The sequence below is a fragment of the Rhyacophila brunnea genome, unplaced genomic scaffold, assembly GCF_057557595.1.
Source record: "Rhyacophila brunnea isolate RB1 unplaced genomic scaffold, BYU_Rbru_1.0 scaffold_4, whole genome shotgun sequence".
Lineage (NCBI taxonomy): Eukaryota > Metazoa > Arthropoda > Insecta > Trichoptera > Rhyacophilidae > Rhyacophila > Rhyacophila brunnea.
The window spans coordinates 30,243,192-30,304,139 of NW_028233068.1; the positions used below are offsets into that span (position 1 = coordinate 30,243,192).

A 60,948-nucleotide genomic window follows, 5' to 3' on the forward strand; every position below is an offset into this window, starting at 1 on the left:
GCATATTATACCTTCTTACGTAGTATAACAATCGCATTGGTATTTAAATGATATAGCTACTTATTTTGAGGCGTACATACAAATAAAATAATTTTAAAAGCCACAGGAGAATTTTTGACGACCATTCAAGAAAGTTTAACGTTTTAAGACTAAAGATTTGTTTTTAAATCATTACACATTTTAATTTTTTTTTCTTCTTCGCCCTTGTTCCCTTCCAAGTGAAAAAGATCATGAACGCGAGCGAGGCAAGTGAATTCCTGTCACTAGAGGGGTGGAGGTAGGCTGTTAAGATTCAACATAAATAGTCCACACTAAACTGTGTCAGTCATACTTATTTGTTTTCAATGAGCTAAGAATACAAATTGCATATGGTGCTGATTAGTTTTTAAAAATCGATTGAAGCCTGTCTAAGCCACACCATAATAGGTTAAGTACGATTTGGGCGATCCGACAAAAATAATGCATAATTTTCGAGTGACACTTATTTTTGTTTTCGATGAATTACGAATACATATTATGGTGTTAGTTAGTTTTTTTTAATTCAAAAATATCTACTATTCTGTCTGATTTAATGGCATAATTTTTAATATTAAATTTTATACAATGACAAATATTTTTTTGACTATTATCTATTTATGGCTTGCTTTACGAAGAGTTTAATTGAAATTTAAAAACTAACCAAGACTGTCTGTAATTTAATGTTCAATGAAAACAAATACGTATGACTGACAAAGTTTAGTATGCACTATTTATGTCGGATTTTAACAGCCTGCCTCCACCTTTAAAAAAAAAATATCGTTTCATTCCAATATGTTAGAATTTCTTCGATTTTTTTGATGTTCTTGCATCTAAAAAATGGGCCACATAATATATTCCGCCTCTCCACCCTCTCCCGTAATATGGTTCTGCTACTGATTATTAATAGGTAGATACCTACGTAAATTCAATTCAATCATATGTACCTAGTTATGTTTATCACAGCATTGAAATAAGCAACGAGATAATCAGATTGGCACCTACATAATAATTTATATTTCATATTTCACACTACCAGTGTGGTAAACGTGTTAATTTATCATTCATTTAATAAATCATAAATAATTCTTTCTATTGTCTTTGATCGCTTCATTTTTTGTGTTGGCAAAACATCTTCCGATGAAAATGTTCTTTGATCCATCGATACAGCCAGTGGGTGTGAACAATTTAGATTAGCGATTGTATAACTTTTTTTTTTATTCGATTGAGAAAATATTAATAAAATTTTCACCATGGGTGGGGCAGAATACAATTCCTATATTGATTAGCTAGCAAGAAAAACCAGACCCTACCGATTAAAATAAATCGTAAAATCTACTATAGGTACCTACATAATGAGGTAGGTGGGTTCGTATATCTCAACAATATGTTTTAATGTGTATTTGTATTTCATATAGATATACCATTATAAATCGCCAGGTGTTCGAATTTAGAACTTAGCTCATTTCAATAGGTACTTAATAAAAGTATGAAATTGTATATTAAATGTTAGCATGTGGTGACCTCACTCAGCGGACAACTTATACTGGTGGATCTATTTATAGTACGTTTAAGTTTCAGTTTTAATTTGTATTTTTCTTTCTAAATAAGTAGTTGCAATCCTAAATTAATTTATACGTAATGCCTAATACGTGAATGAAGTATAAAATGTAGATTATACATACCATGGAACCTTTACTTCATATCGTTCAACAATTAAAATACAATATAACAAATTTGCTAAGAGACGATTGAGTACCTACCTACGGGTATTCTTAATCGTCCCTTTTCCACGCACGATAAAATAATAATCAGCTGTGTCACAAATCACAGCACTATTATGTACCTACATAATTGTTAACAAACTAATAGGTAGGTATACCTTATTTTTATATTTTACTTCAGAGTGCTACTTAAATTTGACTGACAGTAAATAGTAAAAAAATAAACAAATTAATTGAAATAATAAGTATATATACGAGTACCTACCTACTTATCATTAAAAAACTCTACTACGATGGTTAGAGAAGTTCATATGACAGGTAGGTACTTTTAATTTATTTATAGTTAAATATATAAAAAAATATCGTGATAGGTAGGAGAAATTCCCACCAGGTTCGGTTAGCGCCCGCATGCACATGCCATTAGTTGCCGACCGCTGTATCAATATGACCGGTCAACGATCTTTTTGGTCGGGAATCTATGGACAACATTTAGACATCTCACATCTTATCATTCTATGGATCACAATCATCTTATCTATGGATCTATCAACTCATCCGTATGACGTCACTTCCTGTGTAGGGTAAGCCGTGAGATTAATGTAATTTCAACCATCTCCGTCATTTTAATTGCAAAACAATAAATATATAAGTAGCCAACATTTTCATCCGCATATTAGTTAGTTACACCAGATTAAATTAATTGACAGATTAAAGAATTATTCTTCGTGTGTCGATCTTTATTGTTTAGTCGTCATTACGCAACTTTCATTTTAGAGTTGGCCATTTCACAAAAAGAACACTGAAAATTTTCCCTTATCTGCTCGTATATCGTATGTGGTAGATACGAAGAAATGGAAAATTTAATTTTGAGTAAATGCGTTGAAGCAAAAACTTATAGAACTACATCCGACTATAATAATATAGTGGAAGGAGTTTGGGTGGTCCTTCGCCCACTAGTAGATGAACCTAACCTATTGTGATGATACCTATGTATACTAATTCAGGGACAGCCCTGGGGCAGCGCGATTGGTGCGACGAAACCAAGCGTCATCTTAGAGGGGGCGCAAATTTTTTGACATTCTGCTCCCAAATTTTGAACTAGCCGCGATTTATGTGATCGAACCAGTAAAAGTTCTTCAATTAATTAAATAAAATAGTCAGCAGGATATTATCCCGAATGTGTGAATACCAAAAGTATCATGTAAATAAGTCATCGTAGCAGTCATTACGAGGGCAGAATCCGGAGATCTCGCACCATTTATAAAAAATGCCAAGGCCATCCTTGAAACCAGGCCCGATCTTACAGTGATTGGATCGATTGGGCCCAATCGGGCCTTGCGTGTTAAGTGACTTTAGAGAATTGAAGAAGAAAAAAAACAATATACCTAAATATGAAACGATTAGAGACAAATTAATTTTTACATTCTTTCAAAAAATATTGTATTGTAAAAAAATGAAATACGGGACGGGACTATGTGCAGTAGAATACTAAAATTCAAGCCCGTTATTCAAAATTGGGTCATTGGTATCATGTGAGGGGAATGGGACGATTTGGCACCGCGAACTGGCCTCCGCCGATTGGCCTCCGGTAATTGGCCGCCGGTACAATCGGACGCCGGCCCAATTGGACGCCGACCCAATTCGACGCCGACCCAACTGGCCTCCGGGAGATTGGACGCCGCACAGTTGAATTAAATGCGCAAAGGAATAGACGTACGTTACGATTTGTTGGAGTAAATAAGCAAGTCAGTTTAATATGCTTCTATCTTCTCAGTAGGTGTACCTTATACATTTCGCGCTTGACACATTTTTAATATAGATTGAGAAAAAATATTATGCCTTATGATGTTTATTAAAAGAAAATAATTCTTCCCTCGCTAAAACTTAAAGATGTGCATAATCAATTAATTTATTGTCTATACATGGGTACTTATTTATATTTACAACAAATATTAAAAATAATGTTAAATGTTAGAATGAAAATTACATTATATTTCAGCGTTTTATCGACTTAATATTATAATAAAGCTTAAATATGTATATTATTATGCATAAATGCGTATTTTAAGATAGTATGAAATTACAAACAAAATATTAAGTAAGTTATCTGCTAAGTATAAATGTTTCAGTAGTTTGATTGATAAACTACTTAGGTACTGGATGCCGGATGAAATCCCGAAGGCCGAAATCCCGAATGCTGAAATCCCGAATGGCCGAAATCCCGAAAAATGAAAAAATACAAACATCAATAATTGCGCAATTTTTGCAAGAGAGACAAAACCCATTTTTTGTGGAAATATAAAAAATGTAAAATACAAACATCAATAATTGCGCAATCGTGAGCACAATTTTTGTAAGAGAGACAAATCCCATTTTTTCGGAAAATGGGTTTTTCTGATTGCGCAATTTTTTTCAGGAGAGACGATTTTGTAGAACGAATGGATTTTGTGCATCTTACAAAAATTGCGCAATTCACGATTGCGCAATTATTGATGTTTGTATTTTACATTTTTTTTATATTTCCACAAAAAATGGGTTTTTGTGTCTCTTGCAAAAATTGCGCAATTATTGATGTTTGTATTTTTTTTATTTTTTGGGATTTCGGCCTTCGGGATTTCAGCGTTCGGGATTTTGATATTCGGAATTTCGGCTTTCGGGATTTAGGCTTTCGGGATTTCGGCCTTCGAGATTTCGTCCGGCACCCAGTACCTAAGTAGTTTATCAATCAAACTACTAAAACGTTTATACTTAGCAGATAACTTACTTAATATTTTGTTTGTAATTTCATACTATCTTAAAATACGCATTTATGCATAATAATATACATGTTTAAGCTTTATTATAATATTAAGTCGATAAAACGCTGAAATATAATGTAATTTTCATTCTAACATTTAACATTATTTTTAATATTTGTTGTAAATATAAATAAGTACCCATGTATAGACAATAAATTAATTGATTATGCACATCTTTAAGTTTTAGCGAGGGAAGAATTATTTTCTTTTAATAAACATCATAAGGCATAATATTTTTTCTCAATCTATATTAAAAATGTGTCAAGCGCGAAATGTATAAGGTACACCTACTGAGAAGATAGAAGCATATTAAACTGACTTGCTTATTTACTCCAACAAATCGTAACGTACGTCTATTCCTTTGCGCATTTAATTCAACTGTGCGGCGTCCAATCTCCCGGAGGCCAGTTGGGTCGGCGTCGAATTGGGTTGGCGTCCAATTGGGCCGGCGTCCGATTGTACCGGCGGCCAATTACCGGAGGCCAATCGGCGGAGGCCAGTTCGCGGTGCCAAATCGTCCTAGACCCCATGTGAGATGTAGTAGAATAATACAAGTATTTATCTGTCTTGGAATTGTATACATAATTAATTATTGTTAGGTACTGAAGAAATTTTGAAATATTATTAACGATTTTGTCAACAAAATGGCTAGAAAAACGTATCTGTTAGAGACGTGGTCTCTATTAGCGCTCGAAATAAAAAAGTTTATGAACCGGACTGCTCGATAACAGCTTTCCGAAAATATTAAAGTGTGCGATTTTTTTTGTTATTTAGGTACCTACCTTATAAACTTGCCTAGTACAGTGGCGAAGGGTGGAGGTAGGCTGTTAAGATTCGCTGTAAATAGTGCACACTAAACTTTGTTAGTCATATGTATTTGTTTTTATTGAACTAAGACTACAATTTACAGATGGTGTTAGTTATTTTTTTTAAATCAATTAAACCCTGCCTAAACGAAACCATAATAGTTTTGGTCTAATTTGGGCGATACGACAAAATTGTGCACACTTTTCCATTCATATTTATTTGTTTTCGTTGGATTAAAAATACATATTACACATATTATGGGCTCATTTTTTTTATTTTATTAAGCCCTGCCCAAACCAAACTATAATAAATAAAAAATATTATTCTATCTATAAAATATTCAAAGTTATGTATGATTTAACTGCATAATTTTAGATATTTTATAGATATACATGTATTTTTTGACTTTTTATCTATTATGGCTTGGTTTCTCAGAGTTTAATTGATTTTTAAAAACTAACCAACACTTTTTGTAAATTGTAGTCTTATTTCAATGAAAATAAATATGTATGTCTGAAAAAGTTTAATGTGCACTATTTATGGCGGATCTTAACAGCCTACCTCCACCCTTCGCCACTGGCCTAGTACCTAACTATCTACATTAGGGCGTAGACACACGGCATTGCAGACGCACGTCGACTACAATGCCGTGACGTGTGTCTTCGCTCTTGGATGGACAAATGCAATAACCGTCTCTAGACAAAAAAGTATTTTTTGCGAAATATGCTGTCAAAAATGGTAGGTACTTTGTTTTTCCTTCCTTTGTTTACCGCCTACCTATAAGCAGTACATGGTTTGTCTAGCCCAGTGGGATGTCACTGCTCCATACAATGTATACATAATGTATTATTAGGTAATTACCATCGTTTAATTAATTGAATTAGTATTAACATACGATATACATAAATCCACCTATAATACACCTAATATATGTCGGAAGGTGAATCCTGTGGGTCTATTCTATATTTATCGACCGCTAAAGTGATAAAGTGATAAATATTAACAAACTTAGGGTAGGTTTGTATCAAATTATTAGCACTAATTGTAACAATTATAATAAGATGTTTGTAATTTTTGTAATAATTGCTATATTTTAACAGCACCCTCTTGGCTGTGATAAAATTTAGAGCGAGATGGACAGTTTCGACTGTTTAGACGGCTAACTTATTGTAACAATTATAATACCTCAATACAAATATGTAATAAATACTATCACTTTATTACTTTAGCGGTCGATAGTCGCCTTGTGTATAGAATAGACCCGCAGGAATACTAAATCTTAATCCTATAGAATGGTACAAAACTCTCATCAATCAGAAGTTATGTTATTAATTAGTTATGACAACTAAACGTACATTCATGCATATTATGTGTATACATCACTAATTAATTTATTATTATTACTAGTGTAGGTAATTCTTTGGTTAGCACGAATCGATATAACAGACTTCGTTTTTATGACGAAAACGTATGTTCACTGAAGGCCTAAATTTAATATATTATATGATCACCTACAAATCTTCGTTACAAAATCTTATTATTGAGAGTATTTATATAGTATATTAGTCTATGATTGAGAGCTCCGGTGCACTCCGGTAATGGCCGAGAAATGTCGAGCGCTAATTATAAAGCTAGAGTCTATAATACCAATAGCGCCTAACTCAATTATTTCCACCATATGACAAATATTTCGAAAAGATTTCTCAAGATAATCCCAATTTAGATGTTTTTGGACACGACATAGGTAGCTGTTTGTTTTTAACGTGAAATCATTTATTTTGAATCTTACCACGGTACCGCATTCTAATTTTCTTGCCATTTAGACTTACACAAGCTGCTGTAAGCTCATATGATACAAGAATAATAATTCACATCTACTAATTATTAAAGAAAATGTGATATTGATCTGCCATATTCCCCACAGATAGGTGATTATAGTACCTACCAGATTATCGTCACCGTTTTAGCAAAACCATCTATGTGTCACTTTTATCAAAAATGACTTTTAAATACCACGTCATTCCTTATTTTTTTCTCTATAGGCCAGTAAAATGATCTATGTGTTGGGTAAACTCGCTCCGAAGTTATTTCAAAAAATAAAAAACAGCTATGTGTAAGGTTCAAAAACCACGGTTCACAAAAACAACTATGTGTATATTATAGTAACATATAAGTAAGATGGTATTTTGATATCGAGAGTGTAATGTTTTTTTACAGTTTGGCTACACATTGTTTGTTTCTATGTTATATGCTATGCATTATGGTCTTGCACGACGGTTTGAAAGATGCTTTCTCAAAAAGAGAGACAGGAAATATTCAATAATTTCTGGAAGATGCCTACATGGTCAATAGGGTATAGGCGAGAATTAATTTAAAAGTTGGATAAACAACTACAAACGCCTCGATGACAGTGGCCAATTGAAAGCAACAATGACAAGTAATAATAATCTGACTGAAGATAAATAATTGGTAGTGCAACCAAAAATCAAAACGGAGAGATTTGTGGAAAAATGTTACATTATGGTTGGATCTAATTCCAAAGTTCCCACCCATTATTGCAGAGAAAATACCTCCAGGGTGTATGTGGAATCGTGTTTCCGATCCAAAATACAAATGCATGATGAATATAAAAAATGGTCTCTGGAAAATGGTCATAAAGCAGCTGAATATACTCCAGTATATTTACCACCAAAAAATCAGTATCCACCAACCACGTAAAGATCAGTGTGCCATCACTGCCATCTGCTGTAGTTATAAAATGAAGAATGTTTCAGAAATGGAATACAATAGCCACATTATTAAAAAAAAAAAAAAGATGCTAGAAGACCAAAAAAGAAATGAAGGAGAGTACCAGAAGTATTACTGGACGGTTAGTAATCACAATGGATCTCCAAAGTGTGCTGCTATGTCCAAAACACAGGCACAAATGTATTATAAACAAAAGCTGCAACTACACAATTTCACCATATACATTCTTCATAATGTATCTTCTAATGAATTTGTCTCATCTCATCGAAAGCAGGACAATACAATGAAATAATTCTAATATCGGATGGGTGTGGATATCAAAACCGAAATAAATTATTCGCTACTGCTCTAAGTTATATCTTTAGAGAGAAAAAACATCGAGATTCAACAGCTTTTATAATATATATAATGAATCATTGCCAATATCACAGTCGAAATACATACATCTTCAGGAATTAAAAAGTGTAATAGAGAAAGATCACCACTATTTCTACGATAACCTAACATTTAAACCTGCTAATAGAAAGTAAACGAACTTATAAATATAATATCATCTCACTATTGCATTAATAATTAATAAAATGATATTGCAATTTATCACTAACGCACTATGTATATTTCAACTATTATTTATGTAACAGTTTTTCATGAATTTATTATTATTCACATTTTGATGAATAAATTAAACTATGTGTATTTACAAAACGGTCAAAACAACTTATGTGACATCACAAACTGTATTTTTATTATTTTTGTATTAAAAATAAAAGATTTTTGTAAACAAAATAATAATCTTAGACCATTTTCTGATTATAATAAAGCATTCTTCATAATTTTAATGTTTAAATGTAACATTATTTTTTTATTCAGTTTTATCCTTCTCCTGCACAATTTGAGAAAGTGCACATAGATGGTTTTGCTAAAACGGTGACGTTATTCTGTACTGATAGGTACCTATACGATAATAATATATAGGTAGGTACGAACAACATCATGTGATAGTATTTATTAAATAATATTATGTGATCGTCTAAGCTCTTTTTTCATTCTAGTATTTTTTATTTGGAAAACTTCGTATGAGATACATATAAAATTCCAAAATAATAATATTTTATATTTATTATTTTTATATTTTATTAGATTTTAATTTGTAGAATGAACATTTTGATACATGCAGTACCATCTCTTGAGATCTTCTAGAACTGTCTAAATTGTCACACTGAATTTACTACAGTTATTGATAATACCGACCATTGCAATGATACCAAACTTGAAAATGTCCACAATTGAATATTTTTTAATTAAAATTTAAACCAAAACAGCAGTAGATTTCTATTTTAAATTACAAAAAATATTTAATTATTTCAATAATGGAATTTAATGTTTTATTTGCAGTTTGTTACCAACAAGATAACTTTATTTTTTTAATTTACCAGTGTAAAGGTTTTTTTTATTGTGTGCTGTCGTTATTTACTCTTTGGAATATGCGGGAATATGTATGGCTATGGCAACTCATATAGCGCCAAGGTTCACAAAAATGACGGTGTATACGTGCGTCAAAAATCTGTCAGAAATGTTCTCCATAAAAAAAGCCGCTTTAAAATACGTAGTTTTAATATTTTTGATAATAGGAATTAACGCACAATGGAATACGAAAGATTACATGAAGAGAGAACACTCGCTAACGAAACCATATCAAGGTGAGTTTGATAATTGGCAGGATATCACGATGTTTTTCATTGACAAAGTGGATTGTGAATTGCCTGTAATTATGTATGATTTTAAAACAATTATTTAATTGCTAGGTACTGGAACATCTATACCATTTTGGGATTTAACAGGGCACACTATGGTTACACCTAAACATGTCAGAATAACATCAGATGAACAATCAAAAAGTGGTGCTATTTGGAATTCTGTCGTAAGTTAACTTCTCAAAATTTATTCTACACACTGATTATATCTTATTCATAGAAATCTATTGTATAATAAAAAATACTCTCGCAAACCGAATTTCGGTTGGTTTTACAATAACTATTAATTAACAGAATTTTTTATAAAAAAATCGTTGTAATTTGACAATGTAAGTAATCTGACTTCAAATCTGATATTGAATACCTTTGAAAGCTTTGTTTTCATCGAGAGTGATTAGATTTACATTGTATTGTGTGTTGTGCAAAATACCTTTGAAAGCTTTGTTTTCATCAAGAGTGATTAGATTTACATTATATTGTGTGTTGTGCAATCATTCTAGGCAAAATGATTATTTACAAGCTGATAATATAAATAGTCAACTTATAATAGATATGTATATTATTTAATATGCTTAACAATACTAGTCTATTCTGAATTACATTACGGAAGTTCTTATACAAAATATGGTACAAGTCGGTTATGGGGAAGCTAGCGGCAAACGCATTTTGAAAATAGCCGATATACTGGATTATTTGTTAGGTTGGGTTAGTTTAGGTTAGGTTAGGTTTTTTTTCTTTAATTCATAAATTTTGCCCAAAATCGGCTATGCCAATTAGCGCGGTTCCCACCTGGCTTCCCCATAACCGACTTGTACCCAAAATATTATGTCAAATGGAAAATAATTTAATCGAACGATGTCAGCCTAAAGCCGCATTGACACGGTCCAAGTACGATCCAAATAGACTTGGATAAGAATAATTAGTATGAAGATGTCTCATCCAAGTGACAGCTCCATACTATTTATTCCTATCCAAGTTAACTTGGATGAGTAGTACGCGGTCCAAGTAGCTTGGATAGGAATAATTAGTATGAAGATGTCACATACGAGTGCACTTGGATAGGAATAAATAGTATGAAGCTGTCACTTGGATGAGACATCTTCATACTAATTATTCCTATCCAAGTCTACTTGGATCGTACTTGGACCGTGTCAACGCGGCTTAAATAACGTTGACCCTGGATTTAAAATCGATGAGATCATTTTTTATCATAATTTGAAAGAATGTGTTTGCAGGCAACATTCATAAACATAAATGAATATTATATATCATCATCATATTAAGGTTGAACTCATGTGCAATGTTAGAGGGCCATGCATAAAATGTCAAATAACAATAAATCGAAATAACGCCAATATTACATGTTTTAACGAAAATGTAATAACAGTAGTTGCTAAACTGCTAGTTAGTGATGTCACATCGCGCAACTTATAAATTTTGATTCCTCGATAATTAATTTTAAATTTTGAAATTGTCTTGATTTGTGAAACAATGCAAATGGCACAATTATAAATTGAATAAGATAAATGAATAGTAAATATAAACTTTAAATAATTTATTGACTAGGTACTTTATTTACTTAGTTAATTGAATATCGGACAAAGTATTCCATTTATTATGTAGTTGAATGGTAACATAGTCTGGCGTTCCATATATATATTTATATAGTGGAACAATTTAACCTTAAAATTGCGCGGATTGCGATTTCTTCTACTGAGCACGAATCACATAGGGTAAATTTGATTATTGTTATTATTTCCGACTGCTCTTACATGAAACAAGCCTATTGCATCGTTTTCTCTCACTCGACATTACATTATATTTTCAGTCAAAACTATCGAACTTCATGCTTAGGTATGTGGTATAGCTTCGTTCTTGTCATGGATAAATAGCGATAGCTGAGGCAGAATTGACATTTACTATGAAAAGAGATCTAATGATTTCTTTATGTACCTATTATTATTTATTTCAATCAGCCTATTACAATTTTATCACCAGTGTATTTGAGACTGTCATCTTGTTTATTACACTTCTTGTACAATTAACTACCTACCTCATAAAATAAATGTAGGTAATATTTTGCAATGTGGCCTAGGTATCCACTTGAATGCAGAATGCTTCCAGTTGCATAATACTTTAATGGCAGAAGAAGCTGTAACTTTGGGGCTATATGTAACTAGATCTTTATCGTAATCTTACGCAAATCCATCTTAACCATATGACATATTGCATTATTACCACTAAACTCAATCGAAATTCGGGAGCATTGTATCTATAGTATGGATCCTGTATAATCCCTGATGTATGTCTTTCATAAATGTACGATTACTGTTTTAAAAGTTTGTAAATGTTCTGAGAAATCTACAAAACCGTTGTCACTTCGACGACGTCTACCATTTTTGATTTTTGGCGTTCGAATATTTTCATCACAGTACACAGTGACATTAGATTGTGATGTTTAAATGTTTTGTGACATTCATCATTAAGCCAATCAATGGGTAATTAGCTTACAAGGATTTTTGTAACATTTCATGCATTGGGCTCTACTATAGCACTTAATGAGTTTTACCTCTGATAACACAAATTATAATAACTATAACAATAATTATTATTCTTATACTATTCAAATGATTACTTGTTTCTCATGCAAATAATTAATCTTTGACGCGTTTAATTCTACATAATAATAATTTTTTTTTCTCTTGTATGAAATTAATTTTTGCTTTGTATTTTTATTATAACTCGCTTTACTATAAACAATTCTTTTTAATTTTAATGTCATGTTGTGAATGTAGTGAATTAATAATTTGTTGTCTACCTACACATTTTTTTAAATAAATAAAATGATAATCAACATAGGTATATTATGTTGTGATGAGAAATAATTAAACATGGAAATTAATCGAAATGAAATTTTGCTGCAGTTAATTCATAAATAATTATGTTATAATAATTGACACACATATATAACAAATAAAACAATATAATTGTTATTTATGTTGCACACAGTGAATGGAGCATTGCTAGACTATCACAAAATGTCTAAACTGATTACATAAAAGCAATATATCATTTTGGACAACAACTAACTCTAACAAAAAAATAATGTGTTATTAATTTGTATAATATACTCATTCCATTAAATTATGATTTTATTAGGAATATTGCAGTCGTTCCCCATTCATTTTTGCACCTCAGCTCAATAGCTGTTAAAAATAGTTACCATCACCCCTGCTGGTGTCGGACAGAAAACCTATCCAACGCTTGCTGTCTTCAGCACCATGAAGATTCTAGAATCATCACGATCCTGTCATGAGGGTGATGTGAGAAATAATAATATATCATCATACCACTTTCATTGTAAAGTGTGAATAATTAGCCAATGACTGTATTTGCTAATAGAAATAGATAATATAATTGCCAATAGATGCTAGAAATAAAAATAAATGTATATACACATATTACTTATTGTTTGTTTTAACAAAGTCTGGCAAGAGCAATTTGAATCAGGTGCCAGGTATCCAATCCAAATAATAACGATTTATTGTAAACATTGTGGCAATGACCTCTGTGACATTTATATTATCATGTATACTTACATACTTATACATTTCTGCAATTTGAATAAATTGAATATGTGACAAAGATGGTTGACAGTTCACAATCTTCAAAACATGTTTATTTTGCTGTAGTTCATCGATCTTTCTACATATTCCTTTCTCGCTTACATCAATATATTAGTAGTTTATGACTATACTGTTTGATGTAGGTAGAATCATTCTGTCTACCTCATTGTTCTTAGTCAATGGTTAAGGCCATGCATTAGTTGAGGCACGGTCTAAAAAGATCGTTGCTAGGCGATGTGCGGATTGCGGGTCGCGGGTGCAAAAGACGCCTGTCAAACGAAATATTATTTCTCATATAAATCCAACATACGTCCATTTTATGTTCTGTTTATTATTCTATTAGTAACAATAATAATATATTCATTGACATGTTTTCTTTTTAAAGTAAATGGGTAACGTTTTTAGTCATCTTTACACGATTTTAGAATTAATTGGCCCGTCGCCATCACGCAGCAAAGTGACGTATGTCTAACTCGACGTTCTCTCAATGAATGCGAAGCGAGTACAAAATTTCGTCACGCATACAGTTGAAAATTATTTGGCGTTTCACTGATGCGTCACCTTAACCACACCAATACATCTACATCTCAAACTATTGAACCATATTTCTTGCTCATTATTCTTCTTATTTTTTAATATCATAAACATCCAAATTGTTTGTATAGCACATCACAGGTACAGTAGATTAAATCAATATGTTGTAGTATTGGTATATTCGATAAATAAATGAAAAAAAGTGAATACAGTGATACTTGTTTTTAGCCATGTATGTCGAGAAATTGGGAGCTTCAAATGCAATTCAAAGTTCATGGGAAAGGCAAAGACCTTTTCGGAGATGGCATGGCGATATGGTACGCGAAAGACAGAATGCGAGCAGGACCAGTGTTTGGAAATGTAGACTATTTTACAGGTCTCGCTGTGATACTCGACACTTATAGCAATCACAATGGAATTCATAATGTAAGTAATATAATTTTGCACTCATTTTACTTTTCTTATCAATTTTTAAATATAAACTTTTGTTTCATGAACACCTATAATTCTTTATCTGCGTTGTTTTATTCGATCTTCATGAATGTTAACATTGGATCTAAGATTTTTTTCATTGAAATTTTTGACGAAAATTTCATATATTTGATTTAAAAAATACTTGTCACATTTACTTCCTTGGTAGCCAAAAATACACTATAATAATATATTCTTTTTAACACTACAACAAGCCTACAGGGCTAATGACAGTAGTCTAGTTTAACAGTAGTGTATTTAGTAATATAAGTGAAACAATCACAGCTTTGAAAAAATCATATAAATATATTGTGTCCTCACCGAGAATCTAACCTGGAGCTCCTGGATGAAAGGCCAGTGCCTTACGCACTGCATCACGTGAGAGAGATAATTTAAACACATTGATCTCCAGGAGATAGACTCGCAAAGTAAAAGTTTATGTATGCACTGTGACAACACACAGCCTCGCTAAAATGATGAGTAATTATTGTTCTATGTGTGACTAATTGACTAATCTGAAATAAAAACAAATTTTGTCAAGCTTAGCTTAGAGACAAGTGACCGGCGAAATGACCGGCCTGACGCAATGTGATATATCATCCTATTGGAGTCACAATCAATACCTGTGGCCGGCAGATCGAAAAAAAATCAATAATCGCAGAAAAAAATGCAACAAAATAAAAAAACCTCCTTACATATTCCACATTATGTTAATTTTTTTTTACCTAGTTAAGGCCATGACACACGCCACTGCAAATCGATGCAGACTATAGTGCCACAGCACAGGTCTTACTCGATTACAAATGGATCCAATTGGAATCGAGTAAGAACCAACACAGTTTGTGTCAATTTTCTATAAAATGCAGCGCCGTGTGTCTTGGACCTTAACGGGAGACTAAAAAAAATGTTCTGTGGTTGGCTCAATATGTACAAGCATTAAACCTACACGTTTTATTCATTTTTTTTCAATTTCCAGCATCAGCATCCATATATTTCAGCAATGATAAACAATGGAACTCTTCATTATGATCATGACAGAGACGGCACACACACTCAAATAGCGGGATGTGAAGCACGATTTAGGAACCTGGATAGAGACACCCATATCTCTTTGAAATATGAAAATGATGTTCTTACGGGTAATAAAAATGGATATTATAACATTATTCTTATATAGGTAGGTTTTGTAGTAAAACTGTAAAATTATTAATCCAACTCATCAGCACAATCCAATGCGTGTCTTGGCCAAAAATTACACAACCATCAATGCTTCTAAATATTAAATCTTAGGAATCGATCATTCATCTTTGTTATAAAAAAACCACAACTTGGGACGAAAAGATTCATAATGGCATTTCTCAACTGTGCCAATTTAAATTAAAATTAATTTGTGCTTTATAATATTGGAGCCGTCAATAATCGGTATTTGATCCAAATCTATTTTTTGCAGTATCCACCGATATGGATGGTAAGAACGCTTGGAAGGAGTGCTTCACGGTCCAAGGAGTTCTTCTCCCCACAGGGTATTACTTTGGAATTTCTGCTACTACGGGTGACCTCAGTGACAATCACGATGTCCTCTCGGTGAAAACTTATGAACTGGAGCAACCTGAAGATGTAAGGCTCTTTACATACTAAACCAATATTGTAATTGATAGATGGTCCTTATCAGATTATCAGAAACTCGAAACCTAACACAATAGATATAATATATACATACCTACTTGTCTGTTATCTCTCATTGGCATTGAAAGATATTCATATGTACTGATATTATATTACTATCCATATAAAGCTTTAGTCAACTGTGTTCATTCACCACAAATGGACGTATTTTTCCACATTTATTCCATTCATGACATTTTATTGTTTATCACAATATTATGATAGGTAAGTATAAAATATATTTGTGGGGGGGGTTACTGCCAAAAGTTGGTAAAGCCTCAATTACATTGAGCTTCTTTACGAGCTGTTAATTGACGAATTTAAAAGCGGGCGATTCAGCTACTGCGATTTGATGATTCCACACAAAACTTTCCATTCGCTGAGAAGCCACAAGCCAGCGACTATTTTGACGTAACGTAGTTCATTTTTTTACCGGGAGGTTGGTACTGCGCTCTACTGCGCAGACGCAGTAGGCCCACACGCCGGCGTGTAGCGTGTAAAGTTGACCGGTAGAGTGTTAACAACCTGCTTATTAGCTTATTCGATGATTACACTGGGCGACTTTACAGGCAGATTGTAAATTCGCCAATAAACAGCTCGTAAAGAAGCATGTAATTGAGGCTTAAGTCTTGAAATCATCTAAAAGTTTGAGATACCATTTATATATCGGATGACTTGGAATTTTTTTTCTAGCATACGTATTATTTATATATAGACAAAATCCATTGTTAACTCTAAATATCCAGATTATCAAATTACCAACTTTTACCAGCAACTTAACTCCACGATATACATAATATTATATTATGTATTTCTATGTGCAAAAAGAAAAAGCAGTTGTCTAAAATCAGTACCTTTCAGGAGACTCAAGAAAATATCGTGTTTTGAACTACTACACAGTTGCATGCTTTTCTTGCGCACACAAATTCAACAATGCATAAAATACATATATATATTAGGTAATTGAACTGCCGTTCACGTGATCCATTATAATAGTTTTGAAACAAAATTATTTTTGTTAATAATTATTCTACTTTATCTGAGTCATTTACGTTGACAGCTGTTTCATGCTATACACCCATGTTCAGAATGGTAAGTTATAGTCGAACCATTCCGAAGATGTGTAGCCTGAAATAGCTGTCAACTAGGATAGAAAAAATAGGATTAACAAAAATGTCTTTATAATTAACTATTTCTTTTATTCAAATGAATAATTCATAAGATTTAAGAATATATCATTCTGATTATTGAACATATCGTGGCTTAAGAAACAACACCGCGGAAGTCAATTAATTAAAATTTTCAGGGGAAACAAAAAACGTCTCAAAAAATTGAAAATTGATACCTTTTAACTTATTTTTTTGTGTTTAGTTAAAAAAATGTTTCTTTTAACTAAACACAAAAAAAAAATAAGTTAAAAGGTATCAATTTTCAATTTTTTGAGACGTTTTTGTTTCCCCTGAAAATTTTTATTAATTGACTTCCGCGGTGTTGTTTCTTAAGCGACGATATATAATTTAGAAAAACACTTTCTGAGAGAGTATATTACAGTGGCGAAGGGTGGAGGTAGGCTGTTAAGATCCGCCATAAATAGTGCACATTAAACTTTTTCAGACATACATATTTGTTTTCATTGAAATAAGACTACAATTTACAGATAGTGTAGGTTAGATTTTAAAATTCAATTAAACTCTGAGAAACCAAGCCATAATAGATATTAGTCAAAAAATACATGTCTATCTATAAAATATCTAAAATTATGCAATTGAATCATACATAACTTTGAGTATTTTATAGATAGAATAATATTTTTTATTTATTATAGTTTGGTTTACGCAGGGCTTAATGAATCAAAAAAAAGAACCAAAAATATGTGTAATATGTAGTTTTAATCCAACGAAAACAAATAACTATGAATGAAAAATTGTACACAATTTTGTCGTATTGCCCAAATTAGACCAAATCTATTATGGTTTCGTTTAGGCAGGGTTTAATTGATTTTAAAAAACTAACTAATACCATCTGTAAATTGTAGTCTTAGTTCAATAAAAACAAATACATATGACTAACAATGTTTGGTGTGCACTATTTATAGCGAATCTTAACAGCCTACCTCCACCCTTCGCCACTGGTATATTATAACCAACAGAAAAAATCTTTTTTGAAAAAAGTTAGCCACCCCGGCCGGGATTCGAACCCTGCATCTCCACGTGTAAACGCACCAAACGTCGCATTTATCCAATATGCTACGGCGTGACATACTAATTGCGACAAATTTTAACTATTGGTCACTTTGCAAGTAGTTATATCTAAAAAATATTGGAGAAATTCCACGACGTCGGTTAGTAATCGAAGTAATAGTAAATTGTTACCTACTTTGATTTAAGAAACAAAAATCGATTGCCAAATTAGCTTGATTTCGAAGAGCGCTTATGAGTAGGTATTAAAAAAAGTGACCAATAGTTAGAATTTGTCGCAATTAGTATGTCACGCCGTAGCATATTGGATAAATGCGACGTTTGGGGCGTTTACCCATGGAGATGCAGGGTTCGATTCCCGGCCGGGGTGGCTTACCTTTTTCAAAAAAGATTTTTTCTATTGGTTATAATATACTCTCTCAGAAAGTGTTTTTCTAAATTATATATGTTCAAAAATGTCTTTGTTTCAAAACCATCATGAAATATACTATTTTTAACAGCCAAAATAGGTTACCATAAATGTATTTATGCTTGCATTCCTTGGGAATTTTTATACTATATTTTCACTATCAGTGTATATTGACACAATATTATGGTGGTTTTGCCGTATATGAAATAACGTTATGTATTTTCTATACCTACCGTATTTTGAACACATAAATTTGTCATGTAAGTCACTGTTTTGTCTTATTTCTAGACTGCCAGCCAGCAGCAAGATCGCTCACAAATTATCCCATCGGCGACATTGTTTGAGCCGCCGAGAGACCATGTCGAAGATCCCAAACCGTCTTCTCTTTCCGGAATAAAAATATTCCTGCTCCTTCTGGTTGGAGCAATCGCCATTGTAGGTGCCGTTGTCATTGGCATCATGTTCTACCAAAAGCAACAAGAAAACACAAGAAAAAGATTTTACTAAAAAGTTACTCGTAATTAATCGGATCAGTTTAGGTAACCAAGGCATGGGTTAAATTCATTGAATTCATTGAACTACTTAGCTGTCTATTTTCTCAGATATAATTTACTATGTATTTGTATTGGGTGTCTTGAATTTATTATATTAGATGATTCCATTGACTTACTAGTGAACACAGATTGTGAAGGATAAAAGGTCCCTAGTAAATCAACCGGGTCTGCTCATACAAACTTTATTCTTTCGTAACCAGATAAGTACAGTTGAATGTGGTGATTTCAATACTAAATAGTAATTGAAATAGTAGTAATTCGCAAAATATCATGGATCTATTTATGCGTGAGCCTATGTTACTGCTAAAGTCGGTGGATGATTCAATGAAAATTGAAATATGAATTTGTTACCTAAATCTGCCATATAAAAAATTAAAGACAATTCGGTGTTGATAATATTTTGTGTTAATTAACATTTAAAAATAATGATATGGACAATAAAGTGAAAAATTGTTTTTATTCCTAAGGTCTTGTGTTGCAGTCATTAAAATTTAATTCATTATATTACATATACACAGTTTTGTTTTTTAGTTTAGTTAATCATAAATGAGAATTAAGTCTTTTATACCTAAAATAGGAACAGTTAACTCACATTTGTAATAAATCAGCTTGTGAATGGAAAATAACTAAATTGCTATTTACAATAATTTCTCTCGAGGGTTTTTTACAGCTTCCTATTTTATTTACAAACTTGCTACCTATGTATTAATTTATTTCTTTATTTTTTTTTTCTTTTTGCTGAATTAATTTTTATTACATCAATGAAATAATAAAACTAGGTTCAACTCATGTTGACGATTAAAACAATTCCAAATAAATTATAAACCACCGTTATTATATTGTATTTTGATATTGATCATTTTTCGAAGTGTTTACTGAATTGTGCCAGTTCACTATTATGTATTTACATAATTTATGTGATTTAAAATAATTCCCTAAAAAATACTGTTCCATCTATGATGACTTAAAAATTAGATTTCAGTAATTAAATGATATGCATGATTTTGGGCTAAAAAACCAATGATAAGTTTTATGACAAATTATATTAAATCATCTTAATTTCTTGTATAGAGCAAGTGCAATAGTTAAATAGTTATACATAATTACATACATATAATTTATTACTGGTTACAAATCGATTTATTTTAACTCTATTACTTTCGTATATTCCATCAAATCAAATGACTAGTTTAAACATTCAACAACCCTTGACTTGCTTTTTCAGTAAAAATAAAAATGTACATTTCTATTGAAATAATTTATATACATACTAGTGAATCCAAATGAAATATAATAATTACAATTGCAAGACAAAGAGAATTTTAGCAAGAACACTCATGTATACAAAATGATTTAAATCTGCCTCGACTAACTTTAAACAGAGTATAATTCTATTTGAAAGCAGTCAATAATAAATGAAAGCCAATGATATAAATCCCAAAATATAATATATACGTAATATTAATTATTAATTGAACTCGTTTAAAAACTGTACAATTTAACTCTTGCACTATTGCTCGCTACCTACCTTACTTTGTAATCTGATATTTTCACATGCAATAAATCATTAAAACAAAACGCTTCTGATTCTTCTTTCAGTATTGCCAAGTTTTATTTGTTCAAGGTACTAGGATTCATTGAGTTATAGACATTTTATCAAGTACATAGATTATAATTAAAATAAGATTAATTGAAAAATAAACAGATCATAAATTTTCATAGAAAACAGGACGTGTAAAAACAAGGAGTAAATTAATATTTTATGGTCTCTGCAGGGTGAAAGTTATTATATTAACATGACAGTCCAGCACGGATGTGGAAATTATCATAATATTATATTTACACCCAGTCCAGCATTACTGCAGGTTTAAATACTGATTATGGCGCTAGACATATCAATTGAGCGTGTTTTCTTTATTACATTATCCTAAGGCATAAAGCCCATTGACGCAGTGAGTGCGGCGCTCGCGCAAAATTTCTACAAGTGGCGCGTAAATCATCGAAAATACAACGTAATCAAATACGCCAGCGCACACTGGACTTGACGATGCCTTGTGTCCCGCCTGCCGCATGAGTCACCGTTTTTCGCTTCTCGGCGATACGATTTAATGAAAATACAAAGAAGTCCATTCATTGAACACGGCTACCAAAATCACGCTGCTCGAGGCGTCGTCGATCGACGGGCGAAAAGCAATTATTTAATAACAGAGAATCATTGTTTAATTTTATTGCGTGTCCAGTTTATCTCTGGTTGAATAATGTCGTCGTAAATATTAATTACAAGCCCCTATTTTTATTGCTTTGTTATGAGAGGCGCTGTAATAATAATTATTTTGTGCTGCTTGGGCCGCTTATTACATAGGTGAAGGGTAATGCGCGGCACGAGACGTGTGATTATGGTTATGAATAAACGCTTCATACGCGGACTTCGCCCGCTCTACGCGTTCTATGGGCACTATCGCTAAGGAGCGTTTGATTAACTGATAATTTTGATGTTAATAATTATTCTTATATTTATGGCCTTCTCAAGTAGCCTTACTAGTACTGTTAGCATACAGTCCATTATACATAATATATTATGGGTTATGCAATTTATGAGATTTCCTGGATGCAATAAAAATTAGAGCTGACATTTCAACACACTTTCAGATTTAATTTTACACGATTTTTATTTGTGTTTTTTTTTCTGTCATAAATGGCTGTAAGTTTTTCGCTCAACCTTTCCCCCTGGGTTCCTGTACTCTGGATTAAACATAAAGTGAAAAAAATAGTGATTTTTGTCAAATGCAGCCTGCGCTCACTATTGCATGAGGCATAATATACGAGGGTGGGTCAATAATTCCTTAGAAAAAAGCATTAAAACAGTTTTTATTTTTGTATTTTTTTTTTTATTTCTCAACATAATCTCCTTGGAGCTCAATACACTTGGTTAGACGTTTCTCAATTTTTTTTAAACCGTCAGAAAAATAAGTTTTCGGAAGGTCCTCAAAATAAGCATTTGTCCGATCGATGACTTCTTCATTTGAAAAAAAACGTTGTCCACTTAGCCATTTTTTTATGTTTGGGAAAAGGAAAAAGTCACTGGGGGCTAAATCTGGCGAATACGGTGGGTGGTCGAATTTGAACTTCAATTCTTCAATTTTAGCCATTGATCGTAAACATGTGTGAACACGGGAATTGTCCTGATGAAAGAGGATTTTTTTCCTGTTTAAATGAGGCCGTTTTTCTTCAATTTTGTTTTTTAGCTGGTCCAATAAAGATGCATAATAATCCCCTGTTATTGTTTTTCCTTTTTCCAAATAGTCAACGAAAATAATTCCACGTGCATCCCAAAATACAGTAGCCATAACCTTACCAGCTGATTTTACGGTTTTCGCCTTCTTTGGACATGGTTCGCCTTTCGCAATCCACTGCTTTGACTGTTTTTTCGTCTCGGGAGTATAGTGGTGTATCCATGTTTCATCTACAGTCACAAAGCGACGAAAAAATTCATCCGGATTGCGTTGCATGAGCGACAACAGGGCTTTAGAGGCCACCACCCTATTGCGTTTATTGTCGACTGTGAGCAAACGCGGCACCCATCTTGCAGAAATTTTTTTCATGCCCAATTTGTCATGTAAAATAGAAATGACGCTACCTTTTGAGATCCCTGTAACCTCAATTATCTCACTCAACTTTAATCTTCGGTCACTTAGCACCATATCGTGGATTTTATTGATCATTTCTGGTGTAGTCACCTCTACAGGACGTCCTGAGCGTGGTTCATCCTTTGTTGATGTACGACCACGTTTAAATTCATTTAACCAGTTATAAATAGTTGCAAGTGAAGGAGCAGATATGCCGTGAACTAAATCCAACTCATTTTTCATTTCCTTTGCTGTTAACCCTTTTATATTAAAATGTTTAATAACAGCTCTAAACTCAATTTTCTCCATTTTTGTAAACAAGCAAATTTTTTTTTTTAAATGTACGAGAAACACAACAACCCGACCAATCTGATTGAAACTTCGCAGCATACTGAATCGGTAGTGCCGCTGCATGAAAACAAACCGCTTACAGTACTAGTCGCGCCACCTGTCGGCTTTTCTAAGGACTTATTGACCCACCCTCGTACCATTCAAAAGTCTTTTTAGATTAAAAACAAACTGAATTTATGTGAAAACATTTTTCGCACATACTATAATACCATGTATCCAATTTAACTTTTACACCATTATTCATTATAATATGTACATACTAGGGCCGACTATATACAGGCTGTGACATTGAATTACAAATTACGATAGTAGTGCTAGTTACTGATTATCTTCGAAAGCAATGCGGTAACCTGTAATAAATGAAAATTTTCCATTGCATATTTCGTTAAAATTATTACTGTTTATTTCATATGCAACAATCATCATTTTCAACAAACAGTTTACCATATTGCGTTTGAAGTACGAGCAAAAAACTACCACCGAAGATTATGTCTTAGTGTCACAGCCTGACTATGGGAGGCCTTAGTACATACTGATCATTGATCAACTAAACTAATGAGTATTTTTTTTCTATTTGATAGACTGGTCTTTAAGAATGAGAGTTTTGTACATACATACATACAATTGCCACATAAAATAATTACTAATATATTAGTCAGAAGAATAAAAAAATATAGATAGATAATAAATTACAAACTATTTTATTTTTTGATCATTTGTAAAAAATTTTGAAATATTCGATTAAGTAGTATCACATTTCACATCACATCATCATAAGTCTATACTTTAAAACATAATATTTAGGAGTATGCAATATGTACATATCGACTGCACTATCCAAGAATAATAATTGGCTAAGTATTTGTTTGATTATTAACAAATTAATATGTTCAAGTATAAACAAAGAATTAAAAATGATTTACCTTAATATGTCATATCGACACCTCCTAAGGCCAGAACTGCGTTTTTGGCTATTTTAACTTGATTGCCTTTTTTTAAATAATTTTAAAGAGAATACAACAATAATAATCGAAAAAAAATTATGATTCTAACATTAAAAATTAACACTGTTGTCATTAAAATTTATGAAAATCGTACTACTGAAAAGTACCATTTTGCAGTTCCGACCTTAGACGTAGGAAGTGTCGATGTGAGTTATAATGGTCGAAAATTAAGAACGTGTTGAAAGCATTTATTGAATGGAAAAAAGTGTACTTTGAGATAATATATTAAACCATTGAGGGTGGAAGTAGTCCGCAGACAGTGCAATGTGTAGATAGCAGTTAAAACCTAAAAATTACAACATTTTAATAATTCAATATTTTTAATAATCAGCAAAACACTGCCGTGAGAACGGACATATGATCACCTCCCGCCGGCTGAAGAAATGCTTAAGTGCCGGGTGTCAGTTGTCCATCACAGGAATGAACGAGTAAACAGTGCATTCCTGTCATTGTGTCGTGTGAAATCCATTGTTGGACTGATAACGTTTGTACCTTAATCAAATTTCGCAGACAAAATCCCAGGAATCTATCCGCAATGTGGGAACAAAACAATAAATTTACCCACGCTGTGGATAGCATTTTCTTTGTCTACTTTCAATATAAAAACAGACGTGGCAATCCAACAAGAACTCAGTACCTTAAATTCGCTCGTCTTAATAACACGCCGCTCGCTTCAACGTTAAAATAACTTTTATCACAAACACTATCGTCGTAATCTAATTTATAAACTTTGTATTATTCAAGCTGTAAATTGAATCTGTAATTTGTGTTAAGGGATAATAAATTTGGGGAATTACTTTTATACGCATCAAAACCTTCTGATTTTACTCATCACCTACCCCTCATCACACCATCCCTTGCAACACCATCATTAAATAATTAATATTACGAATGAAAATGTTGCAATTTACTCGAAATTATGAGTCATTTACAAACTAATAGAACATTTACCGAATATATTCTACTACATAACATTATTCCACAATAGAATTAAAGTACAGTAAGACCTCATTATACGAATTCCATGGGACCGAAAATCGAAAAAAAAATCGAATTACAAAATATAAAAATTATTTTTTTGATTTTCATTGATTCCGTTTACGATCATAGATGTGCCTACGAAATTTCTGATTCCGTGTGTTAATGGGTCATAAAATGTCAGGATTATTTATATTACCTTCTTAAAATAAGTAATTTATGATGTTTTAAGAAAAATCTGTCACAATTTTCAATGACTGGCTCATGAAATAGTGTATATGCCAGGACTCTGAAATCATTTCGAATTACGAAATTCAAATTAAAGTTATGGTTTTATATAAAAATAGTGTACAAGGGACTTTTTTTATGCGAAAATTTCGAATTATCCATGTTCTTATTAACAAGGTTTTACTGTACAATGCACATATTATTGAAAAGGAATATTAATTTCAAAAATTACTATAACCACAGACATCTCATGTACCACTTTACTCTCAATTTTAGTTAGAATATGTTTTCAATACTATTATGTACTTTTTATGGTATAAATATATTTTATGTGATCATGACAAAATATTGATTTCTGGGATGAGAAAAGCCGGCAACATAATCACATATTATATCTACATCTTTCCTACAAAGTCTAAAAATTATTCAGTCATAGCTCACAAAAAAATCCCTATCTTAATTTTCGACCTTTATGCGGCACAGGGCCTTTAATAACTAAGTAATCGGTTAAATATCTTTATATGGGTAGTAATCATATCATGAGCAATCTTATCTCTAATTGATCATTATTTATTATATAGTACATTCAAATTATTCTTCCTGGTAGGTTTGTATAAACTATAGGTACATAGTTAAATATGTAGGATTAAAAATATAAAAAATATATCAATATATTATGTATTGAGCAATTTTCGAGAATAAGTAGTATAATAATTACACTTGTGTGGCAACAATTCCATCATCTCTTTCTGGGAAGAGAATTTTCTTGCTAGTCGCTGGGGGATCGTAGGAAAAATAATCTTTAACAGGGATATGCTTCGGCCCGCCGAACCAGTCCAACATATAAATTTCACTGATAATCAACTTTGCAACATAAAACTTGTGATCTGAAAAAAATAATGGGTACATGATAATTATGTATCACTGCAATATATTAAACCTACTCCAAACCGAAAACATTTGTAGGCGAACAGTGTTTTCCATACGCGGGTGATTACAAAAATACTTGGACATGTATCAGAACAGTATATTAAATGTCCGGATAGAAATGTTCGTAAACACAAACTTTTGATCAGTGTTCATTTGTTCACGGACATTGTATCTTGTAATGGATCAGGCATTGTAATATAAACTTTGTTTTAAGTCTCACGCTATTAAGAAACGTGTGAAATGAAAATTGTAAGACTTAATTTTAATAATTATGACAATGATTTTACCTAGTGGCAATGTTTTCATTCCTGGATGCCTGGTGAAAAGAGCGTTTTCAGCAAAAGCATGCTCTTGAGTGCTATTATCAACCTGCAAGAAAAAGGTATAAGCAGTAAGCATCAACATGTATGGCGGGTCAATAAAGAAGTATCAGAATAATATTATAAATATCAAATCCTACAGGACAAGCATTAAGGCTATACTTCAGCTGGGGCACGGGGTCTAAAACGATTGTGACTACACGACGCGAAGATTGTGCAAACGACGCCTGCAGAACAAAACATAATTTGTCATAAAAATTCAACATGCGTCGATTTAATGTTCTGTTTATTGTTCTATTAGTAACAATAATAATATATTCATTGACATGTTTTCTTTTTCAAGTAAATAGGTAACGTTTTTTAGTCATCTTTACACGATTTAAGAATTAATACCCCCGTCACCATCACGAAACAAATAGACGTGTTCACAGCCCGACGTTCACTCTCCGATTGCCAGCGAGTCCAAAATTTCATCGCGCCTATAGTTGAAAATTATTTGCCGTTTCACTGAAGTATGCTCTTAAAACAATTGACATCTCAGTATGATCACAATATCGAAGCTCGATTCTATATAAATAAAAAGATATGCATTTTTATTTTTCTAGAAAAATCAAGAATTAGCATTGTCTGGAATTATTAATTTTTTTCAAACAACCTGCAATGCCCCTGGGAATAGATCATACTTTGAATTTTTTCTTTTTTTAGCACTGTATTAATCAGGTAAGTAATGTACGGAATGTAAATAAAGAGTACCGTTTTCATAGACCCTGCGAGAAATACTCGTGAACATCTTGGATCATCCGGTTCATATCCCTGACCGGTACAGTATCCTGTGGTTGCTAACGTTACGGATATGGTACAACGATTAACTTTCTGCAAAGAAAACAGAAAAAAGTGATAAGTAGATGAAGAGTTTAAACTGTTTAAAGTAAAAATTACTGAAAAAAAACAAATATGATTTAAATAAATTGGATCTAGTGAGAAACAAATCTAATAACTGCTGTTGGTGGATGCCGAGTTTAACCTGCTGGTTGAGCACGTAATGGAGGACATCATATGTGCCGAATCTACTATCATGAAGTTTTTCGACTGTGGGACGAAAACTATCTATGTTTAACGCAGCGATAGCAACATTCTGTGTTGAAAAAAATTCTGTACTCTCACATGCTGGCTAATGCCATCGCATTCTTTTCTTTCGACCATGTCCAATCCTAATAGGATCATATGGGCCTCCACAGAGTAGAGGTTTGTATTGACAGATTTTGTTTTTTTACGAGAAATGGATGTCAGCCACTTGCTCAACCTATTAGGTCCATACCTGACACCCACAAATTGAAAAACAATATGTGTACTTGCCAGACCCAGGATTCGAACCTGGGACCCACGGCGTTATAGTGCGATGCTTAAGCCGCGCGGCCACCGTGGGCATGCCATCGCATACGGCCACATAATTAATTATAATATCCAAATCTAAAATTAATTAAAATTCTGTCATACCTAATTATAATGTGTTTTATAACCTCATGAATAAAACTTACTTCTAAGTCTCTAGATGTAAAATCAAGCGGAGTAAGATAAAAATAAGGAGTGCCAGTAGATATTTCAACCGGTCCATCGCACATCGAAGCAACATTTGTAAAAGGAAATCCTTTCAAAGGTGCCTCTGTTGAAATAGTCGCTATTGATGCCCAATCTGAAATGGTTAATTAGTTACTACAAAATAAAAAAAAAGTGAATACAGCATATCACAATTAATAAAATATTGTTTAAATAGGTCAGAACATAATTTGCTAAGAAAAATCTATTCTATTTACAGTGATTTCTGTACCATCACATAGACAAGGGATTTTGGAAAAAAAAATAATGATAGGTGGATAATTTCTGAATAAGTTATAATACCTGCATTATGGACAACAAATCTAGCCATAGCTATTATCTCCTTATGGTCAGGAGGTGTAATTTCATGACTTTTCTCCGAATGCCTATTCTTTCCGTGATGGAATACATCATATTTTTTAACTTCCTGTTTATAAGGAAGTTCTCTCTTTAATTCATCAACAAATTTATTATAATTGCCATGATAATATCCCTCCGCATTAATACATAAAATTAATAGCATCAGTGCTGTACATAATATAGTTTTTTGTCCCATTATTTGATCTCCTAAAATCAGAAAAAAGGTATCATTGTTTTAAATAAAATAATTAAATCATATGTAGTTTGCACGGTCGAATTTTCCATGGCCCACAATATAAATATCAGAAGTTGCCCCTCTTTTTCCTACAATGTCGTGCAATCAGACGTTACGATATGCAAAATAATAAAATGATTTTGTGAACAAAATAGCAAGGCGGATATTTAAAATTGACCTTTTTTTAAATTACGTTTTTAGTAAGTTGTTTATTTCGGGGCCCCCAATATGTATCAGCACAGGGTCCCTTCAACCGTAAATCCGGCCCTAGACTAGTCTGCCATCATAACTGGTGCACTCAAAATCAGTAAGAACTTTATTTTATTGTGAAATTTAAATAGTTTCCTATTTTTGTTTTCAGAAAGTATTCAAATTACACATTGCAATTAAAAACAGAAAATACGTAGGGCGAATTTACTCTATAAAACAATTATTTTATAAACAAAATTAAACGTAATGTACCTTAAATTCTATCATTAAAACCGGTACCTACTGAAATAATTAGTAGAAACAATAGAAATCTACATGTCTGCAAAATGATGTGCCATCGCTGGAATTGTAAGTTTCTTTGTTTCCATTCACATAAGGTCAAATGAAGTTAAATACCTGTGCATGCGTTATTTATATTTCAATATGATATAATAGAAATTACGTGTCATGCTGCTAACAACTGGAAATTCAGATGGTGAATAATCTTTTTTATGCAAGATACACCTACTTATCAATTTAAATTTTAAATATTGTAAGTCTCTTAGCCAGATACCTAATCCGTATATTTTTTTATACACATACCTATAGGTATTTTAGTAGGATTGGAGTTATTTGATTTAATTAACTTATAATTCAAGCGTTTTGTTTATCAATAAAAACAGTAAAATCTTTAGAAAAAAATTGTCATCTTTGTTATGAACAAAGACGCGCAGTTTTTTTGTCAATTGGCGGAGCTAAATATTCGCAGTTGGTAAAACATATCGTGACAGTCCAATGTTTTGTAAAATCACATCGTACGTTGATTTGAGTAAATAAAGACTATTTAAACACAAGTTAGTGGTGAATATTACCGTTCAACAATGCTGGCTGTAATTCACTTGAGTGTTTCAACTTTCGAAGCACCACCAATTCTCCAATTCAGCGTTAAAACAAAGAGAAAACTTGACGACCGTGTAAAGGTAAACTGATTAACTGAATAACATTGTATTGTGTCAATTCATCAATTCAATTTGTTATTATTGTGCACTGTCAACGGTGTTGCAATCTTTTCAAAGTGGAATTATAGTACAGAGCCTCCAAAATTATAGTATTTGGGGAAAAAATATAGTACGCGTTGTCATCTGTTGAAAATGTATAGGTTTTTTGTTTCTCTGAAAAAAAAATAACGGAGAATTTGAGAAACTCCGAGACCTCTTTTTATTTAGGTACCTCTTCCGTCCAAAAATGCTTACCGAAGAATTCAAGAAATTTCATTTTAAACCAAAGTCAAGGGATTTTTTACGTTTTTCGAGCAATTTTTTTTCCAAGTTCTCCAAATCTTCTTATGTTGCGAAATTATAGTACTTTGCACCAATTTATCGAACGGAAATATAGAAATTTTAGTACTTTTTACATATTTTTTTTCGATATTCAAAATTATAGTATTTTCGGCGTACTATACCTGTTTTATATCGTACATAGTATCAGGAATATTCACTGGGTTGTTGTTAGACTCAGCGAAGTAAGACGCAAAGGTGAGGGTATTATCACTTTACAAAGCAGACATGTGCTGTATTATAAAGGAACCAATGACAGACGCACGAGCGGTGTTGGATTTGTTGTCAACAAAGCCTAGGAGCCATAGTCGATTTCAACTGCAATTATGACAGGGTCACAAGCGTGATACTCAAAATCAATGCTAATCAATTCAGATTTTGTAAGTATATGCTCCGACACAGAGCTATCCTGATGAAAAAGTGGAAGAGTTTTACGAGGAAATAACATCCTTGAAAAATAAAAGTAAATGCCTTTTCAACATCATATCAACATCAACATCGGAAATTACACCTCCCACCAAAAACTTTCGAGGGCAACATTGAATCTTATGGAGCATAGAAGGAAAACCAAGAGCGATAGACAGGCACAAAACGATATGGAGTTTTCATCACTTTGCAAAACCCTCCGAAGGAAGATAAGAGAAGACCTTCGTAAATTCAATGTTTACCTCATACAAGCAATTGTGAAAGCAGGCAGAAGTTAAAACAAAAACAAGCAATGCTTGTCGATAGGAAAACGTCAAATCACTAAAAGCAAAAGATGGTTCTATCATCTGAAATTGAGAACACTTGTTAAGCCGAATTGAAGAGTTCTACAGCGATCTCTACAGTGATGACATTGACAATACTACTTTAGACTTAGATCTTCAGAGAAATGGAAATTCGGAAAACCATACTCCCAAAATCACATCCTGGGAAGTAACCTATGCTATAAATTACATGAAAAGTGGGAAAGCCCCCGGAGAAGACGGTCTAACGATAGATACCCTCAAAAAAGCGGAAAAGGATGCAAATGAAGTACTTGCACAATTGTTCACAGCCTGCATATGCAAAGAAGATGTCCCAGAGATATGGAAAAATGCCAGCCTTGTCATTCTTCACAAAAAGGTGACAGAGAAGACCTAGCAAATTATCGTCCAATAAGTCTACTCCCTATTCTCTACAAGACGTTCACAAAAATTCTCTCAAACCGTCTGCAAAATGTACTAGACGAGAACCAACCGAGAGAACAAGCCGGATTTAGAGGAGGATACAGCACTATGGACCATATCCAAGTCGTCAGAGAAATCAAAGAGCGGTGCCAGGAGTACAAACTGCCACTAGGCATGGGTTTTATAGACTATGAGAAGGCGTTTGATTCGATAAAGAAATGTTCAATACTCGACGCACTCAAAAGACAAGGAATCCCTGGGCGCTATATAAATATTTTCAATAATATATACAGTAGCGCAACAGCATCTGTAAATCTCCATAAACCATCGCGCAGATTTCCTATCAGCAAGGGAGTCCGACAAGGTGATACAATCTCACCTAAACTATTTACAGCTACCCTTGAAGACTTATTAAGGCAACTTGACTGGAATGACAAAGGGATCCCCATAAATGGAGAATACCTAAGTCATCTGTGCTTTGCCGATGACATAGTAATTTTCTCGCAAGACTCAGATGACCTCCAAAACAAAATGCAGGAACTCGCTGAAGTAAGCAACAAAGTAGGTTTGAAAATAAATGTAACAAAGACGAAAGTCATGTTCAACTGCTTTGCAGGCCAAAAAGAGATCCTCATCAATGGCACTCAGCTCGAACAAGTGAAAAGCTACATCTATCTGGGACAACAAGTATCTATGGATAGATGTATATTTTATGAAATTGTTCGCAGAGTAAAGTTAGGCTGGAGTTCTTTTGGCCGCCTGAATAATATCTTCAAAAGTGACCTTCCACTGTGCCTAAAGCGCAAACCAGTGTGTGCTTTCCGTGATCACATATGCGTGTGAAACATGCACCCTAAGTAAAAGAGAGATCCAGAAACTTAGAGTAGCACAACGTGGTATGGAGAGGTGCATGCTGGGCATAACGCGAAAGGACAAAAAGAGGAATGCGTGGATAAGGAAGCAGACAAGGGTTTGCGATGTAATAGAGTTTATTAAAAGCTTTAAATGGAGATGGGCTAGACATATAGCTCGAAGAAGAGAAAATCGTTGGATAAATCTAGTCATCCAGTGGTATCCAAGAAGTACAAAACGTCCGCAAGATAGACCTAGACACCGCTGGATCGATGAAATGATAAAGTTCTGCGGAAGTACGTAACAACGCAATGCACAGGACCGAGAGAAGTGGAAGCAGCTTGAAGAGGCCTTCATCTAGCAGTGGATAGATTCAGGCCGATGATGATGATGATGATGATAGTATACCGACCAAAATTATAGTACAAATACTATAATTGTAGTACGGTTGGCAACACTGAGTGTCAATCAGCTGTCAGACAGTCTAACGTAATATTGCAAGTGATAAAATAAAATAGTCACTATTTTTAGAAGCGGTTTATTTGTAACGCTAAAATGAGGTGGAATTAATCCACTCAAGAATAATAAAATTAAGCTTTTGCTAAAGTTACGCTTGAAATGGCTATGGATCTACAGATACTGATAGCTCTAACTTTTTAAATATAGCTATTGCTATATTGGCTATAATATAATGGGTCTAGGACGATTTGGCACCGGACAACTGGACGCCACGGAATTCGAAAATAAATAGACGTTAGGTACTTACAAGTACTTTAAAAAAATATATTCAATATTATTATGTATACTTCAATGATTATATTATGATTTAATAGTTGGTAAGAATGTAAATATGCAGACGTAAACAATGATTTAATCGTGCATATGTTTAAGTTCCAACGAAAAAAGAGTTTTTTATTTAATATAAAGCCTTAGGCATGGTAATTCTCAATCCGCGATAAAGAATACATTATGTTAAGAGTAAAATGAATTCAATCTACTAAGTAGTAGATAGAAACTGATTAAAATACTTCCTCTACACGTGTCTACGACAGTGCGGCGTCCAATTGTCCGGAGGCCAGTCGTCCCATTCCCTAATATAATTTATATATATATATAGGTAGGAGGTAGGTTTATAATTTTATTTATAAGTAAAATTCTCATGTTGCTTTTTTATCGTAAAATTTCATATTATTTCATGATATTCTATAATTTGGTTTCCCGTTATATAGTTTGTGACTTAATTATTTTTACCAACATAATACCTAGTTATCCATTTATAATGTTTATCATAATAGGTTTAGGGAAAAGTATTTTTTTCATTTTGGCAGCTGTCAGCCCTTTCAAGAGGTGAACCTTTTCAAATATTTCGCGAGAAACATTGGAAACATCTGCAATCGTGTTTTGGCAGGGCTACTTTAGACAAAATGTTCAGAATTCCATTGAAAATCACAACATCAAATGTAGTAAAGGTAACGTTTTCGATTTAAAATCAATTTATTGACATTGGTGGCGCCGGTATGTTTAAAACCATTGAAATAGAAATTATGTCACTTTTGGATATTATATGAAGGTATTACATCTGTCAAATTCTAAATAAAGTATTGTCAGAAATATAACATCCTGATGAATTTTCATTTTAATATTTATTTTTCAACTTATCAATAAACTCACATCGCCGATATCATGTATTGTTTAATATTTTTTAACTTACATAATAACATAACCTCTACCCGAGACGTTTATCGAATGTAGTTCTGTCAGATTTCATTTCAAAATATTTCTATGATTTGCGATTTCTGTATTTCAAATACAATGGATACTGGACTGTAAGTACACAGACAACAACTATATTTATAATTACAAATAATGTCTGTTTCATTTGTTTGACAATTCTAAATATTATTAGCTAGGTATCATAAGCACTTATAATATTACATATTAATTAGTTATTTTCTCACTGGTTAATAAAATATTCTATTATAATTTCTAATTTTTCACATAGATAATTTTGTGTGCCTAAGGGGTCTACTACGCTTGGTTATTTTGACGTAATGCAGTCATGGTCAGTTATAGCAATAAAAAACAACAGTTGTCAATTTCATATAATATCCATATTTCTTTTAATCAACGGTGACTTTCTGACGTCAAACCATGACCGCCAATTGACGAATTTTTAAGATTCTATAATACTATGTAATTGATGTTGGCAGGTGAATGCTCGGTTAACGGGGAGCGTGCGAAGCATGGCCACGCCCCCCGGGTTAGCCGAGCCATCTTCATCTTCTGAACGTCCAACTAAGTCACGCCTCGGCTCCAAGCTAATTCTAGCCCTGCTGGGCGCCACTGCAATCACTGGTGCTACACTCGCATATGCCAAGTGAGCGAACACAATTGTAAAGCTAATATCACTGCCATACTTAACACAGTTCTTTTTGGGGAACAAATAAAACCATCAAATGAGGATGTTATAGGTGGCCCTCTTAGTTCTATGCATAAGTCCGGTCACATATACAAATTTGTCTTGCTGCAACATGGCCATAAACCAAAACTGTCTTCCACGGACACAGGTGGGACAGTGACACTATAGTGATATCGTGCGACTAGCCGAAACGAAAGGCTGACCGTGAAGAACAGCACCTGTGCAGCAACATTTGCTATGCTCGACGTGCTGACCATGTCGATCTGATTTAGTTGCAAGCGTCACCAGCCCTTGTTTCAACCAAAAATGTTGTAGCGATGCTGTCTCTGTTGAGGACTCCAGGATCAATTTGCGATGAGGTCAAAATACTAGCATCTATGTGATTTTCTGAAATCCTCAGTGTTTCTGTGATTTGTTCACTACCTTCTACTATAATAATACTGTCATTGAGTTTCTTAGCCTGTTGTAGTATTGAAAATAGATATTAAAGACAAATATACATAGTGACAACCTGAAAAATTACTTTTCACACAACATATCTTGAGGAAACAATATGAACTGCTTTAAGTATAAACCATTGATAAAAATCGAGTAATGCCAGTAAGTAGATAGAATACATATTAATTCTTTCTTATGATTTTTGTTGGAATCCCTAACCTTATTAATGTTATTTTAAACCAATACCAAAAATTACTTAAAATATCAAGTAAATATATGTAAATAAAATAATTTAGTAAATAATATCAGTTTATTAAAATAATTGTTTGCTATAGTGCAGGGTTGGCGAACCTTTTTACTTACGCGTGCCAAAATTTCCCAAATATTATTTTTCCACTGTCATGCCGAGCAGTTATGGGGAAAATAGTTTTTAAAAATTCTATCAAAAAATGATGATTTTCTAGATACCACTCACAAAGCATAGGACACATAATATAGCTTTGTCACTTTTTTTCAATTACGCCATATATTTCGGTCCACCAATTTTGAAACTGTCTGCCAGAATTACTACTAGCTTCACCAAGTTTTTGTTTCTTATTTGGTGCAGTCTTTTTGTGTAGAAATGAAATTGTTTGTTAATGGATTAATTAGTTTGGTTATTTACGCAGAAATATACACCAGAATTGTTCCAATCAGATGAGGCATTCTCTCGCTACAGTGGTCTCAAGCTTTGTAAATCGATCAAAATTAGAGTTTCGCGGCGCGGCATTCCCTGCCGCCTGATGATGTTGGTACGATAATATTATATGTGATGCATAAAGTCTAAGGACCAACCTATGCAATTATATATTTAAATTAAACATTATGCTTATTCTTGAAGAGTATTTGCCTTGTATTTTTTATACAATGCGATCTCTCATTTATTATATTATAGGTTTTTTTCTCTTCAAACGCGTGCCATGCAAAATCGTCTCGCATGCCACTGGTGGCACGCGTGCCATAGGTTCGCCACCACTGCTATAGTGGGTATTATATGTCACTGGATGTCTCTCGTGTCCATAATATTATTCCTCAATCATTCACCTAAGGCCATCCTCTCACGCAGAAACTAAAATCCGACAAACTGGTTGCTGATGTAATTTATAAACTGGCCAGTGACTGATGCTTCGCACACGGGGCTACTGAAACCCAGTAATCTCATGACCTCAAACTGTCAAACCCATTGTCTTTCCTTCTTCATTCTAAGCTTTTTCCGTAATATCTCTACGGGAATATTCTGGCAGCCTGTAATTATACAGGCAGGAGTATTTCTCAACATCTGCCACATATTTAAAATTAAAAATCGGTTCGCCCATCTTTAAATTTTGACGTCTTGACTTTTTATTGCTTGTGTATTTCATTTCATTGCTACCAATTTTGGTAAGAAAATATGATTTTTCATTGAATCTACTGATATTGGTACCACTGTTTAATGGGTGACTGGCAACTGAGAGACTGGGAGACTAGCATGTTGTGTCTCCTCGGTTTCAGTTGCGGGCGATTTGAAACTGAGAGATTTCAGTCTTGCCGTCAGCGTGCCGCCATTGAAATAGATGAGCTAGATACTGGAGTTTCAGTCTCGTCTTTTTTGAGTATTCACGTGAGAGGATGGCCTAATTGTAAACTTTTTAATATTGAATTCTATTAATATTAAGTAACACTTCCATCTAAGTTATTATCATGACCGACTATTATACTTGTTGTAATACAAGAGTAATCTATATGCTGTGGTGTTGAAAAATTATAACATTCAACACTAATAAAATGAATGCGCTTTTTCAGGAGCAACAGCGACTTCCGTAGCCTACTAAAAGACTATGCGCCCTGGACAGATGATGCTATTGCTCTTATGTATCAAGAGCGAGATATGCCCGGATCTTGGGCGGTGTCACAAGTCAAAGGTCTGGCATCTTCCGCCAACAGCATGATCTTCGGAGGAGAGTCCAGCGATAACAAAAAAACAGCTGACTTACCGAAACCTGTCCAAAAGAAAGTCGACATTTTGGCACCAGTTCAGGGTAAATTATACGATTTTGGTTCATAGACTTTTGCTAGATTGGTGTTAGTCTTATATATGATTTGCTTTTGTAAAATTTAATGAATTTTTAAGAAACGCAACTAATTTATTAGGACTTGTTATGATATACCATAAATGAACAATTGTGTTATAACTATGCATATTATTTTCACTAGATTTAATAAAAAAACATTTTTCAAACAAATTTTATTCAATTTCAATCATAAATAACTTTATTTTTTACTGTTTATTTAAACCATCAGAACATAATATTTAATTTCATGTTCATTGACTAATGCCAATGTCAGGATTAACTTATCAGCGAATGTAAATTTCTAAATATTAAATTCTCTATGAGTAAGGCAAGCCAAATGGAAATAAGTCTAGGAAATTGAAAACAAGTTAAGCGATACTAAATTTGCCGTAATGAAATACAGTACACTCTCAGTAATCCGCTGCTCGATTATCCGACAACCACTATAATCCGCCGTTATTTTTACTAGTTGAAAGCACAAAATCAAGCTCTATAATTCTCCGGTATTCGATTGTCAAATTTAGTAGTCCGCTGCGTACAAGTATACAACGCAGATGAGATAGGTTTATTTTGGAAACATCTCCTTTGTAAAACGTATGTTCATCGCGAAGAAAGTAATGTACCAGGGAGAAAAGTGCCCAAGGACCGCATCACAATTATTATGCCGTGCTCCAATGCAACCGGGACACACAAAATGAAGCTTTTGGTCTGGGAAAGCCAGGAATCCTAAGCGATTCAAGAATATCTGCCTCACTGAACAACTGGTTGTATCAAGAGATTTACTGTTTAATATTTAGTTAATAAACTTAGATTATAAATACGTATAATTTAATAAATACTTGATTTTAATTATAAATAAAACCGTAATTTTCTAGTATAAATTTCTCAAAAAAACTATTTTTACAAAATCCATGTTTTCATTTTACCATATTTTGTATGTATGCACTATGATCCGCCACTTTCACTATTTGGACATTTATTTTGTCTGGTTTTTGGGATGGCGTATTACTGAGAGAGTACTGTATATGTGTAAAGGACAAATGAAATGAGTCGAATCAACAACATTGAATTAGAAAATTTCACATAAATACATAAAAATTCAAAAAGTATAAGGTTGTCCAAAACTTAATCTTTTTTTGGCTTTCATGAATAACAATGACATGAAACTTAGGGCCGTATGTATGAGATTCCCAAATTCTTCATAAGCTATTTAACCGATTTTCCATCATATAGCATATAGCACTGTTTGTGACGTAAGCAATCTGACGTCACACGCCATTCAAAATGGCTGCTTCATCTGTCACTTTCAAATGTCATTTTAATAATGCATTCATTACAACAAACGTTTGCTTGAGGCCCTCGTTCATTTTGTAGACTCTGTAAAACATTTGCGAACTTTAAAAACAGTTCTTAGTCGTGCTGTTTACAAAATACATATAATTTTGATCCCTAGTCTATAATCTAGATAGTAGGTAACTGATACAATGCCTCGTACCTATTTCGCTTACAAAGCGCAATATTTCTCATGGAGAGATAAGATGGATTTACGTAAGATTACGATAAAATATCTCCGCTAAACGACCGCAAAAATAGGTACCTACTGCTGTATCTGGCATTAAAATATGCAATTGGAAGCATTCTGCATTCTTCTAAATATTATGGTACCTACCTACCTAGTTAATTATTGTAAGATAACTGTAATAAACAAGGTACAACTCTCAAATACACTGGATACATCATTAGTGTCATACGGTGATTGGCATAAATGATAATATTATACAGAGATTACATATTATTATCTGAATCCATTTGCATTTCTGTCATTTATTCTTATTCTGTTTTGACATCTCATAATTGAAGTGAAGTTAGTCATAATAATATGTATGTATTCAGTATCGCCACCAAATGGAAATGTTTACTGGCAATACTGTATCCTTTCGTACAGGAGAATTATAAAATAAATGTGATAAAATAACTGATAAATTATTTAAAGTTCAATTATTCATTTATAATTATTAAATTTATATGGTACCATTCGCACACTTTCAGACACATTTACAATTTCAAAATTTTGAATTATTGATCGGGGAATGAAATTTTATAAGATTGCTAATATAAGGACACCATGACACATGATGACGTCACATTCGTGACGTCACTAAACAACAAATTACATTTTGAGGGCTTAGTGTCAAACAACACTATCTACAAAAGTGCAACTTTACAGGAGAGCCAAAAATCGTTATTTTAGATTCTTGTAACTCAACAAGGGAAATGTTTATTTAAAACCTAATGTTAATATTTTATAATTTATTGTGTATTGTACATTTACCTTGCTTATGATGATGTTAAAATTTATAAGGATAGTTTTAAAAAAATATGAAAACAAGGGTAACTTCTGTAGTTAGCGTTAAACTTTACTGACGATTTAATAAGAAATTAGAAAAGATTGACATAACGTTGTTTGACTATCATGTAGCCGTAAATGTAAAATAACGTTATTTCAAAAAAAAAAAAAACACTTTTTTGTAGATAACGTTGTCTGACTTTAAGCACTCGATTTGTACTCATGCATACAAACGTGCAGTATAGGGTATAGCCTATAAGGTTTTTGGGAATCTCATGCATACGACCCTTAGCTCCCATTTTCTTTCGAATACACAAATATAATTAATGAAAACTGTATTTCAACTTTTGCTGCATAATTAATATTATGTGAAAATCATCCGTAACAACTCATTTAGTTTTAAATGTGACATACTTGGCTTTGCTTCTTATTTAAATGTTTTTATGTTACTATTAATTTATTTAAATTGATTCTTATAATATTTTCCTGCATGCTGTTTGTTAATTTTATCAGTCTGTGTGTTAATATTTTGTTGTAACGTAGCTCCTAAACCAATCAAGGAACGAGCACAAATCCAAGAAACGGAGGAGGCTGATTTACCAATAGAAATCATCAAAGGTTAGTTAACTACTATATTCTTATGATGTTATAATATGTGTCACAAGATAATTTAAAAGGCACAAATATAACAATAAAATAATACAACTGTGTTCGTCTGTCCCAATACGTACTTTGAAATTATATGAATTTTACATAAAATGGTAGACAAAGAAATAAATACATTCTGTCGTCAACATACTATTATTATTTCTATGTTATAATTTCTGTAGAAATATGACTATAGATCTTACTTAATTATTATTACATACGTCATACATATTTAGGTCTGCTTCTTACCTTATCGTGATTATTAGTAAATTCTTTTTGAGAAACCATTATATTATATAGTAATATAATCTTAAACATAGTATAGTATATTTTAATAAAAATAAAGAAGGGTTTTGTCTGCATAGGTGGGCATCAATCAAAAATGTCTTAGCAGACAAAACTGGTTCATGTTCATTTAAATAAGTGGTATAATTTTTTTTTATTATAATTTAGACATATATTATTATGTCATAATTAAAATCAACATTTTGAATTTTTCAGCTCCCAATCAATCAGAAATTAAGGTTCCCATGCCGGTGCCACCCGTCATGTCTCCCACCTCTTCGCTTGCAAATGATGATGAAGACAAAGGGGTCATCGAGGAAGCGGCGTCTGCTGCACGATCCGCATACAAACGCGCCACTGTTGCACTCAATGAATACGCCAGAGACATTCATGCTGTGAGTTTAATCCTAAAAATGCAAACGATAGCAAATTTTGTAATCTTCTCAGTGATTACATACACTCCGTTGTATATTTTTCATCTGCTATTATGTGTACTTGGTAATCTTATTAATCTTAGACTCAGGTGTAAGTAGAAAGCCCACTTTTAATGCTGTGGGTCATGAGTCCGTCAATGAATTCAGATTGTTGTTTTTTCAATGTGTTTGGATCAGAGTTTGGACCTAATAAGTTGGCAAATGACAGACATTTGTCATAGTAGACTATCTCCTTGGAATGCGGACAAGTCCATACTGAATTATTGTAGAACCAATGATGATGCATCTATTCCGTTCAACGACTTGATTGATATAATATCTTAGCGAGTTGTATTGTTTTAATCTAATAATTTATGAATAGCTTATCAGTTCTATAACCCACAGTATGTCTAGGCCGCTTCTGGGAAGCGTCTCCACTTCCCTCAGTCTGTCACAAGTTACCTTTACTGCCTTATACAGTTCAACCAGTTCAGTCTAGGTTCCCTTCTTTTCCCTTATGCACCGGCTAGACGACAGCGACTTGCCCGCACGGCTTAGTTTGTGCAAAAAATACGGAACACTTCGTGATGGCCACACGGCACAAGTGAGTTGGCGCAAACCTCATTAGGACAGAAATCGTCGTCATGGTAATACTGTATTATCCGAATTGCAGTTGCAATTGTATTGGTGAAAAGAAAGAGAGATAAACGCTACAGATCCAAGTGGGCCAAGCAATGGCTACTAGGAAGAAACATACACTCGCATATAAATTTACTCAATTAAGAGAAGATCCAGCTGACTGGCAGAATTATTTAGGAATGGATGAAAATGCATATAATGAGTTATTACATTTGGTCAGGCCTCTAATAATTGAAAGACTGACATGTACTTTTAGGTTTTTAGCTACTGGAAGTGCATATAGGGATTTAAGATTTTTGGCAGCAATTTCTCTGCAAGCCTTGTCTTTAATTATTCCGGACACATGCAGAGCATTTTACAAGGTTTTACACAAACAGTACATGAAGATTAGTTTGTCTGAATTATCTTTATTGGGTACTAAGACGTATTATTTACACTGTAACATTTGACGGACAGAGAACAAGTGCGGCTTGTATCCCGTATCCCTACACGTACTAGCTTTACCGTACAAACCGAGTTTGCATAAACCAAAATTTCAAGCAAGTTAAATTTTACGCAGGCTGCGCTTCTTGGTTTGTGCGAGCTACAGTTTTACCGTCCATACACGGGCTTCCCGATACAAACCGGTTTTGTGCAGGTAAGCTTGTGGTAAAGCATGAGTGTCTAGCTGGCGCTTAACACTCCCATCGCTGGATATATTATAGCTGGCATTGCCCAACTTGCTATGTGGCCACTTATATAACAATTGTAAGGAGCTTCGAGCAGTATAGGATATTGTATTTCTAACCCGCATAAAAAATTGCTCATTCAAAAATTTGATGTTTTCCTTCATATAAAATGTATATTTGAATCAGGCATGGGTACTTATGATACCCTTCCCTACCGCCACCCTATTTTAACCTACTTAACATGCAAGTAATGAGCTAATAGCGAACAACCAATCATCATATCATAATGTATAAAAAGATAAATATGTTTAACAGTCTACATTTACTAATGAATTGTCGTTTTGGTATTATTCAGGTGATGGAAAGTTGTGAGGAAGGCGGTACAGGAAAGGGTCCCTGGGAGGACTTGAAGAGAAGCACAGCAGCACGAGAAGTTGCCGAGAATGACGCTGAGGCAGCTGCTAAAGTACTCGGTAAGCACTGTCCAAATTATACGTAGGATAATAATTAAAAGCAACAGGGAAAATTACATTATTGATTTATTCATGAAAGTGTCCATACTTCATCCGTACTCTTAGTCTATACTCAAACGGTTTGGTGAAAATTAATTTCCAGATGAGTTTGGCGGAGCGAATGGCCAGCGTGCTCGATCGGATTTATCTTCTACAAAGGCGGCTTACGAAAGGGCAAAGGCATCGGCTGCCGTCGCTCAGAGATATTGGCCGCAAGTTGAGAGGGCAAGACAGCACTTTGTTGACGAACTAGAGGTCAGTATATTTCATTACAAAATTATGTTTTTTTTCACTAAAACAGTTACATATACATTTTCTATTAATTTTAAAGAACTTGGAATGTATCTAAAAGGATTCATATGCATTTTTTGTATTACAAGACTTAATGGTGATTCCAAAACATTTTAGTGTGACTGAAGCTCTAGCCGTAAACAAATTATTATTCTGTATGCTGTTTCATTGAAAAAATGGCAGCCATAAATGAAACAACATTCTGTTTTGATATTTTGTTATAATGTACGCATGACACACTGATAAATAACGATGAATCATTGTGTAAATTTTTTTTTCATTTTATAATACTTATGCAAGTCAATTTTACCTCAGAGTGCAGCCTTGGCAGATGAATCTCAGAGCACAAAAGCGTAATGTTTGCTACAAATAAATCTGCGAAGGCGAAATTACTTGCAGTTAGCTTAATCATTAGCATCAGAAACCATTTTTCAGCTTCACTTTCTTATATTTAGGTATTGTCTATAGGACAAGGTTTTCTGCAATGACTTTGATTAATGTATTTTGTGATTAAAATGAATAGAGGATTTTATAAAAAAAATACACACTTACCATTTGTTATCATCATGGTTACGGGCATACCAGACCATTTGATTTGTATACATTTCCTAGATACGAGGGTGGGTCAATAATTCCTTAGAAAAAAGCATTAAAACAGTTTTTATTTTTGTATTTTTTTTTTATTTCTCAACATAATCTCCTTGGAGCTCAATACACTTGGTTAGACGTTTCTCAATTTTTTTTAAACCGTCAGAAAAATAAGTTTTCGGAAGGTCCTCAAAATAAGCATTTGTCCGATCGATGACTTCTTCATTTGAAAAAAAAACGTTGTCCACTTAGCCATTTTTTTAAGTTTGGGAAAAGGAAAAAGTCACTGGGGGCTAAATCTGGCGAATACAGTGGGTGGTCGACCAATTCGAACTTCAATTCTTCAATTTTAGCCATTGATCGTAAACATGTGTGAACACGGGCATTGTCCTGATGAAAGAGGATTTTTTTCCTGTTTAAATGAGGCCGTTTTTCTTCAATTTTGTTTTTTAGCTGGTCCAATAAAGATGCATAATAATCCCCTGTTATTGTTTTTCCTTTTTCCAAATAGTCAACGAAAATAATTTCACGTGCATCCCAAAATACAGTAGCCATAACCTTACCAGCTGATTTTACGGTTTTCGCCTTCTTTGGACATGGTTTGCCTTCGCAATCCACTGCTTTGACTGTTCTTTCGTCTCGGGAGTATAGTGGTGTATCCATGTTTCATCTACAGTCACAAAGCGACGAAAAAATTCATCCGGATTGCGTTGCATGAGCGACAACAGGGCTTTAGAGGCCACCACCCTATTGCGTTTATTGTCGACTGTGAGCAAACGCGGCACCCATCTTGCAGAAATTTTTTTCATGCCCAATTTGTCATGTAAAATAGAAATGACGCTACCTTTTGAGATCCCTGTAATCTCAATTATCTCACTCAACTTTAATCTTCGGTCACTTAACACCATATCGTGGATTTTATTGATCATTTCTGGTGTAGTCACCTCTACAGGACGTCCTGAGCGTGGTTCATCCTTTGTTGATGTACGACCACGTTTAAATTCATTTAACCAGTTATAAATAGTTGCAAGTGAAGGAGCAGATATGCCGTGAACTAAATCCAACTCATTTTTTATTTCCTTTGCTGTTAACCCTTTTATATTAAAATGTTTAATAACAGCTCTAAACTCAATTTTCTCCATTTTCCATTTTTCCATTTTCCACAAGCAAATTTTTTTTTTAAATGTACGAGAAACACACAACAACCCGACCAATCTGATTGAAACTTCGCAGCATACTGAATCGGTAGTGCCGCTGCATGAAAACAAACCGCTTACAGTACTAGTCGCGCCACCTGTCGGCTTTTCTAAGGACTTATTGACCCACCCTCGTACCATACACCTGCAATGTGAAGTAAATTATATCTTCGGTCACTCTTAATCCAAGCATTGAATTCGTTGACGATGATTTATTTGTAGCAAACTTCACACTATTTCTGCCCGCATCTGTTAAAAAGCAACACAATCATAGATACACAGTCAATTTCATAATAATAATATATGTTGTTAAGTCGCAAAATCAATTCTAGACATTTTTAAAACCACCTTTTTTAGAACATTACCTTGCGATATAGCGTATTTGTGTTTATCATTTTATGTCAGTGAATTTGATCGGAAAGTAAAATTATATAATAATATATTGACGTAGTAAGTATGAAGTGAAAACCATTTAATTTGTTTTTTTCTTAACTAGAAAACGTCTCCACAGCAGGTTATGTGATTCGACGACTCATATTATTAAATGTGCCACTATTGCCAGCATAAACTTGCATTTTTTACCAATAGATGCTATTGTTTTATTAACCCTTAACACTCGAGTGCCGCCATATCAACGGCATTATAAGTTTCCCGTATTACTCGAGTGCCGCCGTAGCGGCGGCACGCCTATAAAGTCATTTTTTGTAATATTTTCAGAAATTTTTATAATGCGATTTCAATCAAGTTAGAATGAATAATAATAGGTTATTACATTTATCTGAGAAAGAAGTCGGCAAAAGAATACTGCGTGCGTAATTTCAACATAGTATTTTTATCGGAATCTTCTCTTTTTTTATTCGTAGGTCGTCGCTTGCAAGCAATGTTTTTTTGTCACATAAATTTTATTTATTGAACGTTCCCAGACTAGAGTGAAGTGTTTGTCACGCATGATTTTGAAGTGTGTTTATATTTTTTATTGGTTCTCGCTTGCGCAGGGGCGTCTCGTATAGTTTATAGTTTTATATTTGAATAGACTGTTTTTGATGACAATACTTACTAGTATATTATGCCGATTCGGAACCTATATAATGTGAAATACTCTAATGAGTCAAATGAAAATTATTACGTATCGATTTATTATTTTTTGAGAAATCTTTTGATAATGTGTACCGCACTGGGAATGAGTTGTTATGAGCCCGAAACTAATTTAGGAAATTTACGAGACAGCCGCTTATATTACAAGTGTATTTGAAGACAATTCATTTGTATCATATTTACAGTCATAACTATATGTATGGACGATTTACACTTTATAGCCACTTCTCTACATACCGCTATTTCATTACGATTCTGTGATAAGCCAGGATTACATATTGGAGATTGCTTTGTGAAATACCACACAATGAAGAATTATAAATAAACTAAAAATAAGTACAGTATATTCATTATAAATCTATTTTACAGAATAAAAAAAAAAAATTTTTTTGTACATTTTTTTCACCAATTAAATGTTTTATATTGAAATTATGCTTTGTACGGAAAAAAGTCTCGAGTGGGTGGTATGTACCTATAAAAAAAATTTCGAGTGGAAAAGGTTAATTAATAAATATGTTGATCATTTCGAATATGAAACGTCTTTGATTGACAACAGAATTAAAACATTTACATTACTATAATGCAAATGTAGCTTATAACTGCTTGTGAAAGGACTGAGTGTCAGGTATTGGACATAGGTATACATCATAAAATCGAATATAATGTTATAATTTGAGCTATAAACAGTGATGGTAGATATAATCATTGCCACTATGTTTTAATGCATCAACTTATAATTTAATATACTTCAAATGTTCTAGAAACGCCATCGAGTGCTGTAATACTTAAAGTTTGTAAGGCTCTCTTTAGTATAAATCAAGCTTTATGTTTAAACCCGTTCTTTAGGGATATGCATAAAACTAGCCGCTTGACGTACCCGAGATACACAACAGCGACAGGCAACACTACTGTATTGAGATGTAAGGTCGCTCTCGAATGGATGTGTCACGGCGTGTTGAGCAACATTACAGCTCTGAGAGCAATAGTGTCGTCTGTCTTGGTCACAGGATTTAAACAACTAGCTTAACAATCAATTTATTATGTGAAGCAAATATATTAGATTCGTGTGATCACAGCACATTAAAAATAATAAATTACATTTTTTAATAACATATTATATAATATAAGTCACGTTGATTTTTGTTAAATAGGTTTTATTCCCTCGTGCGGACATATCTCTCGGCCGCCTCGATACTCGCGGAGGAGATCCCGATGCTCTTCTTCTACTCGCTCTCCGCAGAGTTGTCTTGTATCAACAGTTGCTTGCCAAACAAGATGTGGTGCTATCCAACAAAGTAGATCTAGCATTGAGAGGTAATGTCTGAGATAAAACTATTGTTTTGAAATAAACTGATCTTATCCAAGGCGGATACAATAACATGTGAAACGCGTCGATCGCAGGATGCATTTTGGTTGGTCGCATAGTAGAAAAATTGTTTGACAATGAGTACAGTGGGTGCCCAAAAGAAGAACAAAACTTATCACTTCCACGATAAATGCGAGATTGAGTGGTTCTTGGTGATGTTGAAAGAGAAGTGTTGTTGTTTGCAACGCCCCAGTTTCCTCGGTCAAATATAATATGTATGTTTGTTCAAATTGAGTTTGGGTGAGTGGTAGATTACTGCCACTTTTAATACTAAATAGATCACGGCCTTCTTAAAGTTGGACATGCCTGCAATATCAGAATAAAATATGTTTATTTGACAAATTATTTCATTTCAGGCACAGATGAAGATATCATACGAGCAAAAGTTGAACTCGAGTTAGAAAAAGAAAGGAGGGAACTGGCAGTACTATATCAAAAAAAGGTTAGTAAAATAGATACAATATTGTAAAATGTCATTCGTTGTTTATCTATCTTGTCTATCTCTACGACATGGACATACAGATCAATGATTCTGACCTGCTGCAAGGTGTACAGACCACGTCATAAATGAATTTTGATTTTTCCAAACTTACCAGCATAATGACAATGAATGCAATGATTCAAGCAAATAATGGGATGGTGTCTCTTCACAAAGCATAAACTTGACTGTGACAATATGCTTATTACATGATAATATGTGTACATATTTGTTTTATATACGTAGTACTAATTGGGGTTTAGACAATTAGAAAATGGTTAAAATTGGCCCTGCTAACGAAAAGTTTGCATAATTATGACTGTCTTGACAGGACTGAACAATGTCAAACAATAGAATTTCAATGTGCTTATATTTAAATTTTAATTCTAGATCTTAGCATCACAGTTGGAAGCATCACGAGAAACCGATGAGCAATTGAAACGTCAGTTAGAGATCCATACCATGCATCTTCAGGGAGCACTAGATCACCGAGCTGATGAGGTATTTTTCATTCCAAATATTTATGTCTTTAAAAAATAACATTTATATTAACACAAAATATTCTGTGAACATCTTTGGCAGTTTTTTACTTCTGTACAACCTAATATGTCAGCCAGTTTGGGATTCGCCAAAATTTCATATAATAATTCAAGGATTTTTCCAACCAAAGAAGGTTAGGAACCACTGTTCTAGACATGTACTTATCAGTGCATGTTTATCACATAACATTGATATAAAATCTTTTTTCAGGGAATACTTTCTCACTTACTCATTTATCAATAAATTATAATTTTAAAGGTCACACAACATGAACGGGCATTGGCTGAAGAGCGAGCTGCCAAAGAAAGAGCTGCTCACGGTTTGCGATTGGCTGCCGTCTTAGGTAGACTACAAGGTGTCGATGATGCTTTAAAAGGTATGCATAATAAAAAATGTGTCACAAGAAGGTGTTAAGTCTAAAATTGCTACTTTTCTGGAGAACCAAAATAAGATCTATTTTTGGACCATTTTCTCTAGGAACTCCAAAGTTTCTGTGTGTAATTTAGTTATTCAGAGACGTTGATTTGACTGATCCTATTCTCAATTATTCATATATGTATAATGGTTCATTTGTCATATGTAACTTATTTTTCGATTTTTAAGACTTTTCACCCTTTACTTTTCGCCCACAGAATGTGTTTTTCATGGTATGGTCATATTATAATTATTGTATTCATAATACATATAAGTTTTTTCAATGTTATTTTTAAACTATAATGAATTGTTATTTTCTCGCAGCTGTTGATGATGATTTGAAAGGTAATATTTATTATTAAGATAAAAATTCATAAAATTTAATGAAACGGCTTCACTGAAATTTAATTATACAAATAAACTAATGTTTGGCAGTGACTTTGAGTGAGTCGTTGAGTCTGGGATTTTTTATGAAGTGTTTATATTTGACTTTGTCAAGATCAAAAAGTAATAATCATGTAGTATTTTGTAAATATAAAATGTTATATTTCATAGTAATATGTAGGTTATAGCGTTGCATGAAATAATGTTGTCTGTTCTCTTCAGCTCGATCGGATGCGGATAAGATGGCCCGTCAATCTCAAGTGTTGTGGGCGGCAAGCGAAGCGTTAGAAGGTGCTCTGCGAAGTGGCGAATCCCACAAACTTCGAACACCTCTCGCTCCAGAACTTGACGCCATTGCTGCAGCTGCTGGTAACGCGCAATATTTATTTAAAATTAACCATCTATCTGATATTTTTCCTTTGGCTGCACAATTTGATGTAGATCTTGACCATCTCACGAAGAGGTTTCTAGACCGATTTTTTTAATGAAAAATTGATGTTGGCCACTTGCTCAATCTATTCGGATGGACCTAAAAACACACATTTAAAAATAATATGTGAATTTTCCAGACCCTGGATTCGAAGCTAAATTCCATGACTTCATAAGCTCAGCCAGCGTTATTTTATTATATATATAATTCCGTAATGTACTTGAAATTATTCAAAAACCACTGAACCTATTTCGGTGATTGATGGCTTGAATGACCTGGATCCCAAGATGAGTGCAACATACCTTACCTTTGTACAGATTTAAAATTACAAAATATGGTTAGTGTTATTGACGGAATTTAAAAACACTTCAGATGTACAGTTGCTAGAAATTATCAGCATAAATTGAGTCTGTAACTTAATTGGTAAAACATCTGTGATAAATGTGGGTTCGAATCCCTTGAATCGAATTCAATTTCGAATGAATTAGTTTAAGATTCTTTCATGAATTTTTCAAATAAGTCAGTATAAGAATAAGTTTTTGAGGATGTGCCATGCTACAGTAGGCGCTCGGTAATCCAGCGTTCACCAATCCGGCACGTCCAATAGTCCGGCATTTTGCAACTCAGCTCTCCTGCTCTATAATCCATTATTTTCACATTACGGTTTCACATTAAACTGCCGGATTACAGAGTGGAGAGCCGTTCGCTCGGCAGTTCGGTGCCAAACCTTGACAGATTATTTATCATTTCCTATAGATATCCAATAATCCGGCATTTCTGACAATCCGGCATAGGTGAAAAAATATGGGTGCCGGATTACCGAGCTCCTACTGTATGTATTTTCAATGAAGAATGTTACATTCTTAAATATTCTGTATTGTGTGAAGTCTTGAATTAAGACAATTTAAATACAATAATAATTTTTGTTACATTTCCTCAGCGGAATCAGATGAATTAGTTGCAGCCGTTTTAAGAGGGTTTCCTGCAGTAGCCAGGGAAAAGGGAGTTCTCAGTGAAGTGGCGCTTAGGGATAGATTCATCAAAGTATGTATTCATTTAATTTATGTTACTTATGTTTATCATGTTATAATTGAAACATTTCTCTTCAGCCATTTTGTTTACTGCTGGAAGCAGTCGTCTCCCTCTGTACTGTCCAACAAGAAGATTTATTCAATAGCCGGAAGTTGCTGTCGTTGATTAAATAGGAGGAGCTTATTGGTTCGCAGTCTTAACACGTGGACAACTCGTAGCTAACCGGAAGTCGCTATAATCGAAGTGCAGTTAAAAATGGGAGGAGCTTGTTAGTTCACAGTTTTAGCACGTAGCCAAGAAGATCTTGTTGTACAGTAAGCCATTTCATCCAATCCTTGACGGTTGTATGTTCTATGATTCTATAAAATCTAAGTATTTTATCAATTCATTGACCTATTGGCCATCCTTATCATCCCTTATATACTATTGGTTGATGAAAAGATGTCCGGAAGATGTCTCTATGTGATGAAACTATTGCTGCATGATCTCATCATTCAATGCTATCTAAAGGAATTAATATCTACCGGTATTTAAATTTGAGAAACCAATGATGTTTGTTTTACCCTGAGTGTATGTATATAAGACCCATTTTTCCATTTTCAGGTAGAAAAAGTTTGCAGATCGGTTGCATTAGTCCCAGAAACCGGAGCTCGTCTTCCTGTATTCCTGTTATCTTGGCTCCAAGGACTACTCCTGGCTAAGTCTTCGAATCCACCGCAATCCGAACTCGACGATCAACCAACAGATTTTTCACAGCTTGACACTTACGATATTCTTCAAAGAGCTAGGTAGGTTTACTTTTATATTATTCACAGAGTAATTTATTATTATTATATTTTATATCTTGCCGCCTAGCCCGAAGTTAATTAGTCAGCATTGTCGAAAAGGTTAACTTTGGAAGAATATTGTGTGACAGTGTTTCTGGTTTTTGTGTCTTATTTACTTATTATTTTATATTTTGATAATTTCACTCATTACAATAATAATATGTGACACTATTTGTAGTTTCAATGTTGGTTACCTCCATTTTTATTTGTTTTGATATTTTAATTGATTTTAGTTCTATAAGCACCTTTTCATCATACGTATGTTCATACACTATCAAATCCGGCTACATTTATTGGTGAAATAGTATTAAACCGGAGTTGGATTGCAATGTCACTTATTTATATCAGCCGTTATTTTTTTTATATTTCTCATCTAACGTTTAACATAGTTTTATTTAGTTTTTCGCTTTTTCTAATTATTTATTGACATTTTTACAAAAAGGAAATAGCGAATATCTCAAAATGGCGGTATGTAGTTGTAACCGACATTGGAACTAAGAGCTTCTTGTAAATGGATATCATTATGACCGTAACTGTACCTTGACGAAAAAAAAATTGAAACTGCGTGGTTAAAAAACCGTGTTGATGAATAACTGATTTTTGTGTAATTGTTTTGACAGATACTGGGTAGAACGAGGACAATGGGCCCAAGCTCTCAGGTATATCCAGCTGCTGTCAGGAGCACCTCGGGCTGTAGCTCGGGATTGGGCCAAGGAAGCCACCCTTCACTTGGAAGCACGACAGGCCGCACGGGCGCTTTTGGCTCATGCTTCTGCCACCGGCTTGCTCCATCTCTAAATTCCGTATTACAATTATTATACCACCTCTCCCCTTTTCCATCCTGACGTCCTTCACTGGAAAATAATGAGTGAAATCGATATATCCTGCCTTTTCCTATTCAAAGCTATTATTTGTTTGTCGATATCAATGTATTTTTATAGGATATTAAAATGTTGAGAGAAGTTTGTCACGTAAATTCAAAAGAAGAACCATTTAAGGCGATGTCTTTACCTACCAGAGGCACCTGGCGGAAAAATACGAAGCTTGTAATTTCAAACATTTTTTTGATAATTTACAATTTCAACTGTGTTAATTAATATTATTTATTAAAATATGTATCTGAAAACATTACAAAAAAAAATATTTTTTATTTTAAGTCAAAGATAAACTTACAATTGTAAAAAAAATGTAATAAAATGTGATTTGTTGCAGGACCCCATCTTGTATTACATATACTTATGCTTGTATTTATTATTACAATTTAATTTATTAAGTTTTCTAAGATTCGCCTTAGACATTTTTGACTAATTCATAGTTTTAATATTTATTCTAAAAACATCGATTTTTATAAAAATATAAATGTTTATAACTTGAAATCCTTTTTATTTGTATTTTTATAAAAATGGATGTTTTTTAAAATAGATATAAAAAATATTAAAACTATGATTTAGTAAAAAATCTCTTAGGTGAAGCTTAGAAAACTTAATAAACCAAATTTTAATAATAAATATGACCATAAAATATATGTAATAGTAAGATGGGGTCCTGCGACAAATTCAAATTTTATTACATTTTTTTACAATTGTAAGTTTGTTTTTGACTTAAAATAAAAAATATTTTTCTTTTTAATGTTTTCAGATATTTACTTATCAATTAATACAGTTGAAATTGTAGATTATCAAAAAAATGTCTCAAATTGCAAGCTTTGTATTTTTCTGCTAGGTGCCTCTAAAGACATCGCCTTAAATATAAAGTTTACATTGTAATGTGTTTCAATTGTACAATCTGTCTCATTAAATGCATAAAAACAGATTAATTTCTGACTACGTATTTGTGCTACACTGTAGACTGAAAATAATTTATATTGTCATCTTTTATAGTACACACCTACCTAATTGCTGCTTAAATTTTTTTTAAAGTAGGAATTATGTATTAAAATTGATTGAAAAGGTTATGATACAAAATATGTATATAATGCATTTTAATTTGAATATTTCTTCTATTGGACATAGAGTCACAATATAATTTCCGTATTTATTTTGTGTACTGTGTAGCATGTCAATTGCATACAAATACTAACTGTTTTTCCACCTCCATACTGAAATCCATTTGAAAAACAAAATACTATTTATTTCTAGTCTGTTATTTAACAATTACTATATTTTATTGAATGTTGTACCAATTTCAATAATATGTATTATGTTTTGTTGACTTGTGGCACTTATTTTTTTCTTCTTTTAAAATAATGCACACATAGTTGGAAAATTTACGGTGCAATATCAGAAATCTGCTACTCTGAACTTGATGCGTTGCTATCATTTTAAGATTGGTGTAGCAACTACAAACACAAATTTATCTAAATGTATTAGATCTCAAAATGTTGCTGCTATAAGCCAAACATAGTATTTACAACTATTGTTAAATCAGAAGTAATGATATTTTTAGAATGAATTTATTTATTCCTCTTATTGTGTACCCAATATATTATTATACATAATATGTCTGAAAAAGTTTGTTAAATATATTTAATGTCGATTGATGATTAAAATTGTCAAATTTATTTCGGAAAAGGTAGTTTTGACTTGAGAGAATACAATATTATGTATATGGCAGAAAATTGTATAAAAATTTGAATGAATTTAATATGTAATCGGATGGGCATGTTTCGGTCTATTTATGGTATGAGAAGATAAAATTATGTAGATGAAAAGATGTTAGTCATGTTTTTTTAAAAAAGAGTTATGGAGTGATATGTGATTACTCATTGTAACATTCTACTATTTAAATTTAATGTGTAAATAAATAAATAAAGATTTTTTTATAAAACTTTCTTTTTAATTTCCTTTTCCGATGTGCATCTTGGCCACCTTTCGAAGATGTTTTATTTTTAGAGTACCTAATGGATGTCGGTCACTTACCCAACCTATTTGATCCATGCTATGGATCCAAACATACATTGAATAACAGCATGTTGATACCAGATGGAAATCTCCCACAGGAGACTACCTCAAAGGGCGGACCGAACCATCATATTTCCCAAAATACCACAGCCTACGTCCACTCTTCGCGGTGATCGCAACCCTCGGCCGAGCGGAACCCGTCTCCTTGAAATTCAAATTCGTCAAACTCCCGCCAAAACAGACGCGGTCTATCAAAAACGGCCGCTCGCGCCGCCACTAGTCAATCCGTCGGTAAAAGAGAGAGGTTCCCGACCGACGGATGAACATGACGCCGCCTGTCAGTTGAACGCGCGCAAAAAGCTCTCTTACCTCAACCGCCGAACCAACAGCATCGACCGCAAAATCTCTTCTCGCCTTCGCTCGCCTCGGACGCGAAGCCAAGCCAGCATTCCGGACAGCCCGCCAAAAAGACCACATCTGACATCGGCAGATCGCCACGCCGCAAGCACTGACTCGCCTCGGATGCCAAGCAATCAATCAGCAGCCCAGCCGCGACACCACGTTGCAGCCCGCCAATTACCAACCGACCGCCAACGACGACAATAACCTGTATCGTATCTGTAACGACTACCCTGCAATACGATGAAATAAACCAGCCTTGACCAAATACCCCGTGCGTTTCTGTCCCCCACCCCCGCTTTGACCTTGACGTTATCACGGCCTGCCATCTCCGCTTCAGAGCGCGCAGAAGGCCGGTGATAAGTTGATCGCCGTCAACGTGGGGCTTGTGGGCAGGATTGTGTCCACCGGAGCCAGCATCGACCCTGAGATACGCCAGCAGAGTGAGTACAACTGTGAACTTCCTCAAGCAGTGACATTTGCGAGTACTCACTCTACCGGGGGAGAAACACACGGCCGGTATTTACAATGTCAAATTGACCTTGTTTCGCGCGTGCAATCGCAACATCGAGACACGCGGCGATACGTGCGATACACGAGATCGCGCGGAACGTACTCCCGCAAGTTCATTCGATGTGGAAAGCATAGCCAGACACTGCTGGGGGGCCGCGCAAAAAACCGCGTGGTCCCGAAACCTGGACATCAGCACTCCAGTGGCGCCCGACAACAGCATCATGGACATCGGCTCCATCGCAAGACGTGACAGCAGCATCGTTATGTTCCTCCGACCAGCGGTATCATCCGTCGACCCTGGCCCACGGAGGAATACGTAAGATGTCATGGCCAACGGCGTCGCGACGCTACACGGAGATGCCCCGGCTACCGACGCCGACGCTCTTCGTGACCGACGTCACCCAGCACAGCGAGGTGCCAGCCAACGGCGCTCGTACCTCAAAACCCAGGCGAAACATCTGCCACCAGCGCGGATGTCTCGCCTAGCATAACCACTAGCCTTATCAAGCCTAGCGAGTCTTAACGCACTGGAAGACGACACTCCTCGCAAAGACCCAAGGTCAAGCTTCAGTACCAAACCCCATAACCAGCCGCTTACCATTTGGCACCGGCGTTATCACGGAGTGCCCCGGCGCGACGCCCGGCACCTTCATGATATACCTTACGGCAGACCGAGGTTGGTCGCCTGGTCTCTGGTTGCCCAACCGGCGGTGACCAGCAGATACATCAGACACCGCCTCAATCGCCGACGGCCCAAGGCTACATCGGATCTGCAACCTGAGGGACCAAGAAGACTGAAGCGGAAGCCAAGATTCCAGGGACGCAGCAAGACCCCCAGCATTAATCGACCAACAAGACAAACATCCGACGCCAGAGAGGATGTCACGCCCGCCTTAAAACTACGACACCTATGGCCAAACCGCTTCGACGCCTTGGACGTGCGAGAAGACGACGCTCAAGAACTCAAGGTCCCACTTCCAACACCAGACCCCATCACCAGACGTCTATTCTTGGAACCGGCGCTATCACGGAGTGTCCCTGACTGACATGTCTGACACCTCCGCGAAAACCTCACGAGGAAGCTGAGATTGGTGCCCTGGTCTCTAGTCACACAATGGCGGCGACTAGCAGGCGCAACAGGTCCCACCTCACTCTTCGACGGCCCAAGGATGCGATGAGCTGGTCGATTCGAGGGAACCACCATGTGGAAGTGGAAACCTCAGCAGTTTTGACACGAAAGAGCCTCAAGCACGCCAAGACCATCGGACGCGTCAAAGCTGCACAGAGGTGAACCGGCCCTCAAGGACAAGCGACGGTAGGCTGATGGAAAAGACGACGGTTCGGTCGTTTCCCGGAGAGGTCGTTTGATACCAGATGGAAATCTCCCACAGGAGACTACCTCAAAGGGCGGACCGAACCATCATATTTCCCAAAATACCACAGCCTACGTCCACTCTTCGCGGTGATCGCAACCCTCGGCCGAGCGGAACCCGTCTCCTTGAAATTCAAATTCGTCAAACTCCCGCCAAAACAGACGCGGTCTATCAAAAACGGCCGCTCGCGCCGCCACTAGTCAATCCGTCGGTAAAAGAGAGAGGTTCCCGACCGACGGATGAACATGACGCCGCCTGTCAGTTGAACGCGCGCAAAAAGCTCTCTTACCTCAACCGCCGAACCAACAGCATCGACCGCAAAATCTCTTCTCGCCTTCGCTCGCCTCGGACGCGAAGCCAAGCCAGCATTCCGGACAGCCCGCCAAAAAGACCACATCTGACATCGGCAGATCGCCACGCCGCAAGCACTGACTCGCCTCGGATGCCAAGCAATCAATCAGCAGCCCAGCCGCGACACCACGTTGCAGCCCGCCAATTACCAACCGACCGCCAACGACGACAATAACCTGTATCGTATCTGTAACGACTACCCTGCAATACGATGAAATAAACCAGCCTTGACCAAATACCCCGTGCGTTTCTGTCCCCCACCCCCGCTTTGACCTTGACGTTATCACGGCCTGCCATCTCCGCTTCAGAGCGCGCAGAAGGCCGGTGATAATGTGTTCCTTTTTTTCTAAAGTTAACAAATGACATGAATCTTAAATACATATACATACATACTTAATTCCTTCTCGATTTTGGTGTTTGGGTTATGAGTTTCTTCGACAGGGCCGTGTCAAGGATGGTTGGTGCCTGTGTGCCTACCTAAAATTGCTGCCGCCACAAATAAGGCAATATACAAAAAAATTACATAGTTTATGTTATTGATTTTTGTCATCTAACTATTATTATTTACTAGCGAGTACCCGGCATGCGTTGCAATGCCACCCAAAGAAAGAAAGTTTTGTGTTTTAATTCTGTTTATTGAAGTGCTTATGGATACACAATATTTTTTGTTTTTCCGTCGGGTGCGTACACGAATAAATCAGAAGATTTTCCAATGCTCGAGTAGGCCACATACAGCTGTCCATGTGAGAAGCATGGATTTTCCAAATTTGGTATAGGAACGAATACGAATAGAAGATGAAGAAGATTGTTGTACTAATTCAGAAAACTTCGTGGGCGTGCGCACAGCAACTGATGAAAGTTTCATCGCAATTGGATGAATGGTATAGGAACCATACGAATAAAAGAAAACAGAATGAAGAAGGTTTTTCTAATTAAGAAACCTTCGCAGGTGTGCACACAATAACTCACCAAAGTTTCATCCCAATCGGATGAATGGTATAGGAACGCATACGGGACAGATAAACAAACATTCATTTTTATATATATGGATATTAAGTATCTCCTATATATTATTATCCTAAGAGATTTTGGAAAATTCACTAACGGCTCATTTAAGCGACATTTTATTGTTATTTTTACATCTTCACTTCGAAATGTGCGCTACCGATTCATCTACCGTTTGAATTGACCACATTTCACACATTTTCAATGATTTTACAGGTACGTGACGTTTATAACTGATATTTTCTCATATAGCGTATACAATTCGCCATACCTCTTTTAACATACAGCAGAATGACGACTTCGTCGCTTAAGACCTTCTAATCCTTTATTTGACAAACGGATTCGATTATTTTTATTCAAATATCGTAATGTAGGCATTGGCGCACTTTTTTCCGGTGAAAAAACCATAATCTTGGTACAATTTACTACGTATAATATCTTTTGACAGCGGGGTACGCCACTGGCGGCCATTTCATAGATAACGTGATATTCCAAATTTGATTTTTTTAAAATACTTTGTAGCTGTTCACTCAATCTTTTTTTATTGAATAATTAATTACCTAGGCTACTAATTTCCATAGATCAGATAGTCATATTAAACTAACAAAGTTGCCATTGCAAACAATAAAAGAAATTATTACGAATTATTGTTATAGTCATCAAAATGTGTGATATTGTATAATATCTACCTATTTTTATCGTCCCTATCATCATCAATCTTGACCTATCTATTGCTGGATGAAGGCCTCCTATTCTACTCCTTACTTACACATGAATTGTTATATTTAACCAGTATCAATCCACTGCTGGATGAAGAGTTCCGCAACCTGATTATACTACTATTGGTTTAACGAATTTGTGATATTATACATATTTCTATCCATCTTATCATCATCGACTTGAACCAATCCACTGCTGGATAATGGCCTCCCTAGCCCGAATCTACTCCTTTCTGTCATATGAATTGCTCTATTTATCAAAATCAGTGATACTATATTTATCTACAAATTCATATTGTTATCATCATCATCATCAACCAGGATCAATCCTCTGCTTAATAAAGACCTCCATAGACTGATTCTACTCCTTTTTGTCATATGAATTTCTGTATTTATCAAAATCGGTTATAATATATTTTTCTACATATTCATATCGTCATCATCATCATCATCATCACACCGACCTGAACCAATACACTGCTTAATAAAGACCTTCCTAGCCTGATTTTACTCCGTTCTGTCATATGAATCCCTGTATTTATAAAAATCGGTGATATTATATTTATCAGCATATTCATATCATCACATCATCATCACCATCAACCAAGATTAATCCACTACTTAATAAAGACCTCCCTAGCCTGATTCTACTCCTTTCTGTCATATGAATTGCTGTATTTCTCAAAATCGGTGATATTATATTTATCTACATATTCATATCGTCATCATCATCATCATCGACCTGAACCAATCCACTGCTTAGTAAAGACCTCCCTAGCTTGATTCTACTCCTTTCTGTCATATGAATTGCTGTATTTATCAAATTCGGAGATATTATATTTATCTACATATTCATATCGTCATCATCATCATCATCGACCTGAACCAATCCACTGCTTAATAAAGACCTCGCTAGCCTGATTCTACTCCTTTCTGTCATATGAATTTCTGTATTTATCAAAATCGGTGGTATTATATTTATTTACATATTCATATCGTCATCATCATCATCATTGACCTGAACCAATCCACTGCTTAATAAAGACCTCCTTAGCCTGATTCTACTCCTTTCTGCGGTATGAATTTCTGTATTTATCAAAATCGGTGATATTACATTTATCTACATATTCATATCGTCATCATCATCAACCAGAATCAATCCACTGCTGGATGGAGGGTTCCGCAACCTGATTCTACTACTATATTATACCTATTTCTATCTTCCTTATCATCATTGACCTGAACCCATCTACTGCTGGATAAAGGCCTCCCATGCCTGATTCTACTCCTTTCTGTCATTTGAATTGCTGTATTTATCAAAATCGGTGATATTATATTATATCTATTTATATTTCCATTATCATTATGAGCCTGAATCAATCCACCGGTGAATGAAGGCCTCTCTTAAGTTGTTTGAATTTCTGTCGGTCATATGAATTGCTATATTATATTTACCCATTTATAATATCGTCATTATCATCATCAACCGAGATTAATCCACTGCTGGATGAAGGTTATCCCAACCTAATTCTACTCTTCTTGGTCATATAAACTGCAATATTTTTTTAAATTTGTGATTATATATACCTACCCATTTATATCGTCATTATCGTCATCAACCTGTATCAATCCACTGCTGGATAAAGGCCTCTTTAAGCTGATTTCACATCTTTGGGTCTTATAAATTCCTATTCTTATCAGATATATTATAATATGTATTGTTTCATTATTTATCAACATTTGTGTCGATATGAATGTCCCGCACCGGGAAACTATATTGTTTAAGGTTAATTTTTAAATCAAAATATGATTTTTAAAATATTATTCTATGACTCAAAGCATTTATTTTTTATAGACAATGAAACAAAATAATGTTTAAATTTATTTTTTATGCTGCTAACTTTTTATATTATGGGACCCGTAAGAGATTAATATTCGCGTTATATTGGATCGCTATTTATGATAATCACAATTGAGATGTATAATTATTTATCATATTTAAATGCACATACCTACACATATATTGTATTAAAATTAAAATAACAGTGGTAGCAATCGGCGATTGTCAGCTGTTCTGCTAAACCTAGCAGCCTGAAATGGTGTCAGACGATATTGAGAAGGACAGACT

The 60,948-nt window shown here is 34.2% G+C and overlaps 3 protein-coding genes across 5 annotated transcripts; 2 read left to right on the top strand and 1 right to left on the bottom strand.

Moving 5' to 3' along the window:
* The first annotated feature begins 9,608 nt into the window (after positions 1-9,608).
* On the top strand, positions 9,609-21,387 carry LOC147067230 (VIP36-like protein). The gene is made up of 6 exons (XM_085955011.1): positions 9,609-9,792; positions 9,898-10,013; positions 14,235-14,432; positions 15,454-15,616; positions 15,928-16,094; positions 19,038-21,387. Exons 1-6 carry the CDS (start codon positions 9,630-9,632, stop codon positions 19,254-19,256), a joined length of 1,026 nt encoding a protein of 341 aa, XP_085811137.1. The 5' UTR covers positions 9,609-9,629; the 3' UTR covers positions 19,257-21,387.
* Positions 21,388-25,376: 3,989 nt separating this feature from the next.
* On the bottom strand, positions 25,377-30,169 carry LOC147067231 (protein CREG1-like). Its single transcript, XM_085955012.1, has 6 exons — positions 29,993-30,169; positions 28,640-28,903; positions 28,279-28,433; positions 27,494-27,613; positions 26,708-26,789; positions 25,377-26,377 (listed from the first exon to the last, which is right to left on the bottom strand). The coding sequence occupies exons 2-6, from the start codon at positions 28,890-28,892 to the stop codon at positions 26,205-26,207; spliced, it is 783 nt and encodes a 260-aa protein (XP_085811138.1). The 5' UTR covers positions 28,893-28,903; positions 29,993-30,169; the 3' UTR covers positions 25,377-26,204.
* A 3,596-nt stretch (positions 30,170-33,765) lies between these two features.
* Mitofilin (inner membrane mitochondrial protein mitofilin) lies at positions 33,766-54,380 on the top strand. Of its 3 annotated transcripts, none has more exons than XR_015071567.1 (15): positions 33,766-33,929; positions 34,671-34,837; positions 37,139-37,374; positions 40,904-41,082; positions 42,763-42,880; positions 43,023-43,174; positions 47,241-47,403; positions 47,812-47,897; positions 48,324-48,434; positions 48,732-48,849; positions 49,494-49,640; positions 50,642-50,745; positions 51,337-51,521; positions 52,181-52,563; positions 53,283-54,380. XR_015071567.1 is itself a non-coding variant. In XM_085955013.1 (15 exons), the coding sequence occupies exons 1-15, from the start codon at positions 33,885-33,887 to the stop codon at positions 52,356-52,358; spliced, it is 2,064 nt and encodes a 687-aa protein (XP_085811139.1). In that variant the 5' UTR covers positions 33,777-33,884; the 3' UTR covers positions 52,359-52,692. The 3 variants fall into 3 exon arrangements, 2 of the variants coding, with proteins under 2 accessions (XP_085811140.1, XP_085811139.1); XM_085955013.1 differs by lacking the exon at positions 53,283-54,380 and adding an exon at positions 40,298-40,372 and having other exon boundaries at positions 33,777-33,929; positions 52,181-52,692; XM_085955014.1 differs by lacking the exon at positions 53,283-54,380 and having other exon boundaries at positions 52,181-52,692.
* The last annotated feature ends 6,568 nt before the right edge of the window (positions 54,381-60,948 follow it).

Excerpts from the sequence above, each read along its gene's own strand:
- LOC147067230 (XM_085955011.1), top strand. The coding sequence starts at position 9,630 with ATGACGGTGTATACGTGCGTCAAAAATCTGTCAGAAATGTTCTCCATA. Across the intron at positions 10,014-14,234 it reads GTGCTATTTGGAATTCTGTC|CCATGTATGTCGAGAAATTG; the intron begins GTAAGTTAACTT and ends ACTTGTTTTTAG. Across the intron at positions 16,095-19,037 it reads AACTGGAGCAACCTGAAGAT|ACTGCCAGCCAGCAGCAAGA; the intron begins GTAAGGCTCTTT and ends TCTTATTTCTAG.
- LOC147067231 (XM_085955012.1), bottom strand. The coding sequence starts at position 28,892 with ATGGGACAAAAAACTATATTATGTACAGCACTGATGCTATTAATTTTA. Across the intron at positions 28,434-28,639 it reads ATTTGTTGTCCATAATGCAG|ATTGGGCATCAATAGCGACT; the intron begins GTATTATAACTT and ends TAACCATTTCAG. Across the intron at positions 27,614-28,278 it reads TTACATCTAGAGACTTAGAA|AAAGTTAATCGTTGTACCAT; the intron begins GTAAGTTTTATT and ends TTTTCTTTGCAG.
- Mitofilin (XM_085955013.1), top strand. The coding sequence starts at position 33,885 with ATGTTCAGAATTCCATTGAAAATCACAACATCAAATGTAGTAAAG. Across the intron at positions 41,083-42,762 it reads ACGCCAGAGACATTCATGCT|GTGATGGAAAGTTGTGAGGA; the intron begins GTGAGTTTAATC and ends GGTATTATTCAG. Across the intron at positions 47,404-47,811 it reads AGTAGATCTAGCATTGAGAG|GCACAGATGAAGATATCATA; the intron begins GTAATGTCTGAG and ends ATTTCATTTCAG.